At 36.9% G+C, this 60,948-nt stretch overlaps 1 protein-coding gene and 2 long non-coding RNA genes across 4 annotated transcripts; 2 read left to right on the top strand and 1 right to left on the bottom strand.

Annotated features, from left to right (window-relative positions):
• Positions 1-7,808: 7,808 nt before the first annotated feature.
• On the top strand, positions 7,809-23,080 carry LOC139440019 (uncharacterized). 2 transcript variants are annotated; one of them, XR_011650138.1, is made up of 3 exons: positions 7,809-8,183; positions 9,407-9,484; positions 22,078-23,080. It is a non-coding gene; the product is annotated as an uncharacterized lncRNA (long non-coding RNA). The 2 variants fall into 2 exon arrangements; XR_011650137.1 differs by lacking the exon at positions 22,078-23,080 and adding an exon at positions 11,946-14,233.
• Positions 16,968-19,836, bottom strand: LOC131280455 (uncharacterized). The gene is made up of 3 exons (XR_009188053.1): positions 19,208-19,836; positions 18,741-18,892; positions 16,968-17,419 (listed from the first exon to the last, which is right to left on the bottom strand). It is a non-coding gene; the product is annotated as an uncharacterized lncRNA (long non-coding RNA).
• A 133-nt stretch (positions 23,081-23,213) lies between the features above and the next one.
• LOC131280454 (protein LEG1 homolog) lies at positions 23,214-46,170 on the top strand. Its single transcript, XM_058307402.2, has 6 exons — positions 23,214-26,977; positions 30,472-30,558; positions 31,285-31,469; positions 32,500-32,600; positions 40,540-40,778; positions 45,883-46,170. Exons 1-6 carry the CDS (start codon positions 26,677-26,679, stop codon positions 45,990-45,992), a joined length of 1,023 nt encoding a protein of 340 aa, XP_058163385.1. The 5' UTR covers positions 23,214-26,676; the 3' UTR covers positions 45,993-46,170.
• Positions 46,171-60,948: the final 14,778 nt, after the last annotated feature.

Genomic DNA, 60,948 nt, shown 5'->3' with positions numbered 1-60,948 from the left:
AGTAGGTTCTGTCTGCCCATTTTGGCTGAAAGCTGGAAAGGGGGGAGCAGTTTGCCCCTTTCCAGTGAGTCCACACCTTCTATTCATAAGCCGCATTCCTGTTTGATTGTTGTGCACCTGACTGCCTGGAAGCGGGGGAAGTGAAGGGGATGAAAAGCAGAATCAGAATAAATGCAGTAAAGTTCCCTCCATAGGGTGTCAAAGCCAAAATACGTTTGCATTCTGCCCAGGTTCTTAAAAGATATTGTAGGGAAACGGACTTTGGCCCAGTGGTTAGGGCGTCCGTCTACCATATAGGGCGTCCGCGGTTCAAACCCCAGGCCTCCTTGACCTGTGTGGAGCTGGCCATGCGCAGTGCTGATGTGCGCAAGGAGTGCCGTGCCACGCAAAGGTGACCCCCGCGTGGGGGAGCCCCACGCGCAAGGAGTGCGCCCATGAGGAGAGCCGCCCAGCGTGAAAAGAAAGTGCAGCCTGCCCAGGAATGGCGCCACCCACACTTCCCGTGCCGCCGACGACAACAGAAGCGGACAAAGAAACAAGACACAGCAAATAGACACCAAGAACAGACAACCAGGGGAGGGGTGGAAATTAAATAAATAAATACATTAATTAATTAAAAAAAAAAAGATATTGTAGTAACTTTAAGTAAGAGAATGTGTTCTGTGAAAGTAAAATTTGTCTTAAAGGTATAAATAATTATAAAAGTTTAACAAAGCATTGTTTAAATTAAGGTATTTAAATGGCTAATTGCAGAAAGTCATTATTAAACAAAAACTGAATTGATAATAATAATAAAAGGTAATTTTATAAGAAGAAAACTTTTTTTCAGCATCCAGCCTCCCCTGCCAACTTGCTTCCCAAAAACTGTTTCTGGTATTACATGCTACTAAGTATTTAAAGTGAAGAAAAGTTCATTATTTTAACAAGCTTGTTTAGTATTAATGGCAATTATATGTTGTAAGAAGTTTGCCTGGTAACTTAGTATGTGGGATATATGAAATGTGTTTTTACTGTTAAGGAAACAGAAGATGATTTTGTCCTAAAATAAAATGATTGATTATTGAAAAGAGTAGAGTGTGGGACAAAACCTGAATGAATACTGAAAGTGTAGAAGGTTTGTGGAAGGAAAATTTTTATGATTAAAATTAAGTAAAATCAATATACAAAGAAAATCTATCAAAATAGCTTCTTGTGCTTTAACCTCATCATTTCCTCAGTGTTTAAAGAAGAGTCTTATCTCTTGTTTAAAAAAGAACATTATGTTCTAGAAATGAAACCCTGAAAAGTAGCTTTTTATTTCAAACTAACTGCAAGAGATTTATTCTTTTACTTTAAAAGAAAAATTAAAGTAATGGTTAAGTTCATTTAATATGTTATAAGTTGAATGAAAGGTGTTTAAAGGTGTTATAAAATTAACAGGTTTTTTAAAAAAATTAATAAAAACTGTAACTAAGAGCTAAAATCATTTATAAATGGCATTTATATTATAAAACAGTGAAAATAACTGAAATTATAGCTGAGTGAATTTAGCCTGAAACTATTATTTAAGTGTAAATTCTAAACTAACCTTTCCTTTGTTTATGGTTACTTCAAGCCTAACCTCACCCTTTGCCTTTGCCTATGGTTATTTCGTAATAGCTTCTGCCCCTACAGGCCAGAGAAGAGCTGGGACATCACTGTCTCCTGTCCTGGTATTAGTAACCCTTTCTCTCATGAATTCAAGTGTAAACTAAATAAATTGCTGCCTGATGGAATAAGGTTAAATGACCACTGGAGTTTTATTATCTCCAAAATCAAAAAGGGGGGTGGAGGGGGAGAAGTCTCCTGCCCTGATGGTCAGTGTTCCTAAGAGTAGTAATTCATGAGAGATACCAGTCTGTCTCCCTGAGGCTTCAAATAGCCTCAGTAAATATATATAAGATTAATCTTGTTGCTTATCCAAAATTCTGCTAAATTCAAAGTAAAACATAAAATTCTGAAACAAAAATAGTGCTAAAGCATTGAGAACATTTTGGTTACAGTCCATTAATTAAAAAAAAAATTCTTGTGTAAAACTGAGTGGTCATAGTGTAAAACTGCACAGTCATAGTGCAAATTAAGAAAAGTTTCAGGAGTCTTTAAAATGGTTTGCAGTCACACTTGTTTTGTAAAAAATTAGAAGTTTAAAGTAACTAAAGTTACGTTTTTGTGTCAAACTATTCATGTCTGCCTATTTGCTCAAATTGTTGAGGTTAAATATGCAGTTATATAAGTAATGTATATTTCTGAACCCCAAATTAAGCTAAACAGTATATAAAATAATGCAAATTATAAGTAATATCAATGAGTTGTGTTTCTGTGTCTAACTCTTTGTGTCTGCCCATTTGCTCAGTGTATGTCTTCATACATCAGGATAATAATATCAAATTAACAAATGAAAATTCTTAAAAGAGCTCTATTCAAATTCTTAAAAATTAAATATGCAGTTATATATGTAAGTAAATATTCTTAAAGCCCAAATTAAACTAAGCAGGATGAAAAATCATATAGAAATCTGATTATAGAAACAATTGGGAAAGGGCCTCCTCTTTGCAAGAGCTTTAAGATAAGACTAAGTGTGGCAAATTAAACCTATCTACTAGGCTAGGGAATTAAGAATCAGTTTGCCCACTAATTTCCCAGTTTAAACCTTTTGTCAGCCATAAAATGTAAAAAAAAAACAAAGATTAAGTTAGTTTTCACATTAAAAAAAGAAATGTTGATTAGTGTAACCTGGCGGCCTGCTGCCTCAGTCTCCCACTCCCAGATTGAACAACAGTAAAAAAAAAACAGCTTAAGCCAGTCCTATGGGCAGTGGAAGGATGCCCAAGAAGGAGCTAAGTCGGTGCCATTTCAGCACTAAATTCTATTCCTTATTTGACAAAGGGGAACGGGTAAAAACTAAAATGGTTAGAATGTGATAGAGGAAGCAGTTAAATCACAAACTTTTGCACGGAAAAGTTAGATCTCAAATAAGCTGTAACTTCTGAAGTATCCCATCTATGGAAAAACAGAGGAAGAACTTGCGTGCTAGGCTTAAGGGTATAAATTGTGTCATTTTTCTTTGTTCGGGGCACCAGCCATATCTGGCTCTGCACCCCTTCTTACAAGATTGAGAATAAATTCTTTTCTTCTCCACAATCTGGTGAGCCTTATTTTCTTCCAAAAGATTTCTTTCCAACAAAATTAAAGTAATTAGTGGCTCTATTAACAAATTCCAGTAAGTAAAGGAAAGTCCATAAAAACTAGGGAGAGATCTTTCCTGGGTTATAAAATTACTTAATTTGTTTAATGTGTTTTAAAACCTAGTAGTCAATATGCTTTTAAATTATTCATTTTCATAACTTAAACAAAGAAAAGAACTTTTTAGCTTCCTGTAAGGGAAAAAGAAAACATTCCTTGCATAAACTATAATGGTTTCAATTTTATTTAACTTGAGTGTAATCTCCCATAGTTAATTTATAAACTAAATTAACATTATATGTATAAAATCCTTAGAGTAATAAAATTATAAGTTCACATTGGTGAAATTAGGCTAAAAGAAAAAATTGTAAATATGCTCTCTTAAATAAATAAATATCTTTGATTAGTAATTGTAATTTAATAAGTTTATTTAAACATGAGGTGGCTAGTCAATGTGGTTATAGTCAATTATAAAGAGTTTGTAAAACATCTTCCAAACTAAAAATGTTTAAATAGTTCTAGTTCTAGAAGTCATTGTTAACTAAAAACTTAGATTAGTATTAGTAACAGAAATAACTTCGTGATAATAAAACCTGTCTAAAGGCCACCGCAAAGTACATATTTAAGTAAATGGTAATAAAAAGTTATCTTGATTCTATTGGAAATCTTCTGTTTTCATTTTAACAATGAAAAATATTTTTTTTCCTCTATTACTAAAGTAAAGTACCTACTGTTATCTTTATAGTAAAATTGTGTTAGTAAACAGTCATTTGATATATGTGTTGCATTAAATTGTTCAAAATATATATAAAAACAAGGAATAAACTTTAACATTGTCAAACTCTTGTGCATTCAAACCAGGCCTTGAATACATTACAGGTGGCCTGTCCATGTGAGTTATTGGCTAGGCTGGTCACTGACCCCTCAATTAAAAATATTTGCTATATCAGCCTCTGGTTCTGCTCCTGAAGTCGATGGAAACTACGTTGCAGTTTCAAGCTCCTGCAGCAGCCAATAATGACTCGGTACAGCCAAGTGTACCACGGACATTGCCTCCAGACTGGCACTGTTCCATAGTGCCAGAGAGCACTATGCACCAGACTACTAGAACACTGGAAAATCTCTGAAGGATCAACAATGCTGCCACTTGCTCACTGCGTGAGGAACATGCTAAGTGGAGCCATGATACCAGGGTACAGTAAGTGAAACTTAAACACAATTGGCATTATGGCCTGCTCTCACAGAGAAATAACATGTAAAGTATTACAAACCTGAAACTTAAAACTATTAATTGCAACTCTAAATCCTTTGCATTAAGTAATAATACATTAATTAATATTAAGTGCTGTACTCTTATCCTGTGCTAAATGTATGCCTAATAATTATAACGTTATCTTTTCTGTTTTGGATCAAGTGTGAAAGTATATTGGACATGTTAAATTCCTAGTGAATTCATTTTCTAAACAGTTAATAAACATGTCTGTAGAATGGGGTGGCAGTCTCAGCCAGGCTCAGTAAACTTACTATATTCTACTGTAGTCTACTGTGTAGCAAGGGTAATAAGGCTTGCTTGCTGATGGTGAGTCACCTATTGAACAAATCAAAATTGCTAAAAATTGTACAATTAAAACCAAGGTGTAAAAAACCTTTATTCTGTAGTTCTGATCACTCCCACAGCTAAAAACTAAGGGAATTTCCAACTTAGTGTTCTAATCCTGAATGAAGCCCATTGCCCAGGGAGTGCCAGTTCACCAGGAGCATCTGACGGAACAAATAAGTGCCAATCATTGAACAGCTTGGAATGTGTCTTCAGACAAAGCGAAGTGTCTGTTGCAATTTCTCTCTAAAGATAAATAACTTAAAAAATATATATGCTGCTCCCACCAGCTTTTAAGGAGTGCCATCTTTCTAATCACCTAACCTTGTCTGCCTCTGTGGTCCAGTGTCCACTCTTTTAGAAATGGGTATTCCAAATTTTTGATTACGTTTGTTTCTTTCAGAATGAGCATCTTATTAACCATATGAAAACTTCATCCAGCTTCATACAGAATGCCAGATCCATCTTCCTCCAGTTAAAATAAGAAGTTTACACCTTGTTAGGCAACGACTACAGCCCATGGCCAGCAGGAAGCAGTTACAGAAAAGAGATCATCTCCCTTCAGCACCCCTTTTAAATTAAAGGTGTAAACTCTTTAAGGGTAAAATATAAGTAATAGATGGATCTGGAACCTGACTGGAAATCCACGTGAGTGCCGGTGGCATCAGGATAACTGTAAGAGGCCCCTGCCCCAAGATTCTGCTGTCCAGAATGAAAAGTTCTAAACTTCTAAAAACAGTCCTGGATGCTGCACTAAAGACTGATAAATAATCAAAACAACAAACAGCCATCCACCTCATAGCTCCAACAATAATTATGCCAAAGCTTAGCAAGTTAAACTTTGGCAAAGAGGGGAAATGATGTGGGCTATGGGTGGGAGGCTCTTTGTCTCTTCAAAGATAACCTAAGCTGTTTGACTTGTGGGTGTGGAAGGGTAAGAGGCTGCAGTCCTGCCCTTAGTGACAATGGCAACGACTCCAGTCCCATGAAATGGTTTAACAGTGCAAAGTCTATAAACTTCAAGTATTTAGGGGAAATGCAAACCAAATACGCTAAAAGCTTATCTAGAATGTCTGGAGTCCATGCTAAAAGCTTACCTAAAATGTGGAAGATATATATGCTAATTCAAGCCTATTGAGAACTGAAACAAAGGGACCATTTGGCCTTTCCTCTCTGTATTAAAGAAATGTGAAAATCTTGTTCAGGGCTCGGGATTGAAACAAAAAGCTCCCGAGTCTGGCCAGCCATCAATAAAGCATTTTTCCTTCTCAAAATCATTCCTGAGTCCTGGCCTCTCTATACGCAAATAATTAAACCTCTCTCAAATTCTACAACACAGACATCTTTTAAAAAATTGTTTTTGCCCAAACCAAAAAAGAATGAGTGGTATGAGACTTACATGGGTATGGAAAGAAGTAAGTCTTGTGGAAGTGAATTCATAGTCAATACTGGCTAAAATTTGATAAGTTTGTTTAAGGGAATGCATTTTGTTCTAAGATTAGATAGTTTTATAATGGTGTAAATATGTAAGACAAGGCATGAATGAATATAGAAAAGTGTAGAAGGTTTTGTAGAAGGGTAGCATTAACTAAGGGAATGTGTTTTGTAAATGTGAAATTTATCTTGAGATGAAGTAGCTAGTTTATGTGGTTATGGTAGGTTATAGAAAGTTTGCAAAAGCATCTTCTAAATTGAAGTATATAAATGGCTAATTCCAGAAAGCCATTATTAAACAGAAACTTGAATTGATATTGATAACAAAAAGTAACTTATGGTTAATTATAAGAAGTTTGTAAAAGCATTGTCTAAACTGTAGTACTTAAATGGCTAATTCCAGGAAGCCATTATTAAATAGAAAACTAAATTGTTATTGATAACATAAAGTAACTTCATAACAGAGAAACCTGCCAGAGGCCACCACAATCTGCATGTTAAAGTGATGGTAAGGGAAGATAATATTGATTCCATTGGGAATCTTAGGTTTTCTTATGCAGCTAAGGTAAAATACCTGTTAATTAACATAATCATGGTAAAGGTATAGAAGTAAAAAGTAAAGTACTAAAAATAGTTCATTTATTTTAATATGTTATAAACTGCATTGGGAATATTTAGAAAGTGTATAAAAATTAAGAGATAGACTTCAGTATTGTCAAACTCTCTTTTGCATTCAAACCAGACCTCTAGTACTCTGCATGGTGCTTCTCCATTTGAATTATTGTCCAGATCAGTCACTATGACCCCTAAAACAATAAAACTACCACATCTCTGGACATGGCTTCTGAAATGGAAGGAAAGTACAATGGAGTTTTGGACTCCTGCAGCAGCTGGCATGGCTTGATATGACCGGGTTTACAATGGATATTGCCTCCAGAATGACTCTGTTTCATATTGCCAAAGGGCATTATGCATAAAGCTGGTGGAACACTGGAGCTTCCCTCCAAGGCCCAACAGTTTTTCAGCATGCTGGCTGTGTGAAGGACATATCAAGTGGAGCAATAATTACCAGAGAAATGTGAGTAGAAACTAAACAGACAAAATTGGCATTGTGGTCTGCTCCCACGGAGAGACAATATGTATAGTATTGCAAACCTGGAGCTCATGTATGTTAACTGCAGCTCAAAGAGGAACTTGTGCATTGATTAGTGCATTTATTAGTATTAAGTGCTGTACCTATATACCTGATGAATATAATAATATCTCCTTTATTCTAGATCATATGCAGAAGGATATTGAACATGTTAAAAGTCTTTGCAAATTTAATTCATTTTCTAAGTAATTAATGAATTACTAAAGCTAAAAGAATGGCTCTCTTAAGCAATGTCTTTATTTTGCTTGCCATATGCTCTTCTTATTGTTGCCTATATTCCTTTTTAAGTGTATGTCTAGGGCAGTGCCTTTCCTCATACATCTCCTAGCTGTCCTGGGCATAGTCACCCCCATGGGAACTGGGTTTCCTGGACTGCATTTGAAACTTACAAGATTAAGCTCATCAGCTTCAGGAGGACGTAACGTCTGGAGGCATCTGGTCTTCCTCATTCCTATGGTCCCAGTATGTCATAGCTAGCCTCCTTTATGGGGCTGCTTACCACCATTTTCTTTATCGTTTTTGTAAGACCATGTGTCTTCAAAATTCTAAGTTTATTTCTTTCAGAATCAACACCTTCCAGAACAAGGTATTAGTCATGTGGAAATTTCTCCATTTCCAACCAGAGTGCTGGACCTGCCTTCCCTCAACCTCAACAGAATAACCAGAGAGTTTCACACCTCATCAATCAGGGTCTTCAGCCCCTAGCCAGCAGGAAGCAGCTACAGAAGAATGGCCATCACCCTTCAGCTCCCCCTTAAAAATAAGGGTGTGAACTCTCTGAGGGAGAAGTTGAGGCAGGTTAGTATATGAAACAGGGAAGGTGGCTGATCAGAATAGATCCATAATAGCTGGGACCCTACATGTGTCTACGGGGACTCTTCTTACGCCTAAACTAGCTTTTGGTGTCACCACAGAAAACTCAGAGAATTTAGAAGGGGAAAATGTATGGTATTGGAAGCTTCTTCACAGGACTCCCCTACATGTTACTTTGTTATCTACTACTAAAATGTTGCTAGTATACTATTAGACCAGCATGACATGCCCCTTATTATTCCCCATAAACATCTTTCTTTTTACCTGTAGTACCCTACACATTACCCTTCTCTAGTGGGCTTTGGCAGTAACCCGCACCCACAACCAAATGCAATATTGGGTTTGCACAGACTTACCATCCTCGGGTGCTACTGGCCTGCCTTGGACCATAAATTCTGCAAATTGGACAGCATGGGACACCATGCTGGCATGGCAGAATATGATCCAACAACAAGTTTCGAACAAGATCTTCTCATTTAAGACTGAGATTCAGATGCCATCATTCAATGAGACTTATAATAATTTTTTTCCCTTTTAAGGGAATAGGTTAATTAGCCCAGGACTTTATTAGGATATGTTGTATATGATGGCTTAGGATGTTTAACAGATGAGTCCGTCACCCTTGATCACATCAACCCTGTCTGCCTGAAACAACAAGAGAGAGTCCATCACGTGGGGTGGTTATCCCTGCCCTCCCCTGGGTTGTGTAATTTTACTATCAAGACTAGATGTGAAGGAAAGCTTCCCCCTGATGATTCTACTCATTGGCCATTTTTTGTGCCAGGTGGTGCTGCAGTTGCCACTGAAAAGCACATAATGGCTTTAGCTGTTGTCCTTTATATTGTTGCTGTAGAATGTGGAGGTAATGCATGTCTTATGGTCAACATAGGCTGCTATGTGCAGGTGGACTGTGGGGTCCCAGAGCCCCCCTCAAGACCTTAACATGTAGCTGCCTGCATGACCCAGACATAAATTAAAGGTTAACAACTCTCCCCAGAGGGGAGAGAATGCATAGATGGTATCATTAACTATAATCTTCCCAAAGCAGTAAACATCCTTGGTAATCATCTGAGCACAGTGAAAACATCACCATACTCCATGCGTATGCTTCATGTGACCCTAGCAGGAACTCTGTTCTCATATCCAATGGATTGTCCTTGTTCTGAAATCCCTTATATATCACTGCTCATTTTCTCATTTATTTGCAGAATGCTATCTTCATTCTCTGCCGCCATCAGAGATTCTTTCCTGTTCATAAGTCCCGATAATGCTTGACTGAATGCCAGGTAGGCTCTTTGGTCTTGCAGCTACACCATCTTATGCCCTTCAGGAGTTGGATTGTAAATATATATATATAGCTTTAATCCCCTAAATTTGTATTAATTTGCTACAGCAACAATAGGAAACTAATACATATGCTCTGACCCAAAGGTGGTAATAAGCATGATGCTTCATCAATTTAGTAATATATGGGAATCCACTCATCTGTAAATTCATCATCTTTCCAGCAGCCAAGTGCCATCAATTGTGGGAATAGAATTCCCACTAGGGTCCTTACCCTGGTTAACTAGCCAATTCCACCTGTCTTAATACACCATGCTAGTTCCCAGGGTCTCCAGGTCTCTTTTGTGTGTTGAAGATAGTGGTGGTAAAGACATTATGAGCATTGTTTCTAGTGAATATTACATCTCCAGAAGATAAGTTTCTTCTACCTCAGTCCCACTGCTTTACAGGAAAGCAAACATATTGCTTCAAACAGCTTTGACTCAGATAGTCTCAGAAGTTTAAAGTCAAAGAACCAAACACTGAACTTCCACTTTAAGTTTCATAACTCTATTGTCTTCCGAAGAACAATATGTAGGTTTTTGCTTAATATTTGAGTAACTAAAACACCCTATTTAAATATTTTCCTAAAACAAAGTTGCAGTCTGCTTCAAAAGTGCACTGAAATCTTTACCTCTAGTGAATATTATACAAAATATATGTTGCGAGTTTGGAGAGCTGCCACCTCTTCTACCACCAAGGCTATTACTCAGTCACAAATTCAATATTGATTTCTTCACTGCTTACAGATGTGTGCAAAACTGTTCTTAATATTGACATGGTGGTAAATACAACACTCCCAGTCACTTCCTTCATATTGCTTAATTATTTTAAAAGTCTCACTAAAACCTTACCGAGGACCCAACTGTAATACGACTTCTACAGTGAACTCTCTCTCTAAACAGATCCTCTTCCATTTCTGTCTTTCACAGTCATACCTGCTTTTAGATCTCATCAAAGCTCTTTGAAGCCTCGAATACCTCCTGTCCATCAGTCCCCTCATGGCTTCACTTCCTTTATTATCTACTCTAGAACTTTTGGTTTGCTTGAATTAAGTTTCCACCAGCATTGTTCACTTTCTATTATGTTAACTTCTCAGTTAAACTAAGCTGCAACTTTTACTCATTAAATATTTCTAAAAATATATAGTTTCTACTTCTATATCTGAGGAGCTATTAAGTTGCTGTGGAATACAGTACAATAGTGTGGTTGGTGCCACCATAAATCATGGTTCCTATCGCCACGATGGCTCTCGTTAGTATAATAATTATCATTTGTTTCTCGAATTCTTATCAGAGATTTTTTAAAAAAAGATTTATTTATTTGTTTATTTCTCTCCCCTACCCTCCCTCCCGGTTGTCTGTTCTCTGTGCCTATTTGCTGCATCTTGTTTCTTTGTCCCCTTCTGTTGTTGTCAGCGGCACAGGAATCTGTGTTTCTTTTGGTTGCATCATCTTGTTGTATCAGCTCTCCCTGTGGGTGGTGCCATTCTTAGGCAGGCTGCACTTTCTTTCGCACTGGGCGGCTCTCCTTACGGGGTGCACTCCTTGCGCGTGGGGCTTCCCTAGCGGGGGACACCCCTGCGTGGGGGACACCCTGCCTGGCAGAGCACTCCTTGCGCGCATCAGCACTGCGCATGGGCCAGCTGCACACGGGTCAAGGAGGCCCGGGGTTTGAACCGCGGACCTCCCATGTGGCAGACGGACACCCTAATCACTGGGCCAAGTCCACCGCCTCTTATCAGAGATTATTCTAAATATTTACTGCTTTCTTTAAATATCTCATTCAGTGCTAGTGCTGTAACAGTTTAAAGTGGATTCCAAAAAAGATCATGTCCTTAGAGCCCATCCATTTCTGTGCATATAAACCTATTGTAGGTGGGAACTCTTGATTAAATTATTTCTGTTGTGGGCCTTTGATTAGATAGTCTGCTCCAGGCTCAGTCTCAATTCTCTTACTGGAGTCTTTTGTAAATGGAGCACAAAAAGCATTAGACACAGAAAAAAGTTGCTGATACAAATAAACACTGAGAAGCTTAGAGAGAGAGAGGTCCCAGGGACTGGAGGCTGGAATCAGTAGGGCACAGGGGCATAGACATAGGCCTCCAAGAGGTTGTAAGAGACAAGAACCAGAGGAGAAGGAAGAGATGAGCCATATACCTGATCACCCAGAGTTGAGCTAGGGAAGAAACCGAACCTGGAGGGAGAAGGTAGAGACCAGCATAACTGACATTATGCCCTGCCGTGTGCTTGATCACGCACAGCTGAGCTCAGAAGAAAAGCATCTTTGGATGACACTGCCATGTGCCTCATCACTGACTCCTGCAACTTAGTTTGATATCATCTCTTGATGATGCTTTGATTTGGAAACTTCCATGGTCTCACTACTGACAGCTTTTAACCTAATAAATTGCCATTATAACAGCCAATGAATCCGGCCCTACCCTAGATCCACTGAATTGGAATCTGCATCTGAACAAGGCCCCCAGGTGCCCGTTGTGCACTCACTTCTTATGTGGAGGTCCTGGGTTTGGTTCCTGCTACCTCCTGGAGAAGGCAAGTAAACAATGAGCAGATGAGCAAATCATCTGGGGGAAGGGGAGGATAAATTTTTTAAGAAGTAAAAAAAAAAAAAAAGGAAGAGAAAAGCATTACTTACAATCATGAAGCATAAGAAAAGGGGAATGGCTATTAAAATCAGATAAAGTCAATCTTCGAACAAACTATTAGCAAAGTAGAAGAAGGTTCTTTAATTATGTAAATGAACTAATCTATTAAGATAACAAAAAAATGCTGAATGTGCATCCACATAATAGCATAGATTCAAAATATGTAAATAAACATTCACAATTAAGTTGTGGATTTTATCACCTCTTTAAAAAAAAGTAGAAACAGGAGACTTAAAATCAGTAGGGAATAAAAAACCTTGGAAAAGTATTTTCACACAATTTGACTTGACTACCATTTAGAGAATACCACAAACAAAATGCACATTCTTTTCAGATACACATGGAGAATTTACCAAGAATTTACCAAGAATTTATGCTGAGACACAAAAGAAAGTGTCAATAAATAGACAAGAATTAAAATCAAAAATTTTAATTCTTATCACCACACAATCAAAAAATATATCTGGAAAATTCACAACTACTTGAAAACTAAGCAATATTGGAACACAGAACCATGAATAAAAGAAGCTACAATAAGGGAAATTAGAAAATAATTTGAACTGAATTATAATTAAAAGTCAACACCTCAAAATTAGTGGAATGCACTTAAAATGGTGTTTGGAGGAAAATTTCTATCTTTAAGTGGCTATATTGGAAAAAATAAATGAGGTCAAATATCAATAATCTAATCTTCCATTGTAAGAATTAAAAAAGAAGACAAAAGGAAGCCCAAAGTATAATAATAATAAATATTGAAGAGGAAAACAAGGAAGCAAAAAATGGACAAAAGAACAGAGATTAATGTATCCAAAAGCAAATTCTTTAAAAGGATCAATAAAATTGATTTTGTTAAAATGATAAAATAAACAAGAAAAAAGACACAAATAATCAACATCAAGAATGAAAGAAGCATGGGAGGTCCCGATTCAAACCCAGGGCCTATTGGCCCATGTGGTGAGCTGGCCCAGACACAGTGCTGCCAAGTGCAAGAAGTGCCGTGCCACGCAGAGATATCCCCCACGTAAGGGAGCCCCATGCGCAAGGAGTATGCCCCATTTTGAGCCTCCCCACGTGAAAAAGCACAGCCCACCCAGGAGTGGTGCCACATACACAGAGAGCTGATGCAGCAAGATGATGCAACAAAAGGAGACACAGATTCCCGGTGTCACTGAGAATGCAAGTGGACACAGAAGAACACACAGCAAATGGACACAGAGAGCAGACAATGGAGGGGGGGCAGGGTTTGATGGGGAGAGAAATAAATTAAATAAATCTTTTTTAAAAAATGAAGGAAGCAAAATCACTTCACATTCTATAAAATAAGGGGATATTATGAACAAATTGATGCCAACAAATATGACTATGACATGAATAAAACAAATTCCTTACCAAAATGAACTCAAATAGAAATAGAAAAATGAATAACCCTATTACCTATCAAAGTTGAAGGCCAGATGGCTTTACCAGTAAATTCTGTCAAGTATTTGATGAAGAAATTTAGTGATAGTATATTCAGAATATAGAGGAAGAAGAATTCTTATTTTATGAAGTCAGTATCATCAAGATACTAAACAAGTCAAAGACATTTCACAGGAGAACAGGCTAATGCTCCTCATAAACATCAACAAAAAATGTTCTTAAAATTCTAGCAAATGAAATCCCGTAATATATGAAAAGCACAATTTTTGATAAATAAGTGGGGACTATCTCAGGAATGAAAGGCTAATTTACAGTCTGAAAATCAATCATTGTAACTACTGATTATATTATATTATATTAATACAATAGAGGCTAAAAGCACTGTCATTTCAATAAGTGCAGGAAAAAAGCATATGGCAAAATTAAATACCTATTAATGGTAAAACTAGGAATAAAAGGGAACATCCTCAACCTATTTAAGGTTATTTACCAAAAACCTATCGTTAATGTCATACTCAGTGGTGAAAGGCTCAATGCTTTCTACATAAGAATGGGAAAATGAAAGAATCTATGTTAGTTACTATTTTTATTATTCAATTTTTGGAGTCCCTTGCCAGTAAAATAAATCAATAAAAGAAATAAATGGCTTAAAGTTCCCAAAGGAAGAGGTATAAATATATTTCTTTGCAGATTCCATCATAATAATGCACATACTTAATCCTAAGGAGTGTACAACAAAGCTACTAGTAGTCATAATTGTGATATTCAGAGTTGCAGAAGGCAAAAGTCAACTTAGGAAGCAGCTGTGGCTCAAACACTTAGGCATCCACCTACCGCATGGGAGGTCCCAGGTTCAGTCCCAGTGCCTCCTAAAAGAAGATGAGTAGATGCCACCCCCTGATGCAACAAAGCTAGATTCTGCCCCTGCCACAGCCAGCAGATGCAACAGCCTGCTAGGAGCGGATGTAGCTCAGCCTGTTGGGCACTCACCTCTCATGTGGGAGGTCCTGGTTCAGTTCCTGGTGCCTCCTGGAGAAGCCAAGCAAGAAAACAATGAGCAGACAGACCAGTGAACCATTTGGGGAAAGGGGGGTGGGGGATAAAGTAAATAAAAATATATAAATAAATCAAAGGTTTTAAAAAGTCAAGTGTACTTTTAAATACCAGCACTGACCAGTTTGTATATAAAATTTAAAAGAAATGCCATTTAAAATAGTCAAAAATTATTTAGGAAGACATTTAAGAAAAAATGTGCAAGACCTAACTAAAAACACAAAACATTGCAAAGAAAAACTAAAGAAGGCCTATATTATGGAAAGATTTATTATGTTCTTGGGATGATTCTTCTCAAATTGATCTGTAGGTTCAATGTAATACCATTCATAATCCTAGTGGTTTTTTGAGGAAGTGATGAGCTTATGCTAAAATTAATACAGTAATTTGTAAGACCTAGACTATCAAAAACAATGTTGAAAAAGAAGAACAAATTTAGAGGGCTTATGCTGCCTGATTTCAAGTATTACAATAAACTTAGATTAATTGTTTGTATTGACCTAAGAATGTATGTATAGATCAGTGAAACAGAAGAGAGTTCAGCAATTGACACAAAATTATATGGTAAGTTGTTTTTTGACAAAGGTATAATGAAATAATGGAAAAAAGTATACAATTGTTTCTCATTGTGCTTACAGAATGAGTTACAGCAGTAGAAATATTCTCTTTCACATATATTATTCAATATACAAAATGTACGTTTTTCTCAAATCAGACTAATTTCTTTGCTGTATGTATTGTTTATTTTAAGTCTTTCATCCCACTGGTCATGGTCTAAGTAGTTAAATATCGAATGTAAGAAAACAAAATTAATGCAGGAAAGCCTGCAAAGTAACATGGCACAGTATTTAGGTCATGGTGAACATTAAAAAAATATAGGCCATATTTATTGTAAGAACCTTAGGAGTTGATTTATTAAAGTTACTGTGAAGTTATTTTTTCAGGAAATTTGAGGGATGCTACAAAATCCATATATATAGACCATGGGCTACATATCTTTATAAAAATAAAATAAATCTTTTGTTACAAATGGACAAGTAGACAGCTTTAATACTAAAAAACAATGAGATTGGAATGATCAAGAGGAAATTAGGTGTGCATGATAAGAATGCTGTTTGACCTAAAGTAAGGGGGAAATGGAAAGGAGAAATGAGTTTATATGGCTACGAGTTTCTAAAAAAGAGTCTGGAGGCTGGCAGAAGGTTTGCCCTCATGCACAACTGAGCAGAGTCAGAGAGACAGATAAAGCAGATACAACCCCCAGATATTGGTTCCTTTGAGGGCTAAAGAGACCCATGGGAGTTATGGTCATGGCTGATGGGGTTAACTACCAGGGCAGATGGCCCCTCTTTGGAAATGGTGTTTATGTGTGATGAATCTGGACTCAGATGGGATCTCCCTTCATAAGACTTTCATGCTAATGTGCTGGAGGTGCAGTTAATGTTGGGGTTTAAGATATATTTAGGGGATTTGAATCTCTGGACTGACAATGTGATAGCCAGATCCTGAGCCTCAACAGACTCCAGCACCTACAATCTGATTTATTGGACTTACCACACTCAGCTAAGATGGAGGTGAAGAAGGACAACCACCACACCATGGAGCCTAGAGTGATTACAACTGAAAATGGGAGGATTGCATCCAGCACCCAGGTGGAATCTGAGCCTCCTCTTGACATAAAGGTGCAATGGACACAACCAATCCAGTGTCCACATAGAAGAGGTGGCATTGGATTGGGAAAAGTGGACATAATGGACAAAGGGTATGGGGAAAGGCAGGAAGAGATGAGAGGTGGAGGCATCTTCGGGACATGGAGCTGCCCTGGATGGTGCTTCAGAGGTAATCACCGGACATTGTAAATCCTCACAGGGCCTACATGATGGAATAGAGGAGAGTATGGGACATGATGTGAACCAATGTATATGAGGTGCAGAGGTGCCCAAAGATGTACTTACCAAATCCAATGGATGTGTCATGATGATGGGAACGAGTGTTGTTGGGGGGGGGGGGAGAGGGGGGGTGGGGGGGTGGGGTTGAATGGGACCTCACATATATATTTTTAATGTAATATTATTACAAAGTCAATAAAAAATAAAAAAATTAAAAATAAAAAAAATAAAAATAAAAAAAAAAAGTTACATTGAAAGAAAAAAAAAAAAAAAAAGAAACAGGAAAATATCAGGAAGGACAGTTTACAAATCAAATAACTCACCCTTAAATCTGGGACACCCATTCTCAGCAGCAATGGAAGCTTTTTTTTTTCTTCAAGGCACTTACAGAGAAAGGGCATTTACTGAATTATTCAGTTAAGAGGATCAGAGGAGAATCACCTCTAGGGTTTTCTGTATCATGCACGCATGCGTTTGCTTGCAGGTTAAAAAAAATAATTCTGAAGCCTGTTAAATGAGGTGGAAAATCTCATGTTTAATGAGTAATCACCAATAAGATTATAGAAACTTTGAACTCTGCAGTTTCCTTATAAGCTTGAATATGAAAATATAACTGAGCTGGACCCTGATGATGAGAATGTGGCTCCAAGGACATGAAAAACAAAAGTGTGAGAACGGAGAACAAAAGCAGAGCAGGCACACTTCTTAATCTCTCCAGAGTTGACTTTATCAATACCCCATTTAGGTGTAGTTGACATACAAGAGCAGAGCTCCGCATGGTCACAGGTTCTTCTTCCATGAATTTTCTATTTTCATTCAGATTTAAGTTCAGCATTTGGAAAATTTCACTTAGTTCATTCCAGTATTTTCTGTTTGAAAAAAAAGGAGGCCTTGTATTAAAGGAATTTCTTAATATCTGGATTGATCAACCAAACAGAAATATGAAATCAACAAATAGGTGCCAAGACACGACTTCAAAGAAGAATTTTTTTTCTGGTCTGGGTGTTGCCATTTTTAATACAGCTCATAATATTTCCCTCCCTGTTTGACCTGCTATCTTCCTATAAAACAATCATCTAATATCTAAGGATAGAAAAGTGGGTGTATGTCATAGCCATAAATCATTTTATGAATAATAAGTAAGAACAACATTGCTCTTAACAACATTAAGAATTGTACTACCATGGATTGTTGTGAGATTCCCTCCAGGAAGGGACTTAAAGACTGACTGTCAGTGAGCCATCCTGGCTCATCTACTCCTGGGACCAGATGAGTTGGGAGCCTCCTGCCAGCTGTATGATCCTAGAATTCTGCCTTTAGTCATAGGATAAAAGGAAGATAAAAGCAGAAAAGAACAGAGATAAATTATAAAATTTGTATATGTTTATTTACATAGGTGTATGTGTGTGTGTATTGAGACTGTATGTACCCCAGAAAAGTATGTTCTTAAATCTAATCCATTCCTGTGGATGTAAAACCATTGAAGTAAGTCATTTGATGAGACTACTTTAGTTAAGGTGGGATCCACCTAATACAGGATGGGTCTTATTCCTATTATTGGAGACCTTTATAAATGGAATGAATACAGTAAGAGAAGAGGAAAAAAGAAGGAAGAAGCTGAAAATCAAGGAAACCTGGAAGAAAAAGAAGAGACCAGTAGATCTGCCACGTGCCTTGCCATGTGGCAGAGGAGCCAAGGATCTCTGGTAGCCAGTCTTCAGGAAGAAAGCATCACCTGGATGCTTGAATGATGCCTTGATTTGGACATTTTCTCAGCCTTAAACTGTAAGCTAATAAATTCCCATCACTTAATTCTGAACCATTTCATGGTACTTGTGTTAAGCAGCCTAGGGACCCAAAAAACAATACATATATATATATATAAAGAGAAAATTAGTAGCACTACTCTATAGGCCATAGATATCAACTATAAAACTACTGATTTTAATAGAGCAATACACTGGAAAAATAGGATGAACAAATTAAATTTTAAAAATCATTTCATTTTATTTTCTAGCTAAAATAATTGATGGCAATCTTGTATAATACAACTTAAGATAGCCAGCGAAGGATGAAGCCTAATTTTGATCTCAGCATTGCCTAATGTTTTAATTTTATGATTGTTATACAGTTCTTTGATGTATTTGATTCTGCATTTTTCAAGAATTTACCGCAGAGGTAATTTCTTACCTTGAGAGGCTCATAGATCTTTCTTCTTTCAATCCGTAAAGGAATTCTTCATATCCTTCCAACCAGCTATGTATATAGCAAAAAGCACTAGGATTATTTTAGATGACCAGAATGCTCTAAATCATGGGGTGTTCTTCCATTGGACTGAGAATCTGAAAATCCATCCATTTTGCATATTTAGAGCATGTATGACTGTAACCTGTACTTTAGATTCTTTAATTTTTGGTAACATTCTCATTGGGTACAATGATTCTTGTCAATGATTGATAGAAATGGAATTAATTACTGTTGAGTATTTTCAAGAATTTTGAAATAAGAACAAAATTAGGTCTATTCTGTATTAGTCTGCCAAAGGGGTTTCAATGCAAAGTATCAGAAATCTTTTGGCTTTTATAAAGGGTATTTATTTGGAGTTAAAGCTTGCAGTACAAGGCCCTAAAGAGTACAACTCAAGGTTGCTTTCTCACCAGTCAGTTTTTACATGTTGAAGCAAGATGGTCACTGATCTCTGCGAGGGTTCCAGCAATACACTGGAAAAATAGGATGAACAAATTAAATTTTAAAAATCATTTCATTTTATTTTCTAGCTAAAATAATTGATGGCAATCTTGTATAATACAACTTAAGAACAAGAGTAGTACTTAACCAGGGTTTTGAAGACTGATCTGTTAAAGTTCTCTACCTCATTTCCTTATTTCCATTAATAAAAGATGACAGAGAAGGAAGAGGCTGTGGCCCAATTGATTGGGCTTCCGTCTACCATATGGGAGGCCCTGGGTTCGAATCCCAGGGTCTCCTTGTGAAGGCAAGCTGGTCTACACCTGCGGAAAGCTGATGGCCTGTGCCCACGGAGAGCTGGTGCAGCAAGATGATGAAACAAAGGGAGACTAGGAGACACAGAAGAATGCTCAGCGAATGGACACAGAGAGCAGACAGCAAACAAGCTGCAAGGGGGCAGGGGGAAGGAAGGGAGGGAGATGACAGAGAATAGATATTTGCTGTACTTGTACAAGTGGCCACAGTGAGAAATTGCAATACATAAACTCTATCCAAAAAGTGGAAAATTTCTTTACCAAAACATTCTACAAAACTCACCCCAAACAAAATTTTAAAACAACCGAAACAAATGCATAATTATTTACCTTGGCACAGGGAAATGAAAATAATTGTGTACTTGATGGACCTTTTCTAAATGTCACTGAACTTTGATACCTCCCAACATCTTCATTCGCTTGATGTGCTTTCTACATAAAGGGCATCATTTCCTCATCTGGCTTGACCACTGCCATGTTGCAATAATGACTATTTTCTTCTTAGATTACAAATAAGTACCAAAATATAAATAATGAAATATTGAGATTAACAATCAAATAAATAAAATGGAAGTAAATTTAGTCACCAATCTTATCCATTCTTTAATTAGAGTATGGTCTAAAATGACTCTGGTTGCTTGTCCAGGAAATGGGTTATTCTTAAAATCATTGTTTTGAGATTTGAAAAATGGAATTTTTCTTTACATATTCACATTATAAATTAATCAGAATTGGGCTAAAGAACTTGCAGTTATGGGGATTGTTGGTTGAGGTGGAAAATCTCATGTTTAATGAGTAATCACCAGTAACATTATAGAAACTTTGAACTCTGCAGCTTCCTTATAAGCTTGAATACAAAAATGTAACTGAGCCAGACCCTGATGATGAGCTGTTTGAGATTATCTATGAATCCCAAAAAAAGAAAGATTATGTTGTAAATTAACTTATTGCTCTGACTGTGATACCCTTTCTTAACTTCAGTGAGGGGCCTCTGATTAAGTTTACTTGATAAAATCAATTTAGGGCTTCTGATTGTGCTATATCAGTAAGGCGTAACTCAGGTCGAGTCCCCACCTCCTTGGTGGACTAATATAAATAGACAATCTCTCAAGAAGACTCCGGAAGAGAGAGGTCTGTCTTTTTTGATCCTGGGGTCCCAGGGAGAGATGAGCCATTTGCCTGATAGTTTGCAACTGATCTTGGGAAGAGAGCCAACACCGATATAGAAGGTTAGAAAGAAATGGGCCAATATGCCAGGAGAGAGAGGAAGCCCTGAGATAAGCTTTATTTCAGCCTGCAGCTGAGAGAGAGGAAACCAAAAGGGCAAGGCTGAACCCTCGCAGAGATCAGTGACCATCTTGCTTCAACATGTAAAAACTGACTGGTGAGAAAGCAACCTTGAGTTGTACTCTTTAGGGCCTTGTACTGCAAGCTTTAACTCCAAATAAATACCCTTTATAAAAGCCAAAAGATTTCTGATACTTTGCATTGAAACCCCTTTGGCAGACTAATACAGAATAGACCTAATTTTGTTCTTATTTCAAAATTCTTGAAAATACTCAACAGTAATTAATTCCATTTCTATCAATCATTGACAAGAATCATTGTACCCAATGAGAATGTTACCAAAAATTAAAGAATCTAAAGTACAGGTTACAGTCATACATGCTCTAAATATGCAAAATGGATGGATTTTCAGATTCTCAGTCCAATGGAAGAACACCCCATGATTTAGAGCATTCTGGTCATCTAAAATAATCCTAGTGCTTTTTGCTATATACATAGCTGGTTGGAAGGATATGAAGAATTCCTTTACGGATTGAAAGAAGAAAGATCTATGAGCCTCTCAAGGTAAGAAATTACCTCTGCGGTAAATTCTTGAAAAATGCAGAATCAAATACATCAAAGAACTGTATAACAATCATAAAATTAAAACATTAGGCAATGCTGAGATCAAAATTAGGCTTCATCCTTCGCTGGCTATCTGACTTTGGTTAATACATTCTAAAAAGCCTTTGTTTATTAGGTTTCAATAAAACTTTATTTGAAATAAAAGTTTATTTGAAACTTTTTAATGTATATTTCATTTATATTTCCACAAAAGAGGAAAGTAATACTATACTCACAATGAAGATGAAAATATTTATTGTACGGAAAGCACCAAGAATTGTTTCTCAAACATAAAAAAATCCAGTCATAAATTTTAACTGAAATAAAAATCAACCTGAAATGGGAATAAAATTAGAGTAGAGTAAACTGTTGTAACATAGTATTTTCATATTACTTTGGAAGAAAATGAAACACAGTGAGGTTAAGTGACTTGACCAGTTTATTAGTTATAAAAAGATTCACCAGCTAATAAGAGAGGAATGAAAAATATTGTTTTAAACAAAATTGATGTTAATTTTTTTTTCTCAGTAAAATAAGCCTCCTGGTCAACAGTCCGTGGCTGCAGGAAAACTTGGAGATTCCTTTTATTTTGCTGATCTGTTTTTTGTTTGTTTATTTCAAACTCATGTTCCTAGAGAGCAGCTCAATCACCTTATGTAACATCCATGTTCCAGCCGCAAGAAGGAAGGAGAAAAGAAGAATCGGACCAAAAGCCATATCTAAGGAACTTTTCAGAAGCTACCACTGAAGACTTCTACTTTACATTTCATTGCATAGTATTTTGATCAAACCCTTGCTAAGCTATAAATGAAAGTAGGTAATATATCTTTATTCCAAGCTCTCATATGGGGGTTAAAAGTCCAGAATCATATTATCAAGGATGAGGATAACAGACATTTGGACAGGTGCTAGAAATGTATGCCACATCAATTTAACAGTTGTGAATAGTTTTAAATTCTTCTGAAGGTTATTTTGAAGCTTTCTAATTTATTATATTAGGAAATAGTCACTGACACCTATAGACAAAGTTGGTATATTTTATAAACAGAAGACTTAGTTTTTGGCTTTGACTGTTGCGATAACTTAAATATCTTGAAAAAAATCTCAATTTTGTTGGCAGCTGTTATTTTTCCCATTGTTTACAGGGATTCTAATATTTAATTCACAGGGGTGTATATCTAGGGTGTATATATAAAGAGAATTCAGAAATAGCCCCACATTTTTCACTAAATGTTCATATGTATTTGGATGATTTTTGCTGGACTACCTCTTCTATTCCATAGATTGGTTTGTTATTTCCTAATATCAAATTGTTTTAAATAATGAGGATTTGTAATATGTTTTCATATATGTTAGTACATCCCTATCATTTTCCTTCATCTTCTGAGTTTTCTGTGATTATCATTGCTTGTTTCTTGTTCCAGACAAAAATACAGACTCTGCTAAAAATGTAGAACCTTCAAAAGAACCCCAATGGTAATTTTATTGGAATTATTTTACATTTTAGGTCATTGGAGAATGTTAACATTTGGATGAGGTTGAGTCTTCCTACCCAAAAGCCTTGTTATGCCTTTTGATTAATTAATTCAATTAATTCCCATATTTGTCTGTGTTCTCATTAGTTTTATTCCAAGGTATTCCCAGATATTTCAATTCTTTTTCTAGTATTATAAATATATAACATTCTACCTTTATGTCTTTTAATAGATTAATAATATTTGATAGGCAAGATATTGATTTCTCTATATTAATTTAAAATCCAGACATTTTACCTGTATCTTCTTTATATATATATATATTTTATTTTTAAAATATACATAGATCACTCAAAATGTTACTTTAAAAAAAATAGGAGGTTCCCCTATGCCCCACTTCCCACACCCTTCATATTCATCACATCAATGATTTCTTTCATTAGTGTGGTATATTCATTGCATTTGATGAATACATTTTGGAACATTGTTATACATCATGGATTATAGCTTACATTGAAAAAATGTATTTTATTTTACTTTCATTTATGGTCCCTTATCACTTTTTCTTCTTTTTGTATATCTGACATTATGCCTTAGATCATTTACTTTCTCTGAAAAAAAATCCTTCAAAATTTCTTGCAAGGTAGGTCTATTATTAACAGATAACCCCAGTTTTGGTCACCTAAGAAAATTGTTATTTCTCCTTCACCTTTTTTTTCTCTCTTTATTTTGTTTTTAAATGTACATTAAAAAAAATGAGGTCCCCATATACCCCCATCCCCCTCACCCCACTCCTCCCACATCAACCTCTTTCATCATCATGGGACATTCATTACATTTGGTGAATGCATTTTGGAGCACTGCTGCACCACATGGATAATGTGCACTGTACATCAACCTCTTTCATCATCATGGGACATTCATTACATTTGGTGAATACATTTTGGAGCACTGCTGCACCACATGGATAATGAGCACTGTACAAGATAAAAATTATAAATATAAGATAAGAAATGAAGAGTCTATTATTATCATTTTTCATAAATGATGGTTGTACACCTGGGAAATCCAAGAGAAACAACTTTAAATTACCCATACAGTGTACACAATGTATATCTTTTTTCTGGGGTAGTTTAAAGTGTATAATCAATGGCTTTATTTTCAACTGTTAAAAAAACCTTTATTGTAAAATTGTAAAATAAATAGAAAAATAGTTTGAAAGAAATTTAAAATTTTAAAAGAGAATGAAAGTCCAGGTTAGATTTAATATAATCAATTATAAGAAATAGATAGTATAACAACAAACATTTATAAATGTAAATAATAACGCTAATATAATAGAATTAATTATAACATAATTCTAATTTACTCTAATTTTATATCACAGTTCTAACTTTTGGACATAATAATCTCTAAGAATGAAATAAATTATTGGTTTAGATATTTAACTTCCATTTAGGCCATAAATTCCGGATAATCAAATTTCTATTGGAATGAGTTACAGCAGATAACAATATGCGAACTCATAATGTTATGAGGCAGAAAAACCCAAAATCTTTTTAACAGTAGTCATGCTAAATCATTATTGATCCAGATGGATTATTTCAACTATTGAGTGTGCATAAGAAAGGGTTAAAGAAAAATGAAGTATCCAAAAATTATCTCTTCTCCAGTCCTCTTCAATTAAAAGCAAGTGTTTATTTTGTATGAAGAAACCTACAGAATACTGATCATGGGAACAATTTGCTAGTTGCACTAAATAATTATTGTTCATATACTATACTATTGTTATTATCTGATCTACTCCGGCTCTGTCTTTGGTTACTATTTGCATGGATACTTTTTCCAACCTTTCACTTTTAACCTGATTTTGTCCTTACATCTGAGGTGGGTCTTTTTTTTAATTGCTTTCTGAAGGATTTCCGTAGAGAAAGTAGGGATTTTAGAAATAAAGGAAAATGACTTTGCTTATAAACTTATTGAAACAAAATTCAGTATCATATAAATACACATATCCTCAAAATTGCAGATAGACAGCATTAAGAAACACATGCAGAATTGTTAACACATGAATTTAATCATTTTTAAAGATCTTAAAAATAGTTATTCATATAAACTTAAAATTTGACAATAAAATATTTCTCTCAAAACCGGTTTATCTAAGTACTTCCAACCACCTGGACAACAGTCTGGTGGATTTGTATAGCCCTTTATCCACACAGCAAGTACCTTTTATCAGATTCTCCTCAGTTCAAGATACTTCATAATACTTTGTTTTGTGTAGCGTGGGGTCTTATGTCATTGTGCTTGTAAGAGGAGAAGATCGTTTTATTCTCTTTAAACATTTAGCTGTAAACAGCTTAGCTCTAGAGCAAACATTTTAAAAGTTAATACTGGAAGGGTGTCAAGACTCAGCAGTTCTCCGTTCTCTGGTAGTGAGCACACTATTTGTTCTGCTGCTGTTGTCCTGGAAAATAAATTTCAGTGGACATCACAGAAAATGTCCCTTAGGCAGCTCCCTTGCTGCTCTTTAACTCCTGCAGACCATGTGTGTGTTTCACTGTCTCCTGGTATTGTTGCAAACGCAGTGTATGCAAGTTGAATGCCTCCCTCCAGCTTTCTTTCCAGAATATCCCTCTTCCCCTTCCTGGTAGCTATGTTGTGGTGTTCTCTTCCCAAGGCTTTGAAACTTCCTGCTTAAGCTCGGCTTAGTTTTCAGATCTCTTCCCTCCTCTCCCTAACATATCTTATTTCCTTAGGACTGTGGGGGCTCAGAAGTGGGAAGACTTTTATCCTGCAAGACTCAGATGCATGAAGAAAGCACACGGCAATTGTATGCTCAAAGAAGAAGTTCCCTTTAATAGATTATCTCCCCTTATATATTCCTCTGTTTCTAGCCTTGATACAGAATTAACAATGAATCATAACTCATGAATCTGTTTTCCTGGTTAATTATAAGCATGTCTAACCGAGTACAGCTCATGCTTAAATGTCTCATTGTGTGTTTACAGCAAGCTATGTTCTGAATGTCGCAGTTGCTTTCATCCCCTTATGTACTCAACAAATTGTTGTGGGTACTATGTGATTTACAAGTCTCCTCAGATAGACATGATGGTGACGGTCGTTTTCAACCATCTGCGTTCAAAGTTTTCCTTGAACTTCCATCAGGGGCTCACAGAGTCAACCTGGTTTGCCATGTAGGACAGATCTGTAGGCATTTGCATTGGCTTTTGTCCTTAATATTATTTCTTATTTTGTCCTCTCCCTTTGAGCAAACAATGGTCATGCTTCAAGACCTGGTTTGTTGAACTTACTGGTTTTTCTTACTTGTTTTTTAATATAAACATAATTTATCAAAACGATATTTTTTAAAGGCTAGTCTGTCTTGAAACTTGTTTACCTTGAAAAAATTCAGGATATCAATGTTTGAACCTACTGAAGCAAAGATATGTATCATCTCTATACCAATCTGTACAGAAGCCCTTAAGTCTAAAAATAGGTAAATTTCACCCACTCACATTGAAAAAAAAAATTATCTCAAGGGTCATTTGAATCATGTCCCAGATCGACTCTCCCATAAATTGCAAAATAGATACCTAATAAATCTTGGTAAAGCAATCCCACCATCCCTACCCTTTCATTACTAGGAAAAGGAATGTGAAACAGCGATTGGCTAGGATGTAAAAAAAAAATACCATGACTTCATATTACAAATCCCAATAAAAGCCCTGCCATAATCTCATCCCCACTGACAGCACCATGGCCTCCCTTCCTTCCTGGGCCTGTGTAATCCTTGGTTGTCTTTCTGCTTCCTCAGCAGAAGCATCCACACTTTCAGATCTGTACCCTCCTCTGTGGGAAGAGTGTCCTGGGCAGCTCAGTGACTACAGGGTAGAGAATGGAAAGTATGTTATTGATCCCTGGCGTTATTCTGAGAGAATGGGAATGTATAAAATACTAATAAATGAGACAGCCAGGTATTTTGCAAGATTTGCCCCGGAGAATGAACAAAATATTATATGGGGATTGCCTTTGCAATTTGGATGGCAATATATTACAGGTAAGAGTGACTCTTTTTCATTGTACTAAATTTCTGATATAATTGGAAGCTAATAAGTACTCCATGTCTTATATATGTATATATATTATACCGTATTTTTGAAAATTTATTATCTCATCTCCCTCCATTTCTCCATTTCTTCCTTCTCCCATGACTCCTGTTTATTCTCCTCATTCTTCTGTATCAAGCTTTTATAGAATGTACCCTGTGTGCAAGATTTTGTACCCAGCTCTGTTCAATAGAACATTCTAGTTTGGTGAAATAGCACACATGTGCCTTTTCCAGTATGGTAGCACTAGCCACAAGTAGCTATTGAGTATTTGAAATGGGGCTACTGTGGATGAGGAACTGAATTTTTAATTTTATTTCAATTGTATTAATTTAAATTAATTTGGCCACAAGTGGTAAGTGCGTATTTTACTGGGCAACTTAGTACTAGACAATAGGAATCCACTGAGGCAAAACCCTTGGTTGTCAACATTCAACATTCAGCAGCTATTAGTTGAGCTCCTATTAGGAGCCAAGCTCAGTTCTAAGCACTGTGAGTACATCCAAGAATAAAATACATGAGGCAATATACATATATAAGGCTGTATAGTATTTGTTTACTATATCTAAAAGCCTGTGTTTTGATAAGCACAGAGATTGAGGGGACAAAGGAGAGATCTGTGTAGTAAAATCATTGTCTGCAAAGGTTGTCCTCCCCTTGAGAATAGTGTCAACACTTAGGAATTAGACTGAAAATTTGTTTGGGACAAAAACATCATAAATCTAAAGGTATCTTTGTTCTGTGTAGCAAAAGCATATTAAGAGGTGACAGGAATGAATGAGAAAGTGAGTGTCATGGAAAACCTCAGTAGGGACACTCTGCAAGGTCTGTGATATAGGAATAAATAGAATAAGAATTTTAAAAACAGAGATGGGAAGTTTGGACTTGGAAGTACTGTGGAAGGTGTGTGTGTGTGCGCATGTTACCAAGGAAAGAGAGGAAAAGAGAAAAGAGAAGTACAGTCCAACCAAAACCAGAGCAGGAGATCCATACCATGTACTTGGGATAAAGCGTAACTGGAATATGGGGTAAGTAGACCAGGAATTTGGGTTTGAATCAGTAAAAGGTATAGAATTACTTTGTATCTTGAAGAAAGAAAGTGTTATGAAGAATGATGAGCTGGATGGACTTGAAGAACATAGAAACATTGTGACCAGGTCAGATGCTATATAACCAACCCAGGTTCCAGTTAAAGCATGGAATAAAGAGTGGTCAAGGGAAGACAAAAGTTCTCTGAAGAAACTAAGTGACAAAATGCTGGCACAGATTGGCTATAAAGGAAGGAAAAAGGACTGAAGATGGTCTTCTGACAGAGATAAGGAACTTTATAAAATGCTTTGCTTGGCTGTCCACACCATGGATCTGGTCTCAGGCACATTCAGTTGTAGGTGACTTGGAATCACAAATAAAGTAGGGATTTGACAGAAATGGAACCAGAGGACTGTGGTGGGTCAGGCCGAAGACATGAAAGTTGGCAGCATAAGGAAATACTTGAGGTTAATATGAATGAGTAGATACCTGGAGTTAATCAAACTATGAGGTTTTGGGCACAGTCAGTCCAGTTGAATGTAAGCCAAATCTACCCAAGTCTTCTGACCTCTACTGCAAGGAGTTAGAGTTTAATTACAAAGTTAGAGTGAAAAGTCCACAGCAGACCCCACCCTAATTTCTGATACCACCTGCAAGTTTGGTGGTTTCCAAAATCATCCTTATGTTCAATAATTCAAGAAAAAGACTCACAGACCCACTGAAAGATATTAAATCCATGGATATCTTTATTACAGGGAAAGGACATAAATCAGAATTCAAAGGAAGAGACTGACAGAGTAGTGTCTAGGAGAGCTTCAAATGGAAAGCTTCTTTGTTCTCATGGTGCATGATCCTCTCATTATCAATGTGTAACAATACTCACAGAGCGTTGCCAACCCAGGATGTTCACAAGAGATTGGCGTCTGAGTTTTATTGGAGCATCATAGCTAGGCATTGATTGACAGGTTAATATAACATATGGTTCCAGGGACGCACCATGAGTCACCTTGTTAGCATGAATTTCAGGTGCCGTCTGGGAGGACTAACCATGAATGATAAGGAGACTCCAATCACTCAGGCAAGTCCAAGAGTTTAGTTGTTACCTCCCAGGACCCTGGGGACAAAGGCTAGAGCTGCCTTTGGGCAAGGCTCAAGTTCTTTACTACATTGTGAATTTCTTCAGAGAGTGAATGGATTTCAAATAAGAGTCTTAGAAGCAGGGTTCAAAACTATCCCAAAGTAGACAAAACATGAGAATGTTTCACAGCCTAGAATTTTACTCCATTTTATCAGTCTGAAGATTAATCATTTTGAGAAATTTATGGGTATTAATAGAACTATTCAAATGGTACTCTTGCCCACTTGAATGTAAGCAGCTCAAAAGAGACAAGTAAGGAACTAGAATGAGAAAAGAGAAACATAATAGGTGCACAAGAAAGAGACAGAATTGGTGAGAGGAAAGGACTTAGAGAATGCAGGTGAGGAGAATGAGAAAGAAGAGAAGGCTAGTGTTGCTTAAGAAGAGTAGTTGGGAGAAAACAAAGGGATGCTCCCAATAGGTAAGAACTTGGCAGGAGAGGAGAAGATTGATGGGCAAGCAAGGAGAGGTAAAATCATTGCTTAGTAGGGAGCTGGAGGAGAAAGGTTAGTAAGGGTAGAGAGAATAAGCCAGGTGTGGAAATGTAAAGGAAACAAGGGTAGACAGTTGGGCATAAAACCCAGAAAGAGCTGAAGGGGTAAGTAAGGAATATACACAGAAGGAAAAACTGATAAAAAAAATTTTTGAACATGGAAAGTTTTGAAAAATAGGAGTTGGAGGATGATGAAAAGAAAAGGGAAAATATAACAGGAAAGTGGCTAATACTTAATAGAGCATATGCTCACTGCACTGAGCTCTGTGCTTGCTTATCTTCATTTAACACTCTCCACATATCTATGGGGTAATTGTATTACTATCCCAAATATGCCGATGAGAAAACTAAGGTTAACAGAAGTTATTTTTCCAGGCTTGAAGAGCGATGAATAAACAATGGAAAAGGAAATGATTTATTTCAGGCAAACTTGACCCCAGATCTCCTTTAATATACATGGATATTGTCTCCCTAAATTTCAAAGTAAAGAGTAGAGGCATTCGAGAGTAGAAGAGACAAGAGTTACAAAGAGGGGAAAATGAAGACCTAGGAGAAAAAGGAGATTGTTGTAGTGATGTTAAAGAAAGGAAATGTATTTGGATAAGAAATGGGAAGAAGAAATTCAGAAGTGAAGGGAAGACAGGGATGGGAAGAATGACATAATTCTTTCAGAGGATAATCACTTTGCACATTTCTTCAAACCTAATGTATCCAGTTAAATATTAGTGGTGTGCAGGTTAGAAATGGGCTTAGTAAAACAAAATCTGCATTTTTTTCTCTTCCAGGTAGACTGGCTGATCCCAGCCAAAGCACAGACTGTGGGTACCAATCCGGGGATCATCTCTGCGTCTCTGTGGACAGTTGGTGGGCTGGTGAGTGGAGTGGAACAAGCATCAAATTCACGACCTCGCCACAAAAAATTGATTCAGTCAGGAATCTCAATCCATGAAACAAAAACAAAGATCAGCACTACTGCTTTTATAAAAAGAATCTCTTTAACCCCAAACTTTTAAATCTTCTGAAACAGGTTTTTAGGTAGATGTTTTTAAAAATTCAGTCAATCCAATTATGCAAAAATCAGTTGGCAGTAACCGTAATTCCAAACATGCTTTAAACTTAATGTAAAGTTAACTGTTATACCAAAGGAGCAAACTGGTTAGCAAAATTGTAATTTATTAAATTTATACGCGTGTAAATTTACATGTATTTTTTTCCACTTTGAATAAAATTTCCTAAGAGGTGATAAAAGTATACCATTTTTTAGATCATTTATTAATTTCTGTGTGCTTATTCTTGTTTTGTAGCTACTTACTATTTTTTAAGTTCTTAATGAAATCATTTTATTTTTAACACTATTTTATCTACCACTTTAGTTCATTTTTAGTTCCTGACAGTAGGGATTTTTAACAGGAGCATATTCAAATTGTGCATGATCTTTGGGGAAATTCTGATAAAATTTTAGCTGCACTTCCAGCTATTGCTTAAGCTTTCCCATATGTTCCTGAATCTGTAGGGGCTTCTTTTAGAATATATTTGCTGTTTAAAACCAAACTCTTTGACACTTAAAATAGTAACAGTAACTCTTTTTGTTCATACAGACATTAATTATTATTTGTCTGCAATACCCTTCCTTGGTGCAGTTGATTCTGGCATAATGGGGATCTCATCAGACAACGTCACACTTTTGCTACCATTCAAGGATCAGAATAATTTTTGTTATAATGTTTCTACCTGTCGTTCATCCTTCTTGGAAACAATGCAGAAGTGGAATGCATTTTATCAGGTTTGTGTGAGCGTGTTAATTAAAAATCTTAGGGGCAGTCAGATCATTTTTGAATAAAATTTTTAGATAGGTTTTTTTTTACATATTGAACAATATGTTTCTAAGAAATATAGTTTCTAATAAAAAAATGTCAATGATTATGATAGCACAGTTACTATTAATATGCTGCTGTGTGATGCCATGTTTCACTAATACCTTTGTTCTCAATACAGTATTGAGGCTGGCCTATCCATTTTTCTCATGCTAAATAAATTATTTGCAAATGTGTGAGCATAGAGATATTATGGTTTAATGGTGAAAAAAGTTTTCTAGTTCATTGTAATTAACTAGAGGCTTAATCTATGTAGAAACATGATTATGGTTTTAGCAAATTTTGTGTTTTGTTGTCAGCAAATTTTATTAACTTATTTCAACTTATTTTGACAAATAAGCACATGTGTTCAATGAGAGAATCATTTGACATTTGAAACCAAATATTTGATGACCAAAGTAAAATGTCACAGGCAAAAGAAGACATAGCCTTAATCAAGTCACTCTTTGTTTATTATGTTATAGATGATAAGATTAAATTCACCCCTCTGCTCTATTTCTGACTCAGTATTTTTTAGGAAGTTCAGATGCTGGCTGGTACAAGGATCAGAACATATTTCTTTCTTCCTTCCTTTCTTTCTTTATTTGAGGTACCAGGGCTGAGGGTTGAACCCACGATCTCACATGTGGTAAGCCAGTGCTGAACCACTGAGCCACATAGGCTCCCCTGAGTTGGTTTTTTCATTTGTTTTTCTTGTTGTTTGTTTTTGTTTTTTTTCAGGAAGCATTTCAGGAGGCAGGCACTCAACCACTTGAACCACATCCACTTTCCAGTTCAGACATTTTTAAAAACATGATCCATTTCTTTTAGATGGATTTAGTGTTATTATTAATTAGCATAACTATTAATTAAAGACTTTAGGGGGTATTAAGCACCAAGGCTTGACAAACATTAAGTGTTAGAAATAATAATATATATTATATTTTCTTCATTTGTTAGCTTTTAAAATCATCTTCTGCTAGCTTTGATGACTTACTGAAAGGCCTGTGGACTGCACATGTTTCATCTATAGGTGTGGCTAAAAACAGATTTGATGACAGGTAAAATTGGATCCAAAGTTATTTCTGCTTATCAAGGTAACCAACTTATAGTCCTGTATCTTTTTTGATGTGTCTTCTAACTTAGCTATTTACCAAGATGTCATCCACAGGAAAACATTATGATGAAGAGAAAATTGATAAGAAGATATTTTACCTGAAAAAGTAAAAAAAGAATCTATGGTGTGTCAAGTAAAAAATATGAAGAAAATGGGCTCATGTGAGAAAGAAAACAAAATAAAAGCCAGCATAAGACCATAACATTAGAGGACCAGGAAAAAAATAGGAAATCTATTTTAATTCAAACTGGTTTCTGTGAGCCTGAAAGACATAATGCAAAGTGTATCTTCTGTATCGTTGAATCATTGTGATCACAGAAATATAGTTTGGCCAACATTTACTGGAGAGAATATACCCAAGAGGCATCTTAGTTTTCAAATAGACCAGACGAATATCCAAACTTTCCCCACCTGATAGCAAATGGTGACGTATCTGGAAGCAGGAAATAACTAGGAAACTGTATAGACATTAAATAGGGGGTGGTATCAAGCCACCTAGAATGAGATTTGGGAGAGAACAAAGAAACAAGGGATTATTATTTTTGAGAACATATGTGTAAATTCAAGCATGCAGGTTTGAGGCCTTCAGGTTAGTCCCCAACTGTTGTCTTTCCCTCTGACCCCATCCTCATTATGATGCATAAATCAAAGATTTAGGTGATCCACATTGCTTGACATTTGCTATTCTTTACTATTGCTCCAAGGTCTAGTTTTTTTTCTTTTTCCTGATTCTGTTTAGAGTTTTTATTTTTGGATGCTAGAGACAGACTTCTGGGGAAAAATCTTCACCCCATTAGTGAGTCCCTGGCATGATTTTGACAATTTAAACTGGTCAGTTTTAAAGAATTAGGATAAATTGAGCCAAATATTAAAGAAGAACTGTGAAAAAAATGAAAACAATAGGAAAGAGAGAAATATTGGCCATCAGAATAAATTCACTGACATATTAAAAAAATTACAAGCCATACTAGGAAACAGGAAGACATGGCCCAGCCAAGGGAGCAAACAAAATATTCTGAAGAGACACAGGATTTAAGACAACTAATCAAGGATAACTACACAAAGATCCTAAATAAATTTAAAGAATTGAAAGAAAATATGACTGAAGAGATAAAGGATAGTAAGAAGACACTAAGTGAGCATAAAGAACAATTTGAAAGTCTGCAAAGAAAAGTAACAGACCTTACAGGAATGAAAGACATGATGGATGAGATTAAAAATACATGAGAGGCACACAAGAGCAGAATAGAATTGTTTGAGAACAGAATTAGTGATTTTGAATACAGAACATCTGAACTGGAAAATACAGGAGAACAGAAAGAGAAGCAAATTTAAAAAATGGAACATAGTCTCAGGGAGTCGAATGACAATGCAAAACACAAAAACATATGCATTATAGATGTCCCAGAAGTAAAAGAGAATGGAAAAGGGGAGAAAGGATATTTGAGGAAATAATGACTGAAATCTTCCCAACTGTTAAGAAAGACATTAATATCAATATTCAAGGACAACATACCCAAAACAGAATAAATCCAAATACACCTACCCTGAGACACTGCTATTCAGAATGATAAATATCAGAGATAAAGAGAAGAGTCTGAAAGCAGCAAGAGAGAAGCAAAGCATCACATACAAAGGAACCTCGATAAGATTAAATGCCAACCTCTCATCAGAAACCATGGAGGAGAGAAGAAAGTGGTATGATGTATTCAAGGTACTGAAAGAGAAAAACTGCCAGCCAAGAATCCTTCATCCAGCAAAACTGTCCTGCAAAAATGAAGGGGAGTTCAATGTCTTCACAGACAAACAAAAACTGATAGAATATTGTAGCAGATTGATACAGTTATGAATTCCAAAAAATAGATATTGGTTTATGTTTGTGGTCTGGTCTGTACCTGGGCGTGATTGAGTTATGATTAGGGCCTTGATTGGGCCATGTCATTAGGGCATTGATAAAAGGCATGGCAAAGGACAGAGTTGAACTTTTAATGGTGGAGTTTTGATGGTGGAGGTTTTTTTTTTTTGTTTTTTTTTTTAAAAGATTTATTTATTTATTTAATTGCCCCGCCCCCTCCCCTGGTTGTCTGTTCTTGGTGTCTATTTGCTGCATCTTGTTTCTTTGTCTGCTTTTGTTTCTTTGTCCGCTTCTGTTGTTGTCAGCGGCACGGGAAGTGTGGGCGGCGCCATTCCTGGGCAGGCTGCTCTTTCTTTCCACGCTGGGCGGCTCTCCTCACGGGCGCACTCCTTGCGCGTGGGGCTCCCCCACGCGGGGGACACCCTTGTGTGGCACGGCACTCCTTGCACGCATCAGCACTGCGCATGGCCAGCTCCACACGGGTCAAGGAGGCCCGGGATTTGAACCGCGGACCTCCCATATGGTAGATGGAAACCCTAAACACTGGGCCAAAGTCCGTTTCCCCTGATGGTGGAGTTTTGATGGTGGAGTTTTGATGGTGGAGTTTGATGCTGAAGCTGGAGTCCCAGGGAGAAAGACAGAGCCATTTGCCTGATAGTCTACAGCTGACCTTGTGAGAGAGGCAAAGTCTAGAGAGCCTAATAGTCTATAGCTCATTTTGTGGAAAAAACAGAGGAGCTGAACCCACAGGAATCCAGGAAGCCTGAATCCTTGCAGACGTTGGCAGGCTGCAAAGGAAGTAACTTAAGCTTTTTGGCCTGGTAACTGTAAGCTTCTACCCCAAATAAATACCCCTTATAAAAACCAACCAATTTCTGGTATTTGCATCAGCACCCCTTCAGCTGACTAACACAAATATGTTACCAAAAGACCAGAATTGCGAGAGACACCAAATAGAGTGCTGCTGCCTCAAAAGGAAAAAAAAAAGGGGTGAGAGACTTAGAAAAGAGTGTAGAAATGAAGATTATTAGAAAGGGTAAATTAAAGGGTAAGAAGCTAGACAATAGTATGATAGGACAACTCTACTAGTCAGCCAAAGGACTGCTGATGCAAAGCACCAGAAATCTGTTGGCTTTTAAAAAGGCTGTTTTTTGGGATAAAAGCTTAGACTTACAAGGCTCTAAAGAATCCATCTCAAGGTTGGTTTCTCACAAAAGTCAGTTGCCACATATTGAAGCAAGATGGTTGCTGATCTCTGCATGGGTTCAGTCTTCCTCTCTCTCAGCTACAGGCTGACATAGGGCTTATTTTTTTTCCAGGCCTTCTCAGTTGTAGGCTGCAAACTATCAGGTGAAAGGCTCATCTCTCTGGGGACACAGAATCGAAGTTCTTTCCTTTGCTATGTCTAAGGAGCTATCTTTCTTCCTGATTCTTCTTTGGAGTGTCCTCTTAAGTGAGTGTCTGTTTCTATCAGACCACCAAGGGGGTGGGGACTCAATCTTGAGTATGCCCTACTGACTTGGTTGAATCAAAGCCCAGATCTTAACATAATTTAATCAAGGACATCTCAGTTGAATTTAATACAATCAAAGGGTATCAAACCCAGGGGAATAGACCAGTTTACAAACATAATCTTTCTTAATTTGGAATTCATAAATAATATCAAACTGCTACACTCCCCTCTAAATTCCAAAAAGACATTCATCATTCAAAAAAACTTAAATCAATAACAATGCTAAGTAGAAACTCACATCACAGTGAATCAGTTACAGAAATACAGTTTGTCTTGGGGCAAAGTCCCCTCTGGCTGTAGACCTGTGAAACTTACAAAACAATTTATCTGCTTCTATATACAAAGCAACCGACATAGGATAGACATTTGTATTACCATCCCTAAGTTCTGAAAACCTCCAGGTGTCCATCAACAGAGGAATGGATAAATAAACTGTGGTATAAACACACGATGGAATATTATGTAGCAGTAAAAAGAAATGAAGTTGTGAAACATATGGCAATATGGATGAACCTGGAGGACCTGATGTTGAGTGAAGCAAGCCAGACACAAAAGGACAAATACTGTATGACTGGGCTATTACGAACTAAATATAGTATATGGAATATATATATATTAATGGAAATATGAATATGGGTAAAATTGCATATATAAGACCATTTTTCTTTGAAGCTGAACAAATGTAGATTAATACTACAAAATATTAATATCACACAAAAAAAGAATTATATTATACTAAGTGAGGGAGACCAGACACAGAATACTACATATTGTATACTTCCATTTATATAAAATGAGAATATAAATTAATTTATAAAGATGAAATTAGATTAGTGGTTATGGAGGGATGGGGAAGGAATGCTTACTGGTGTAGAGACTTTCTTTTTGGAGTAATGAAATTGCTCTAAAATTTTTGAGATGATAAATGTACAACATTGTGATTTTACTAAAAGCCATTGATTATACACTTTAGATAGATCATATGGTATGTGAATATATCTCAATAAAACTGCTTAATAAACAAATAAATAACTGTGCAGGAATAGCCAGAAATTTCAGCTACGTAAAGCAGGGGAAACAGAGAGAGATTGAAAGGTAAGGAATTTTTTGTGTTTTTTTGTTTATAATTATTATTATTAAAATAATGAAAATGCTCTAATAATGACTGCATTGAACATACAACTTTGTGATTATATCAAATACCATTGATTACACACTCTGGATGAATTGTATGCTTTTTATATATGTATCAATAAAATTGATTTGTTTTAAAAATTGATTTGTTACAAGAAGACACAGCAAATAGACACAGAGAACAGACAACCGGGGTGGGGGAGGGGGGAAGGGGAGATAAATAAATAAATAAATGTTTTTTAAAAAATTGATTTGTTACAGAACCACAATAATCAAAACAGAAAACAGTGCAGTACTGGCATAAAAATAGACAATACAGATGAATGGAATAGAATTCAGAGTTCAGAAGTCAACCTATACATGTATGGCCAACTGATTTTGACAAGGGGGCCAAATACATTAATTGGGAGAAAGAATGGTCTCTTCAACAAATGGTGCTGATCTCCAATGCGAAAGAATGAAATTGGATGGCTACCTCGTATCATACACAAAAACTTAACTCTAAATGGACCAAGGACTTAAACATAAGAGCTAACTAAAACAGTGAAGCTCTTAAAAGAAAACATTTGGAGAACCTTCATAACCTTGAATTTGGCAGTGATTTCTCGGATGTGACACCAAAAACATGAAAAGCAGAAGAAAAAAATAGATAAAATGGACTCCATCAAAATTTAAAACTTGTGTGTGACAAAGGACATTTTTAAGAAAGCAAGGGAGTAGATGTAGCTCAGTGGTTGAGCACCTACATCCCACACATACCATATCCTGGGTTCAATCCCTGGCCCCCAGTACCTCAAACAACAACAACAACCACAACAACAAAAACAAAAAACATCCCAAAAAACCCCAACAACCTACAGAATAGGAGAAAATAATTGTTAACTATATGTCTAGTAAGGGTTCAATATACAGAATATATGAAGAATTCCTACAAGTCAACAATAAAGAGACAAATTAGCCAATTAAGAAATGGGCAAAGGGTAGCCTCTAGCACAAGATTGTGCCAGGGCATCTCTAGGCCTGTCTGTCTGAGAAAACGCCAACTGACTCGTATCTGAGGCCGTGTTCCAGCTCCACGTTCCTCTCCACGAGATGGCAGAGGCTAAGCCTCTGCAGGCGCAGTGTCCACCATGGTGGCCAAGCGGGAGCCCAGGCAGCTGAGCAAGGTAACGGGGCTGTCCTGGATTATTGCTGGACCTCAGTGTCAGCACTGTCCGAGGCCACAGTCGACCTTCTTGGCCTCATGCGTCTCTACGGCTTCATCTTCTCCCTGCTTTCCTCTATCCAGCTGTCCCTGCTCCTACTTCTCAAAGTGGGAAGAAGGTGGAAAAATACTTTAAATCATGAAGAACTCTTTTTTACAGGTGGTCTCGGAGGCCTCTTCACCTATGTCTTGTTCTGGGCATTGCTCTGTATCATGGTGCACATCTACTGAAATGCACATCTACTGAAGAGCCTGTTACATTTTTCAGATCAAGTGAAGGCTGAAACAAACAAACAAAAAATTGGCAAAGGACTTGAATAGATATTTCTCCAAAGAAGATATACAAATGGCCAATAAACACATGAAAAGATGCTCAATATCTTCAGGGACATGCAAGTCAGAACCAAAATGAGATACCATTTAACACCCACTTAGAATGGCTGTTACTAAAAAACAAACAAATAAACAAAAACCAGAAAATAACAAGCATGGTGAGGATGCAGAGAAACTGGAGCACTTACCCATTGTTGGTGGGAATGCAAAATAGTGCAGTCATCTTGGAAACCAGTTTGGTGGTTCCTCAGAAAGTTAAGTATACAATTACAATATGACCCAATGTTTTAGTTTCCTGAGCTGCTTCAAAGCAAATACCACAAAATGGTTTGGCTTAAAGCATAGGAATTTATTTGCTCAAGGTTAGAGTCCAGGAAAATGTCCAAATCAAGGTATGATCAAGGTGATGCTTTCCTCTCAAGACTGGCTGCTATTGATCCTTGGCCCCCTGCCACGTGACACGGCACACGGCAATGCCTGCTGTTCTCTCCCATCTCTTTCTGGTTTCTTGCTTCCATGGTTTTTTCTCTTTCTGTATTCATTCTATTTATACAGGACTTCAGTAATGTACTTAATACCCATCTTATTCTTCCTTTGCTTGTAGCTTCACCACTCCAATCTGCCGTCTTCACGTGACCATCTTCCTTCTTGGAATCTACAAATCTCAATCTCCTGATAAAGGACAGAGACGTTGGATTTAGGGTCTGCTGTGATCAGTATGACCTCATTTTAACTAATTATATCTGCAAATACCCTCTTTCTAACTAAGTTCGCATTCTGAGATTCACTTTACTCTTGTGCCCCTGGTCTCTTCAACTCTTTTCACCTCTGCCATGTGCTCCCCTATAATCCACTTAATGTTTAATTGTGCTATTATTAGGACCCTTACAAAATACCTTATGAATTCACATTTTCTCTTTCTTAAGTTTCAGAGTCAGCTATCCTGATTAGAGAAGAAGCATAAAATGTTAGCCAAATTCTTCTGTCATCAAAGGCATAACTATTCCTTTCTTCTTTGTGTTCCCATAATTTCCTATGAATCACATATTTGCATATGTATTTCTTTCACTAGATGTGAACCAGAGGTTGCATTGTAAATTTCTTTCCATGTCTCCTGCATCCAGCCTCCATGCCTGTATTGTTTAGCTTGATACTAAATGCTCAAGACAGACAGACAAGCTTCAGGAATATTGTGGCAAGATAAGTTTTGAAGGAGTTGGAAGCTTATTAGGGTAAAAGTTTCAAAGTTAAGTTAATAAGCTTGTTTACAAAACTGAAAGTCGTTCATCATGCTTAGACCGCTGGGTGTGACAGGTACAGACTGTATAACTGTAAAACTCTTATCTACAGACTTAAAATTTACATGTGAATATTTTCCTCCCCAATTATATGGGGAAAAAAAAAAACATTAAAAGGATCTCATTGTAAGATCTTTCATTTTTAGTCTTTACCCGACATGGGAAATCAGCTATTCCTTGAGAGATGAGCAAGTCTGAAGAAATTCTGTCTTAGCACATTTGCTTCTTACCTTTACATTTCAAAAAATAAATGTGACTTAGACATAGGTTTAGCTGGTATGCAAATTTAGCATGCTTTATTAAATGGAGAAAATCCTAATAAAATTAAAATTTAAGGTATGCTCCTTCACAAGTTTAAACTTCTAAGACCCTCTCTTCACATTTCAAAAAAAAACTGTAGGGGCTATTCATCAATATCGTCTAACTTCTGTATTCTAAAACGGGAAAAATATAGTTTGTTGAGCAAATCATCTTTTTTGAAACTGACATGGTAAAAGTTTCAGTAGACTAACTGTAATTACAATCCTTTTCCTATTTCTGAATTAGATTTAAATATTATTCTAAAGAAGAAGCAGATTTCCAAAGAAGCTGGGCTACTTGTGTGGATTATTTAGCTGCATCACTCTTTCCTACAACTTTGATTAGAGTCCGTAACTTCCAGAAGGGCCTGCCACCAAGAATGCTTGTTCCTGGGGATAGGGCACCCTTCATCAGTAACTTTACTGCCTTTCAGAACATAGTTCTGTTTGGTGTGAATTTTGTCTACGAAGTCCATAATATTACAGGTAAGACACTCAGTGGCTCTACATTATTTTGTAATTTCTATTTTTATATCATTTTGATTTGATAGGTGAAGAAATAGCATTTGAATTAGAATAGAAACATAGGTTATTACAACAGAATCCCTAAAGAAGGAAATGTGGATTCCTAATGTATCTGTTTCAAAATTTTACAAAAATCCTTGTGGACTTATGATATATTTCATGTAATGGGCACATACTACGGGTTCTCAAACCTTTGGCATTTCCTCATGTATAGGATCCTTACCAATGCAATAGATATTATTTTAGTTTGACAAGGAAGAAATGGTAAGTTGCTCTTTCCTTTCCTTCAGTAAGTTTTTTTTTAACACCTCCTCTTTTAAATGAAACCATAATCATAACAATGAGATCAGCCATGACTAATAAAAACAAGAAACCAGTTGTCTTACATAAAATCTCCTCATCTATGTCTATGAGTAACAAACATTAAAAAAAAAAAAAAGAAAGAAAGAAAAAAACCCTCAACCATCTGACCCCAAGAAGTCTGGTTACAAAGAAGGCATTCTTCTCCAAAACTTCCCAAATTCTGGGTGCTCTAACAGTGGAGAACACCAAAGAAAATGGCAAATTTTAAAATTAGCATATTGTTTATGCATGTCCTATTGAAAGGTACATATATGTTTATATAGATGTGTGTTTGTATATATCCCCTAAAGCAAAATTCAAATTGAAAAATATGAAATGCATCAATTTAAAATGAATACACTGCATAGTAAATTTTTAAAAAACAATTTCAGCATTGCTCAGGATAGCACTAGATGCTTTAACAAATAAATGCCCATATTTTAAATGGCACAGTTCAATAGGATTCTCTTTCTTAGTCACTTAGCAATTCAGGATATTTACCCAAATATCAGGAGAATATCTTCCATGGCGATTCAGGGACCCAGGATCTTTCCATCTGTGGCTCCAATAATCTCTGGGTCTCTCTATTGTCTGTATTCTATCAAATATAAGGAATTAGCTTAAAAAAAGCACCACTTCTTTTTAAATCCCTAGGAACAGAAGTGACAAAAATCCCTTTAGCTCACATACTATTTGCTAAAACCTAGGATCCCCTAGGTGAGGGCAGCAGGGGTAAGAGTGGAGGTTGAGGGGAATGCACGAATCTGGGAAAGTTAATTCTTGTCTGATATTACTGAAAGAAGGAGAATAAAATTTGATGATCTGTCAGACATCTACATTGTCACATGTAACAGTTACACTTTAACCCTAGATAATATAAATAAGCACTTACATCCTTGAATTGAATGAGAGTTTGATTAATTTAATTTGAGACTTGGAAATACAAGGTGTTAAATTGTATTGGGTCCACATTTTCTAAAATTTAGCATTCCATTTGATGTGGAGACTTAAGCTGCTCCCATGATAAAAACAGGGGTGGGGGATGGAATGTAATAAAACTAACTGCGTAATTACCTAGCACCATCTTGTCGCTCCACATGCCTATTGTTGCTGAGATTTCAGACACAGTGACACAGCCTACATAGATATTTTAAATTAAGTGCAGCTATAGGTAAAATACTAAACAGGAAACAATAAATATATTTTTTAAGATGGCTGCATTTGGTGTATAGTTACATTAATATACTGACCAAATCTTTTAAACATAACATTCAGCAATTTTTAACATCAGAAATACTACGATTTTGCATTATTCAAGAAACTGAACATGATATTTAAGCCTCAAAGTACAATTAACACTTTTTTGAAACATCAAGTTAGAATCAATTCGATTCTCTATTATTGCACTTCCATTATTGCCAGTTTAAGAAATATTTTTTTAACCTACCTATCAGGACTGGGAAAATACACAGGGACAATTAGTATGCTGCAGAAAGCCGCTTGCTTTGATTGCTGATACTGGTTTAGCAGTGAACATGAGGACAAGAAACAATTATTCTGGGCTCTTGGGAAATCTGGTATTAGTTCCAACAAATTGTCACCCATCAGTCAGGTAGTTGGCTTTACCTCCATGGAGAGGAATGAGGGATGAGGGCAAAGATCCAGGGATGTTTATAGAAATAGCTATACTCTTTGAGAGAAAGCAATGGAAAATAACCACAAACCGGAAAACGGACTTTGGCCCAGTGGTTAGGGCGTCCGTCTACCACATGGAAGGTCCGCGGTTCAAGCCCCGGGCCTCCTTGACCCGTGTGGAGCTGGCCATGCGCAGTGCTGATGCGCGCAAGGAGTGCCGTGCCACGCAGGGGTGTCCCCCACGTGGGGGAGCCCCACGCGCAAGGAGTGCGCCCGTGAGGAAAGCCGCCCAGCGTGAAAAGAGCAGCCTGCCGAGGAATGGCGCCGCCCACATTTCCCGTGCCGCTGACGACAACAGAAGCGGACAAAGAAACAAGACGCAGCAAATAGACACCAAGAACAGACAACCAGGGGAGGGGGGGAAATAAAATAAATAAATAAATCTTTAAAAAAAAAAAAAAAAAAGAAAATAACCACAAACCTCCTTCCTTTTCCAACAACAGAGAAACAAAAGAAGTAGGATTAGAACCAAGGCTGTTATCCTAGAGAACTGTTCTTTCTTGCACATTAAAGAGTATAACCTAACAGGTCGTTTCTTCTTCAAATCATTCCAAACAATCACAAATTACTTTTAATCAATTTCTTCATAATACTTTATTTCTTATGGTTGTATTTTTTTTACTTATCTTAAAAATATATTTAATATATATCTATTTTAAACTTGAAACTATACAGAAAATTATTTTAAAAAAATAAGTTATCCCCTCCACTTTTTCCACCTTACCTTGATTCCTTTACCAATATTTTTAATGGAATTTTGGTTGTTTATTCATACAAAGTACATTTATGCACATTTCAGTGATTATAAACACATGAACTAATTAACTAATAAAACCTTTCTTTATAAAAATAGGAATGTATGCTTCCCATTGTGCTGCAGTACGTTTTTTTAAACTAACAATATTATTGGGAGATACTGTTGCAGCTCAAAAGTGAGTCCTTGCCTGGTGCACACTAGAGATTCAATTAAATGACATCAGAATTTTGAGAAGTGAAAGAGTTTATTGCCAAGCACAAAGGCAAGGAGATCAGAAGGACTATTGGCCATAAACCTGTCTTCCTGTGTTGGAAATAATTAGGGTTTTTTCGGGATTAAACAAAGGGAGGTAGGGTTGGGAGACTGAGAGGAAGATAATAGTGGGATAATAGGGAAGATGGTGGAGGGGCATCAGTTGATTCATATGTTGCATGATTAGAAATTGATAGTTTGAATTTGATGAGTGGGTGGTGTGAGGTGAGGGGATTAGAGCTAATCTAATTTTTTAGTGTATGCAAATTGAGTACATGATTATTTCACTTGAATTTTAAGGCTTAGGCTATGGGCACAGGATAGGCAGGCTAACCCTGATTAGAAAGGGCTTGGCCAGTTTTGGGCTGACTCATGTTATTTCATTAATAAACACTGAGGGCTAAGTACAGGAGTATCAGATTTCAGGGTTTCAAAATAAGTTAAGGAGATACAAAGAGGGGCCAGTTATAAGTTGTTTCCTTACTGTTAAGTTGCAAGTTAAAGATTATACAGTTTATAAAATATAGCATCAGCATTAAAGAAAACAAAACATCTAGGTTCCAACTTCAGTGAGTCAACAGTTACAGATATTTGCTTCTGGGTATTTAAAAAGGCTAACATACTTTAAAGCGATATTGCCTGCACAGCCCAGCCGAGTAGTATCCCTATAGCCACATCACATCCCTTCACTGCACACCTACTTATTTCCACCTTATCATAGATTTCACCCATGTGGGCATTGGCTCACAACCTTCCTCTCCACCCCTCTATTTCCTGTAAGCCTATCTTCCAGGCTCTAGCTCTCTGAGATGGCGTGATTTGCTTAATTCATATCAGAGGGAAAAGGAGGGCTGATATAGGGGCATTTTGGGGACTTGGAGTTGTCCTGAATGATATTGCAGGGATAGATGCAGGGCATTGTATATCCTGCCATAACCCACTGAATGGACTGGGGGAGAGTGTGAACTACAACATAAACTATAATCCATGCTGTGTAGCAATGCTCTGAAATGTATTCATCAATTTCAATGAATGTACCACACTAATGAAAGAAGTTGTTGATGGGGAAAAGTAGGGGGTGTGAGGAGTAGGGCATATGGGAACCTCCTATATTTTTTAATGTAACATTTTGTGTGATCTATGTATCTTTTAAATATATATATATATTTTAAAAAAGAACCTCAAACTTTTGCTAAAATACAAATTCTAGAGATTTTAAAATGCTTTAGGTTTTAGATTACCTAAGAAATGTTGTGCATTTTCCAAATCTTTTAGTGGTATATTTTATTGGTACAGAAACGTTAAAAGTGCAGGCATGTTTTATTAAAATATTTCACTTTTTATAAAAAGCTATATTGCAATATATCAGAGGACTAATAAATGTCTAAAATGTAATTTAGTAGGCTAAAACATATTTGTTAATTTATTATCAGTTACAATATTAATAGCAACCAGCAATATTGATATATAGCCCTCTCTTTAAATACATATTTGCACATTCCAGTTTCAAGCTTTTGCAAACAGTACAAGAATGACTTTCAAGGTATATTTTTTCTTTGCTTAATTTGTAAAAACATTCATAAAGTTTTAGAAATGGATTAATGGATCAGGAGTTACCAAATGACAGTTCAAAAAGTATATTGTTGTGTTCCTACCAAAAAATATTTTTTTTCATTAAGGTTTTTCATCCTATGTAGCTATCTACAATGATTCTTAGCAGACATTTAAATTGGTGCTTGTCTGATGTGTGAAAAATATTTCATTTTTTTGAAATTTTCATTTCTCTTTAGTCATTCATATTTCTCTTTAGTCACTCATATTTTGTATAGATTTCTTATTAGCTTGAGTATGAAAGTTAAAAAAAACCTTAATTTTAAATTCCTAAACATTGACTAAAGAGTATTATCATTTTATTTTTATACTAATTAAATTGAATTTTGTTTTTAATATTATAAACTTATGGGTGCTGAGAATAAATTTTGACCAGTCACTTTTTAATAACTTTTACATCTTTTCTAGGAGGAATGTCTTTGACTGCATGGAAAACTTTAATGATGTTTCCAGGTTCAAGGAAATCTTTTTTAGAGATTTTGGAATTAGTCCAACAATATTTTAATTCAAAGCTATGAGGGAGTTACAATAACATAAAAACCCAAAATGATAATATCTTGAGGAACAGTACTTACCAAAATTAGTCCTAATTTACCTAATAATTATTGAACAAATAATCGACAATAAATAAAATGTTAATGATCCAATATGTTCCAGTGAATGTTAGCAATTGCTGATAAATTAATAAAGAATCATAAAACCTAACTGGGCTTTTGGTTTTATCTTATTTAATATAAGTTCTTAAATTTGGCAGAATAAATTTTTATGGTTCATAGCGAAAATGTAGAAGATATTAAAAGATAATGTGGAGAGAAGCAGCTGTAGCTCAAGCAGTTGGGCTCCCATCTACTATATGGGAGGCCATGGGTTTGTGTCCTGGGGCCTTGGGAAGGCAGGCTCACCCACACACTGTGGAGTGCTACCCAGCCTGCAGATGCCGCAGAGCACTGCCCAGCCCACAAGTGCTGCAGAGAGCCAACTCAGCAAGGTGACGCAACAAAAAAGAGAGACAAACAAAAACACAGAAGAGCACCTGCAACGTATGGACACAGAAAGCAAGCAAACCACAAGGGGAGAGGGAAAATTTTATACAGACAGCATGCAAAAAAAAAAAAAGCCACAAGTGGGGGGATAAAAAAAAAAGATAATGTGGACAGTAATTTTGGATTTCTAAAATGCATAAAATTAAACTAATTTAGAATGAATTCATTACCAAATTTATCAATTTTTTTTTTGTCTGGGTGCCCTAGTGATTAATACAATGCAGTCAATACTCTTGTAGAGTGCTTCAGAGTCACAGAGAGCAAAGTTGTTCTCCTTTACGAAGACAGAACGTGTCCTGCTTGTCCTCTAGATAACCTTCTTTCCAGAGATGTTAGTAGTACGAAGCACTGTGATAGGTGCATTCCACAAATTTTTATATATTGTATTTTTATTTGTTTTCAGTTTTTCTACTGAAAATTAAGAAACTAAGCTACAAGGCAACAAAGGCATTTATTTGGGGTCATAGAATTGCAATTCAGGGAGCACAGATTCAGGCTGCAACCCAAATCATGTCCCATTTTAGCATTTCCAGACAAGGGTCTTAAAGAGAAAAAAAAGAAGACCAGATAAGTAGTCTGTAGACATTTGGGGTACTCTCACTGTCCTTCAAGTGAGAGTTTATTGAGTTCTTTATCTTGTGGTTTATGGGGCCCAGATTTCCTTAGGGTTTTGAGGAACATGGTTGTTTGAGGCTTTGTATACTTTGGCAGTTTTTGATATCTGGCTGATATTTGCTTAAGAGTAACATCCAGAATAACCTCCCAACTCCATTTTTAATCTCTGAGCTATAGTAACTCTATGTTGCTTTGTTTCTTTTTTACAAGTTCCGTATATTTTTAATTTTCTTTGAGAGGTCTTGGTGACCCATGTATTATTTGGAAGAATCTTATTTAATTTCTAAATATAGGGTGACTTTCTGGGTGTCTTTGTATTTTGATTTCTAGTTCAATTCCATTATTCTAGTTTAATTCTATACAAAGAACATACTCTGGATAATTTCAATTATATTAAATTTGTTGAGATTTATTTTATGGATGGAGTATGGTCTATCTTGGCAAATATTCCATGGGCGCTTGAAAAAAGTGTGCATTCTGCTGTTGTTGGATGAAGTGTTCTATAAATGTCAGTTCGATTCTGTTGGATTATGATGTTTAGTGCTTCTGTATACACGCTGATCTTTTATCTAATACTTCTATCACGATATGAGGGGCATATTGAATTCCCCAACTATAATTCTGGAGTTGTTTATTTTTGTAGGCAGCTTATAGTTGGGTCGTGTTTTTACTTAAATTCACCTTGTTCATATTTGTTTTTTAATTGGAATATTTAGATCATTTAAATTTAAATTAATATTAATATGAAAGGGCTTATTTCTTTCATGTTGGCTTTTTGTTGTTTATTCCTTCTGATTTTCATTCTCACTTTTCCTTTTTCTTGACTTCCTTTGTTTTACTTGAGCATTATTCTAGAATTCCATTTTAACTTATTCATAGATTTTTCAGTGTATCATTTGTAGACATTTCTTAATGGTTGCTGTAGGCATTGGAGTACACATATCGAATTTATCACCATCTACTGCTAAGGTGCTTTACCCCTTCACATTAAGACTGGAAACCTCATGTCCATTTAGGCCCTTTTACATCTCTCACAGTTTAAATGTAATTACCTTATATTCTCCTACATACATTGGGCACAACAGAAGAGAGTGTTACTTTTGCTTCATCCATTAGACCTGATTTAAACATACATGAGAAAAAGAATAGTCCATTATATTGTGTAGCAGTTTGATATTATTGATGAATTCCAAAAAGAAATATCGGATTATGTTTGTAAACTGATCATTTCCTCTGGGCATATAAGATTATATCGGATTCATAGGTTTACTTGATTAAGTACTTTTGTAAACCTCTTGTGCCAGGAGGATGTTGAGTTCCCACCCCTTGGAGGGTGGGGACTCATAGATAAAAGGCATGGCAAAGGACAGAGTCAGGGGTTTCTGATGTTGGAATTTTGATGCTAGAGTTTGATGCTGAAGACTTAAGCTGGAGCCCTGGGAAGTCAGCTCACAGAGGAAAGAGAAGCCAGCCCCAGGAAGGAAGGAACCTTGAACCCAGAGAAAAACAAACCCCAGGAACATAGGAATCCAGGAAACCTGAACCCTCACAGACGTCGGCAGCCATCTTGCTCCAAATAGATTTTGATGAGAGAAGTAACGTATGCTTTATGGCCTGTTATCTGTAAGCTCCTACCCCAAATAAATACCTTTATAAAAACCAACCAATTTCTGGTATTTTGCATCAGCATCCCTTTGGCTGACTAATACATATTGACCTTCATTTTTATTCATTTATGCTTTTTCTCTGAAGTTCTATGTATATAGTTACATATATGCACAGACCCATCACCAAAGATAAACACATGCATCAATTGAAAATTCTTCTTTTCCCCTTTTTATTCTCATCTTAAGGAATTTCCCTGACCCTTGTGTTCACTGCCCATCCCCCACCACTGCCAATTTCTTAGCAACCACTGATCTTTAGCATTGTGGATTCAACTGCATTATTAGAATTTTCGTACTGTGTGCTTTTTTGGTTTGGTTTACTTCACTTGGTGTAATTCTTTTGAGATTCATTCATTAAATGCATGTGTCAGTAGTTCATTCATTTTTATTGCTTAGCAAAGATTTTGCTGAAAAATGTTGAAACCAAAAGAGGATATTGGGAACCTGAGGCAGGGTAAGGTAAGTACCACTATCGTGAAAAAGGGAAGAAAAAAAGTGCAGGGCTGTGGAAGGTGTAAAAGAAACTTGAGGTAAATTTCATGCCTTTTCCCTCAAAGGACTTCTAACTGTTGGAAAAGAAAGTTAGAAATAAAACTACCAGAGAAATATAAAGAGCCAAATCATGAGATACTGGGTAAAAGTGAAAGTGTGAACTTTTTCTTTGCTATTTATTGTTTTTGGAATTTAATTACTATTCTTAAATTCCAGTGTAAATATTATCTATGATTTAACAAATATACTACTTACATTTGTTTTTGGTGTTTGAGAGTATGGTTTTTAAAGAAGCATATTCAAGTTTTATATGATCCTTGGGGAAATTTCTGATAAAATTTTCTAAAATGCCCAGAGCTACTGCCTATATTTTATACATATTTCTGGATACGTTGGGATTACTTTTATGATAGCTTCCTGTACTTCAGAAACAACCCTTTGACATATTAATAATTACTATTTTTCTTCAAATAGACCATAATTACTACCTCTCTGTAATCCCCTTCCTTGCTGAGTTAATTCTGGCAAAATGGAGATATCATCAAAGTCACTTTTCTGCCACGACCCAAGGATCAAATGAATTTTTGTTACAGTGTTTCTAGCTGTCATTCATCCTTTCCAGAAGCAATCAAAAAGTTGAATGAAATGTATCAGGTTTTAAAAGTGTTTTAATGAATAATCTTAGGGGGTAGCCAGATAATTTTTGGATAATATTTTATGTAGGATTATTTTTTGCATTGAACAATATGTGCCTAAGAAATAAAGTTTCCGATATGAAAATGTGTGTTATGATGATAGCAATATTAATAGGAAGATTTCCCCATGATATCATATCAACATATTTCACCAGCACTTTCATTCTCAATGCACTATCAAGACAGCCCTATACACTCTTCTTGCACCAAATAAAATTATACACAAACACATAAGCAGAGATTTTATGGCATAATAGTAATGAAAGTATTTTAGTTTATCATAATTTCAGGTCAACTGTAGAAATAAAATTATGCAGTAGGATTCAGTGAGTTTGATCAGCTTATTTCAACTCTCTTGATAATCACTACGAGTTGACTGAAACACATTTCATTTCACAATCAAAAGCAAATATTGATGTTCACAGTGACCCAGGTGAAAGAGTAGATAACCAAATAGCAAATTAACTTTAGAGAACTTCCTTATTTTTTCACATATGATTAGGTAACACACTCTTACTTTCTCCCCCATCAGACTCTTAAGATTCATTTTCATGTGGAAAATTCATTTCTTAGAAGCAGTAAAATAAATAAGCAAATGCAATTTTAAGGGTCTCAGTCTGACCAGTACAAAAGACTTAACATTTCAAAAACACCTATGGCTTATTCCTTTCAGATACATTAACTATTAACACTAACATAAGTCAAGCTTTTTAGGGAGTGTTAAACACTAAATCTTCTGTACTTAATTCTAATGTCTAAACAATGTTCTCCCTTCATTTAGAATGATGCAAAATTATAGGTGTAAATACAATTGATTTTTCAGAAAGAGAGATTATATAATTGCCTAAATATTATAATAATTTCCTCCTTAGATGAAAAATCATTTTCTAGTAGCTGACCTATTAAAGTAGTTATGGGCTGCACATCTCATCCCTAGAGATTGCTCTTAACAGTTTTCACAGCAGGTAAGAATGGAGCCAAGGTTGTTTCACTTTAATATGGTAACAAACTTTCCAATGTGTGCTGTATTTTTCACTGACATCTCTTTTAATCAACCTATTTAAAAATATGTCAACTATGGTGTCTTAGGTTGCCATCGCACTGCCGATACAAAGCACCAGAACTGTATTGGCTTTTAAAATGGGAATTTATTTGGGAAAAAAGCTTACAGTCTGAGGCATGACATGTCCAAATCAAGGCATCTGCAGAGATGCTTTCCCATCAAAGGCAGCTGCCACCTGGTGAAGCAAGATGGCCGGTCTCTGCCGAGGTCTCCTCTGCCTTGCCCTCCAGTTACCTACTGTCTACTGGAGCTCAGCTGAGGGAATCAGACATAGGGCTTGTCTCTTATCAGGCCTCCTATCAGTCTCAGCTGCTCCACTTTCTTCCCGAGTTCAGCTGTAATCTATCAGGCAAATGGCTGTTTTCTCTGTGGATCTCAGCTCTTTGAGCCTCTTGGGGCTTCTCTCCTTGAGCTCGGCTATGGGTGAACCTGGAGTCCTTTTTCTCACATGACAGGATCAAATACTGCAGCTTCCTTTTCCTCTGTGTCTTTGTTTATATAAGACCCAGCAAGAGGGTAGACACCCACGCTGGCTCCTGCCTCACTGATGTAGTTCGATCAAAAGCAGCTCATACCCCCAGTACAGGAGGGGATTAGCTCAAGAATATAGTCTGTCTTTGGGGGATTCATAAATTAACTTCAAACTGTCACGGGGAGTATTATGGAAAAGAAAACTGACAAGAAAATGTTTATTGGACAAAGTTCAAAAAGTATTTTGTAAATAGGGAAGCAAATAATCTGAAGAAGAGTAGGATTATATCACAAAACAAAGCAAAATAAAAGGCAGTAAAACAAAATGAAAACAGAAGTGAAAGAGTTTAACACAATTTGCATCTGTAAGCCAAAAGGATGGAACAGAAAGTAACATAGGATCTCTGAATCATTTTGATCAGAGAAAAATAGTTTGGTTAAAACATATTTGAATGAAAATATCCAAGGGTTATCATGCCAGACAGGTAAAAGAACATCAAAATTCTCCCTGTTTCATAGCAAATTGGGTTGAATAAAGGCAGCATGATTTAGTACGGAAGTGGGTGATACTAATTAAGGGGGCAGTTAGGTGAGAGGTAGAAGGAAAGAACTAATGGGTTACTGGTTTTAAGCACATATTTAAAACACACATACATGTTTGAGAACATCTTATTAACTATCTGCTCTTTTTTCCAACTGACTCCTTATCCTATTAAGATAAACAAATCCCAGAATCAGGAAATTCACATGGCATATTTTATCACTTCGTATTGCTTCAAGAGCTGCTTTTTATGCAGGACAATTAAAGAATTAATTCCCCTGACATTTTTGTGAAATGACTTAAGATTGCAGCCATCATAACTTACTGCTAAATATATTTCTGATGATTTCTAAACAGAGATGAGGTTAGTCTCCAGGAAGTAAAGAGGGGATGGTCAACATCAAGATTTTCACTGAGAGAAAGGCATTAGTCCATAAAAGAATAGATTACAAAACACTATTTTTTCACTTACAAACTTTCCCAATCACATGCAAAATTAAATTCCTCCTGTAATAGCTTTGTTGGTAGCAACTGTCAAACAGTGATGAGATCAGCCCTCGATACCTGGAATAAAACAACAAATCTAAATTTATTGCAACTGCAGGAAGAGAGCTATGCTGATCAGGCACAGTATCACGGAACAGAGCAGGCTTCTGACATTATAGTGGCATTTTGGAGATGAATTCAGAAATGGGTGGATTATCAGGTTTGTAAGTGATTCAATCAGCAGTCTAAGAGGGTTACTCAGGTGAGACTATTGTCAACTGGCACTCAGATACACGTTGACTGGGGGAAGTCTGTTGCTATTGACTGACTTTCAGAAATGAGGTGTCACTCTTTAGAGCCTTGCCAAAACCTGGTCACAGGGGACAGTTTTTATTGATTAATTGAAGAGGTTTGAAAATTGTTTTGATGGCTGCATGTTACTATGGCTGAAGAGCAATCTATCTTTACTGCTCTCTGGAAGGGTCTCATTTGCTGAGATTTGTCTTTATTGCTCACTCTGAGGAAAATTGCTTTCTCCAGGTGTGATGATTATCAAAAAATTTTGTTTGCTATTTTGGCAACCATCTTACGTTGGCTAGGCCACTTACCTTAACACTGATCTTTGGCTTAGTTAATAAACAGCTTTCTAAGCCTGGGGCGTGAACTCTCCCGAGCCCAAATCCATATCTTTTGCCACCACCCATGTTGGAAACTGAGGCACAGTGGCCTCTGAAGGAGAGACGTGCTGTCTCCACGCTAGTGCTGCCTCCATGGCTACGCGTGCAACCTAAGGAATATGGTAATTAAGAGTTCCCGGCAAATGGGATGAAGCTGTTAAAGGCTGAAAGAAGATGAGCACATACCTTTTCTAGTGAAAAGAACATGTAGACTTTGTACCTTGAGATAAGATGTTTTAAAATTCCTTAGACTATGGTTAATCCTGACAGTACATGTTGCTGCTTGATGGCATGTAGGCTGCTATGTGTTTATGCTTACTGGCATGTAGGCTACGTATGCCTGCTTCTTGGCACACACACTGGGGTATATAGAGAGACCCTTGTAAACAATAAAGTTGTCTGAGGAGTTATTACTTGCAGAACCCCTGAACCCAGCTCTCTCGTTCTTTTTCTCTCGCTCATTCTTTCTCTTCGTTTCCTTCTCCCTTTTCTCTTTCTTTCATTCCCGATACCCTTCGGGTCCAAATCTCCAACATCTTACCTTAACACTGATCTTTGGCCTAGTTAATATACAGCTTTCTAACCCTGGGGTGTGAACTCTCCCGAGCCCAAATCCATATCTTTTGCCACCACCCACACCACACACACACCTCAACCAGAACCCACAACTGGTACTAAATGATGAGCTCACCATCTCCACCACTTGGATCTGCTTTGAACTGATTAGTCCTGAACTCCTATCTACTAATCATCACACCAGGGCCACAATAAAGGCACAAGCCCACAGGGCATTCTTGTTCTACTTGTTTTTCCCCTCTACCGGGAGAACCTCTCAAAATGATGCCACTTCACATCAACCTCTCATGCAACCTTCTCTCTCACATCAACCTCTCATGCAACCTTCTCTCTCACATCAACCTCTCATGCAACCTTCTCTCTTTGGACCTGGGAGTAACAACTATCGTTCTTGTGCCTATGACTTTGGTTTCCCATTATGTGGTACCTGACCTCCACCTGGACCCACATTTAAATTCTAACTTAATTAATTTGAAACAATGGGCACAGTAAGCAGTGTATTGGTCATGACCATGGCAAAGTAAGGCCTAATGCCTTTTGGCTCTCTCAAACAGTTAATATTATCTGGGAAGAATCTATGGCTTGCTGACCTGTATCCATGCTGCTTTGTGCTGCTGTCTATTGCCATTACTGGCTGTTGCCTAAACTTCCCAAATCAAATTGGTAATCCTATAGATTGAGCTCCTCCCCTGAAAGCACAAACAGACAGCCCAAGTTCATCAAAAGAGGAAACCGTGATTTCTAGCACTCCACCAAATGGGAACAACTGGTGTTGGGTCTCCAAACACTAAAACAACATTGGCTACATGTGAAGGTCTTGTTGCAGTTCCAAAGGTAGGAACCCACAAGGCAGGAGCCAGGCAACCCCTCCCTAAACTGGTATCCTCGAGTGAGGCAGCTGGGAGACTCCTGCGGGCGACTCCAAGCACCGTGTCTGTGGACCAGGTATCTGGGCCTTAATCCCAGCCCTAACTTGAGGGCTATCCCTTCCATGGAAGCACATGATACCCCACAAGAAATATTACAAAGATCTGTGATTCTTACCCTCCTGCTGTTTCCTTTGCTGTCACTCCTTATAACCAAGCTTATGGGATACGAATCTAAACCCTGGTGTGAGATGGCTAAGGAACTACTGGGAAAAAAGAAAAAGAAAGAGAGAATGAGCATATTGAGCCAGTACTCTCTAATGACCAGAGGCAGTTTCTAAATTGCTTAAGAAGCATAAGACTTTCATGCAGTGTGTGTGGGCTCTGCTCAATCTGCTGTTATCATTTCTTCTAAGCCCTGATGTTGAGCTTCTATGGCCTGGAAACTATGCCTATCAGTCTGCCAGTATCAGTTAGGCACCCTGGCGAGAAGGGACATTTTTGCCTATGAGTCTAGTCAGCATGAACCACAAATCTTCCCATCACCATGCCAAAGGTAAGCAGGGCCCCAAAAAGGAGCCCAAAATGGAAAATAAAAATCAGCTTTAAATCATTGGAAATTCAAACCATAACTTAAAGACTTTGTACAAAAGGGCAGTTTGAAAGGAGCAGATCAGTTGCTGTGAGTCTATAATATGGGATCTGTGTTGCCATTCTCTTTCCCTTTCTCCCTTCCAAAAATGAGGCAGTGGTCTAGCATCAATAAAGAAGCCAAGCCCCTTGACTACTGATTTAAATATTTATAGCATAAAAAAGGCACACGCATCCAGAGGGAGTATTACCATGAAGGCAGATGCCTGCTGACTAGCAATTAAGGAGGCTCAATTGTTACTTAAGTCTTTGACAACAAGTCATAGAAATTTTTCTTACAGGGAGCCCCCTCCCCCTGAATTACCTGGCAGTCTTGCTCTATCTGCTGGCTGATGCTATCCATAAGGCTATGGATTGTGCGAAGCTATTGGCAGAAGAGAAGGGGACTCAAGCAAAGTCAAGATCCTGTCTCATCAGGTCCTGGAGGCCACCCTACCTGGGACCACATGGCCCCTCCCCTAGAGGACCCCATAACCTCCTTCTGGATATCAAAGTTTCAGTCCCCCAGCCCTCTGAGAGTTGTAACTATTGGAACAATTCTTATTAAACACCTACCTCTAGTGGTGGCACTCTTTGCTCTTACTTTCCCTACTTTAGGTATTTCTGCTTTAACAAGTCACCTAGATTATGATCAAATCCTTGGTTTCCTTGGTGGGCCATTTCAAATAGTATCCCCATGGAAATGCCCCGACTAGTCAAGGTAATAAATGCCATGATATCATTTGGAACAAGGAACTGTGAGGCTCTGCCTTTAATCCAAGATCTCCTCAAATAAGGAGTCATTGCATTTATCATCTTCCCATATAATAGCCCTTTTAGGCTACTTCTTAAAAACTAGGTGAAAAACCTAAGTGAAAAGGGTGAATTTTCACTGATTCTTGGGTGATAGCCAAATGGCTGTTGGGGGCTATAGGCCAAGGGAAACACAATAATTTTTTTCATACAAGGAAGGCCTTGTGGGGTACTCCACATTTGGAAAAAGCTTGCAGTCGTAGCCATTTCCACACATGCACAGCTCACCACATTGGAGTCACTGAACCATGACCCGGCCCATAAACTATCTAAAATTCAGTCCTGCACAGCATATCTGGCAAGTACCTTAGAACCTGCCCACTGCCAGTGAGTATGCCTGTCCCATACTCACTAGCAGGCTCGGCCAATAGCAACTCAGCCTCAGAGGCTTCTCTGCCCTGGGATTGGACACCTACAAAGGGATTGGGTCTAGACTCATCACTGGCCATACTAGTTACTACACACAGTGACTTGTGCTCTAAAACCAAACATTGGCATCCCATACATGGGAACCTGCTCCAATGAGGGGGTGGGGATGAGGGAAAGGGTAGATAAAATTTCCTTTCTTGTTTCCACACTGATTACGTAAGACGATATCCCCTCACTGCTAGAAGCACCAGGAAGTAGAGATTATCACTCCCAAACCAAGTAGTGGAATGGTCTGGATCACCTTTAGAAGTGAAGAAAAGCTATTTCTGGTGGATGCAAAGCACATCCATGCCATGAGTGCCTAGTACTATACAAAGCACAACACCTGGACTGCCAAACACCAGACAACGCAGGCCCTGAGAAGAAACATTATGCAATCTTTCAGCAAGAGAGAAACACCAAATCTGACTGTCAGGATACAAGCAGCAACCCCAGGAGTTGTTCCTGGCTGACTTTCACAATATCAGTGTTCACCCAAGCTCTGGGTTATTTGCTGGATGCATTGATCATAGACTTACCAGCCCACAAGGCATTACCTTGCAAGCCTAGGAATGCTCAAACAATATTAGGCTAATCCTAATATTGTGCCCATAAATGGGAGAGAGGAGTTTCTGGTTGTAGCTCTTAAACCATCTATGCCCAGCATGCTAACAAGAGTAGTTAGTAAACCAAAGCTATCCACCTATAGATAAAATAGGTCCACTGACATCAGTGCATCAATGATTGTCCATTAAAGCATAACCTAACAAAGATTTTTCTTACAGCACCATGGCCTCACTAGTGTAAATATAACAACAGTACTTGGCTAATTGTCCTCTTTTCCAGTTCCCTGGACATATTATTCTAAGACAAGAGCATAGATTCCAAAGAAGGTCAACAAATAATTAACAACCTATTGGCATATACATGTGGAAAAACTTATTCTTCCCATGGAGGGAAGTACAGGAGGATCCGTGGGTACATGCAGCCAAAACCTTTACTTAGGTACTTAGGTACAACCTAGGTGACCCCCTAAAAGTCATGGAGCTCTGTGTGATGACAACCATTTTACAGAAAGTGCAGAAATATCATGAATAGATCTGCCCAATGGTCTTTAAAAGCCTATGACATGTCATAACTTTACAAAATTGTGCAGGAAAGAGTATAAACTACAATGTAAACTATAATCCATGCTTAGTGGCAATGCTTCAAAATGGGTTCACCAATTGTAACAAATGTACCATACTATGAAGAATGTTGTTATGTGGGAAAATGTGGGAGGGGTTGGGCATGTGCATATGTGAATCCCTCCCCTTTATTTTATGTAACATTTATGCAATCTATGTATCTTTTTAAAAAAAATTATATTAAAAAAAAAAGCCTATGACAAAATTCACCATCCTTTATGGATTGCTACTTAGGAGAGGGGGCAGGGTCCAAGAGTTTGCTACTGGAGACAGCACTGCCCAAGACCACCACTGGCGGTCATCTATCACCTCTCCTGACACCCCAACAAACCAGAGATCCCTCTACAATTGAGACAGCTAATGAACACAGATGCTATTAATATCTTGAGAAATGGGAAGAGAAACTGTCAAATATTACCCAGTTAAAATGACAGACTTCCCCATGAACCCCTCTTCCTTACAGGATGCTTGTCACCATGAATCACACCCAGCAAGGATTGTAAAGCTGCCTGGCCTTCTGCTGCCCCCTATTGGCAAGGTAAGTATCACATTTTTATTATTACACAGCAAAGAAGACATCCCAACATGCAGAGGCCCACATATTTGCCTTCAGTTCTGTTCCCTGATCTCTTGTCCTTCTATATGCTAATAAAGGTGGATACAATAACAAAATAAACTCCCTAGTCCAGGTAGTCCTGGATAACTACCAAGATTTAGACTGCCTTTTTGGACAGAAAAAGGGTGTCTACTCCATAGGAAAAACCTCTTGCTGCATATATATTAATAATTTAGGGTTTGTCAAAATTAACATTCAAATGACGGCTCAAGAGATTAAAGTGTTTCACAAGATAACCAAGGTTTTTCCACAGATACCTCAACCCTCCACCCCCCGCCCCCAAAAAAATTTCCAACATTTCTTCCTACCTGTCACCTCAAGGGTGGGGGGGAATGGCTACCCAAACGCAAACCAGCTCTTGGTTTACTACTTATTGGCATTTTTATAATAACCAAGATCCTCAAGTGTTTTATGCAGTGACTCAATAATGTTATGCCTTTGGCAGTAAATACATCAGCCACCCAAACTGCCACAATCCTCCAAATAAATGGTGCTGAAAGCATTAAGGGAGGAATTTTCAAAAATTTTATGTGCTGCCTTGGCATCCATCTTACTTTGGCTAACCACTTCCCTTAACAATGGCCTTTGGTCCAGTTAATAAGCAGCCTTCCACCCTTGGGGTGCCAATGCCTCCTGAGCTCAAACCTATATCTGTGGCCACCATCCATATACCCATACACTTCACTCAAAAACCTACAGTTGGGTCCAAATGATAACCTAAACATCACCATCGTACTGAGCACCCCAGTTCCTTCACCTTTTTAAAATGCTGTTCGCATGAAACTAACCAATCCTTGAATCCCAGGGGACATCTACTAGCAACTTCCCAGGGACCACAGTCAAGGCACATGCCCATAGGTCCTTCTCACTCTGCTTTTGTGTTCCTTACCTGCTGTTCTAGACACACTACCTGGTCATACTTCTTGTCAGCCCCTCATGGCACCCCCTTTTCTCTAGGACCTCTAAGTGGCACACTATCTTTTCCCATGCGTTATGGTGTTGGTTTCCCTTTGTCTTATCTGACATCTAGCCAGACCAAAATTTAAAATCCAACTAACTAATTTGAAACATCAGGGAATTTATAAAAATATAATGACATCACTTGTGTAATATCTCATTTGCCTAAGAACACTATACCAGTTGGATTAAACAAGAGCCTAAGGAAGATCTGGGGAACAAGATGCCAATGGGAGACTTTAAAAATCTCTGAAATATTCTGGAGGATTTAGAAGGCTTCACACATGAACAGAATTGTGGACATACTCATGAAACAACTATTGGATCCCAATCTCTGACCTCTTTCTGATACTGAGGCCCTGAACAAATAAGATGTGAAGAATTTTGGTAGGAAGATAGCTAAGGAATACTGTGACCAGCAAGGTCCAGAGGCATACATTATAGAGGAAAAGTATAACTGAACAGATGCTATATTTTGATTAATGCTATTGGCAAATATCTGAAATGGTAAATTTTAGACAATTAATTTTTTCTTTTTAATATCTGCTTTTCCGTGTAAGAGTTTCAAGACAAAAATATTTTAAAAAGGAAAATGATAGGTTTGGGTGATTTACACTGAAGTAACTAGATGGATTCCTCCTCGATGGTGAAAATTATTTCTCTCATACTCAAACATTGAGGAAATGGTCTCTTTCATTATGTAGATTAACAATTATGCTCATATTACCAGGTATTTTGAGCTCAATCTCACAATATAAAGTACAAAATATCTTTATTCCAGGTGCGAAAAGTTGCATCTTGCAAGAATAATCTGTTAGGGCAGAATTCACCTTACTTACCAGTCAGTATATTGAAAAAAATGATCAAACTTTAAATAGTATAATCTGCTGTTGACATTTGCATATTCATATGCAACATGGGCATTTTATATGGTTAATAATTTTCCACCAGGTATGTAGTTTATTTGGGGGGGAAATTAAGTTTTGGATGGTGATCTTGGAGATACAAAGGGGATAGGCTGGAACAATAGAATTTTTCATAAAATACTTACTATGAAATTATAATTAAGGTTTATTATGGAAATCAGTTGACCAACATAAAATCATATAAATTTAGGCAACTAAAAACTTGCAATTAGAAGTAGCTTTTTAATGAGAAACCATCCAATGGCATGTTGTAGTTTTGTCTTCACAAATTCCTTCCAAATTGCTAAAATAAGCCTCTTGTAAAAATAGGAGAAATTTATGATTCCAGTTAATTTACAAAAACAAAAATACAATTTAGAATTCTAAAGACATCAAAGATAAATTAAATTTCCTATTTGTACAATTTATAGTATATTAGTAGCTCAATCTGACAATGAGATTTGGCTAAGTACATAAGGACATGCTTTGAGTTGGACAAACATAAATCAAGAGCTATTTAACTTTTCTGAGAATGAGATCTATCCAATATTTCTCAAACAATACTTTAGTCAAATTTATTTATGGAATACATAAAGGACATGCTAAGCATTATTTTATTGCAAATCAGATTTTTAAGACCCATGATGACAAACTCCCTATCCCTGTTTACAGTGTTTTGTTTAATGGAGTAGTTATTTTCCTGAGAGGACAGAGACCTGTTGATTGTAAAGCTGACACTAAAACCAAGTGATATTTCACAACTCAA

Source organism: Dasypus novemcinctus, chromosome 11 (assembly GCF_030445035.2).
Source record: "Dasypus novemcinctus isolate mDasNov1 chromosome 11, mDasNov1.1.hap2, whole genome shotgun sequence".
NCBI lineage: Eukaryota > Metazoa > Chordata > Mammalia > Cingulata > Dasypodidae > Dasypus > Dasypus novemcinctus.
Note: the sequence above shows the minus strand (reverse complement) of the source record. Positions and strands in the feature narration are given on the sequence as shown.

What these genes read in the sequence shown, in the direction of transcription:
- LOC131280454 (XM_058307402.2), top strand. Translation starts at nt 26,677, where the DNA reads ATGGCCTCCCTTCCTTCCTGGGCCTGTGTAATCCTTGGTTGTCTTTCT. An exon ending in TGTGGACAGTTGGTGGGCTG is followed by an intron (nt 30,559 to 31,284) that starts GTGAGTGGAGTG and finishes TTGTTCATACAG; the next exon opens with ACATTAATTATTATTTGTCT. An exon ending in AGTGGAATGCATTTTATCAG is followed by an intron (nt 31,470 to 32,499) that starts GTTTGTGTGAGC and finishes TTCATTTGTTAG; the next exon opens with CTTTTAAAATCATCTTCTGC.